This window comes from Ochotona princeps, chromosome 22, assembly GCF_030435755.1.
Source record: "Ochotona princeps isolate mOchPri1 chromosome 22, mOchPri1.hap1, whole genome shotgun sequence".
Classification (NCBI taxonomy): Eukaryota; Metazoa; Chordata; class Mammalia; order Lagomorpha; family Ochotonidae; genus Ochotona; species Ochotona princeps.
In genome coordinates, this window is record NC_080853.1 from 18,716,094 (window position 1) to 18,777,041 (window position 60,948).

Here is a 60,948-nt window from a genome sequence, read left to right on the forward strand (position 1 = left end):
GGCCCCCAGGCAGGAAAGAGGCTGGCCATGGAGACACCACCAGGCCAGACAGCAAAGGAGGCAGGAGTGCTCCCTGAAGCTGCAGTGGGGCTGTGGGCATGGTAGGAGCCAGGGTTACCCTGGAGTCCCAGCAGGGCCCTGAGCTACATGTCCACACGGGCACACACACACACACACACTGGGGCTGCAGTGGGAAACCTTCCCCAGCAACAGCTCATCAGAGATGGGGGCAGTCGTCCTCCACCCTGGGCAGGACTTGGCCTCTTTAATCCCTCCACCAGTGATAACCTGAAACTACACCCCTGCACACAACACTATTGCCCCAACAAATGGCCTTCCCAACACCAGCTTCCCAGGTGGGGCAGCTCCAAGGCGCTCAGCCTTGGGGGTGGAGGGAGCAGGAAGATCTGGCTGATGGGAGTAGAGCCTGGTAACAACTAAACATGTCCCGTGGACCACTGTTCACGGAGCACCTGCTATATGCTGGACTGTGGCTCAGGCAGTGAATGAGACAGCAGGAGTCTGTCCAGCAGTCAGCCAGCAAACACTCACTTCCCAGCGTCAGGTCGGGGCTACAAAGTAGGATAAAGCAACTGGGAGAAACAGCGGGGAGACAGAGCAGCTCTCACTGTTGTAGACAGTGTCTGAGATCTCTTTGGACAGATGACTTCTAAGCAGAGACCTGCAGGAAGTAATGGATCGAGCTCTGCAGGTGTCTGGGGCCTCTAGCAGTGAGGAGGGTGGGAGGGCAGCACGTGCAAAGACCCTAACTCAGCCCGGCAGCCAGGCGATGGTCTCGGCTCCGAGCACCACGGCAGGTGCTGCTGCTTTGTGTCTCAGCCCTGCAGGAGAGCAGGAGACGATTTGTGTTTTAGAAGGAGTCTTCTCTGTGAAGCAGCAGCAGCGGGAAATGTTGTGTTTCTGTCTGTCTCCCACGAGGTACCAGGGACCAGAGAGTCGTCTGTCTGGGTTCCCAGGAGAAAGCTGGAGGGCCGGCAGATGCCCAGGAAATGCTGCACACAGACAGCCAAGGCTGCTGGGCATGCCACCAGGAAAGTGACAGCAGCTGGCATGCAGGCAGCCTTCCCGGTGCCTGGTGCTGTGCCAAACATCTATGAGTGTCCCATTGCCATGTCCATGCAAGAAAGGAGGACTCCAGACCCAAGGTCACACAGCAGGGGCGAGAACACTAGGACTTGGGCCAGAACCATTACAGCAGGGGATGGGGAAACTCGGGGGACATCAGTGAGCCCAGGGGCTGGAGGCACAGGATCTAGCAGGGATCCCTGCACCCCACACACTCACCACATCAATGAGACAGATAGTGGTCTCCACATCGTTGGGCTGGGAGACCATGACCTCAGAGGTGGCAAACACCTGCACCAGTGCCTTGTCCTTCTGCAGAGTCACTGACGGCGGGTTGGGCACCTGGATCCTGATGGTGAGCGGCCGGGCCTCAGGGTACTGCTGGAATACCTGCCAGGGCAGCATAAGGGGCACAAGGCAGGTGGGCAGGGTGCCCAGAGGCCATCAATCACCCCCTGCATGAGGGCCTTCAGATCCAGCACATGGCCAAGTGACACCTAACACAGGCAAAACTGATACCCCTGGGTGGGCAGACAAAGTAGCCACACAGCACCTGCACTGGCCAAGCCTCCACCCATTCTGCTCCCAGCTCAGCCACCAGCTCGGTCATCAGCAAACCTAGCACCTAGTTCAGCCATGGGATCTCACACCCAAGTCAGCCTCCAGCCAAATGGCTCTTGGCACCTCAGTACCTTGGGCCCTGGCTGATCTGGGCAGACTCCCCAATTCCAGGCTCTCTCAGATCCCTGGAATCCACTGCCCACAAACCCTTCCCCCTCCATCAAGGCTGTCCCAGCCGCTCCAGCCCCTCCCAGGGTCTATCTGCAGCCATTTCAAGACCTGAAGCCCCACTGTCATGCCCAGCCCTGCCGCTGCCTCACTAGGTAAACGCTTCCAGCCTTTGCTTTCTCCCTTCTAGCCCCAGGGATGCGAGACGATTGGAACCAAATCCAAGTGTTGACTCTAAACAGAAATCACAAGCTGGAAAATGCCGTGCATGTGCGTGGTGCTTTGCCCAACTGCAGGTGCCCAGGGCAAGGTGGAGCGACCTGGGTGCCAGAGCACCGCGCCATTGCCATGACGCTTTCAGCCACAAGAGGGCGATAGCGACCGGCCGCTGAGCTTGCTCGCCGCCCCCTGATGTCGGTTAAGGTTTGCACCCTGGAATTGCACCCAAGGCTGCACAGAGTTCTGCTGCTCCAGAGAGCCAGTTCTTTCCCTCTGAGCTGCCAGCACCCCTTGTTCCTGGCCCTGTGTGTCAGCATCGCCCAGAATGTTGCAGCCTGCATCCTATTTTGACAGCTCAGAGACCTTAACCTCTTGCCCAAGTCGCACAGCCAGGGCCAACCCTGCACAGGCTGGCCCACTGCCTGTAGCTCAGCGCTCTCTGTCCCATTTCAGGAGACAAGCCTCATCTCTGCACTCCTGATGTGGGAAGCCAAGCACCCCCCACAGTGGTAGGTGCATTCCCTTCCTCTCCCTTCCCCACCCTCCCCTCCTAACATACCTTGGGAATCAGGGCTCCGAGTGTGGATGTGGTGAGGGGAGGAAGCTCCTCGAACTGCAGAACAAGCAGAAGGCTGCCGTAAGCCGCAGCAGGCACAGGGACTGCCAGGAGCGGCTAGCACAGTGGTCAACTCCCACAGCCAGGGGTGCCTTTCCCCAACCCCAGGTGAAATGGGCTGGGCCTGTGGTTCCAAGTCCTGGGGCTACAGGATAGGGATGAGTCCCAGAATCTCCCTCCTCCAATAACCCAATAGCTTGTTCCAACCAGGGGACATTGCCATGTCTGTGACCCCCCCAACACACACATACACACTAGGGCCCCCAAATCCTGGCCCTGCTTATCCCTGGACCCCACAACGTGCTGCCATTAGGTAGAGCGATACAGCGCCCATGGCAGCCAGCCCACCCACTGCATGGAGAGCCTGCCAACAGCTCTGCTGTTAGTTAGCAAGCAAGGCTGGCGAAGCACTCCCAGGGGACAGTGTCTTCTCACTGGCCACCAAGATCATTGGGCTCCTACGGTGGAATTCTGGAATACAGGCTGGCCTTAGGAGTAAGCAGTGATGTCTGTGGAGCAAATGTCCTGGGGTTGCCAAAAAAGGCGGATGATAGCCGGTACGATGGAAAGATGGACAGGAATATAGAAAGATAACGGATGGGTAGAAGCCTAGACAGAAGGGTGGGCGAATGGGTGGGTAGGTAAGTTGGTGGATGGATGGATGAATAAATGGATGGGTGGGGGAGGCAGATGGAGACCCCCATGGCCGGCACCTGCCCACAGCCTGGCTGGCAGCATGGTGCTCACCATGCCATCGGTGATGTCAATGTCCAGTGCCCTCTCCTTCTGCAGAAGCGTCAGCACCGAGCCGAGGAAGTTGGCAGAGATGGCCAGCTGGGAGTTGGTGTTGTCGCCCATAGGGGGCAGCTCTGGCATCCTAGGCCTGGGGGATACGGCAGGTCTCCCCAGTGGGTAATCGATGAGCTCACCTCCGGCCTCCCCAACCAGAGTCTGTGGGAGCAGAGAACAGCAGCTCAGCGGGGACAAGGACCCAGGGGGAGGCGTGAAGGAGAAGGGCTGACGGTGCTGCCGCCTCCAGACAGCCTGCTCGGATGGAGCTCCTGGATCTGGGCTCCTCTTGGTCAGGGTCCCAACTCTCCTTACATCTGTGTGCAGCCAGGAGCGTTTACAGTCCTTTATGTCATCACAGACACGGACGCAGAGGCCCTCCTCCTGAGCCCTCCTGCCACCCTGCATGTGGCTCTTCCCTCCCTCATACTTCCCTTGCTCTAGCCAACGCCCCTGGTGGGTCTCAGTGTCACCTCTTCCAAGCAGCCCTCCTGGACTCCCCTGAGGCTCTATCACAGCTCTAGACTGATAACTGCCTCTTTGTGGGAGGGAGTCTTTCGGGCCTGCCCCCTCCCATGGATTCTTGGTTCTGTCAGGGCGAGGAGGCAGTCTGGCTCATTCCCTGCTGTTCACCCAGCAAGCGGCCCAGAGCCTGCTCTTTATGCAGCAGGGAACCCCAGATGTCACTGGCCCACACAAATGCACTAAGTGTAAGCAAGTGTGCACCTACAATGGCTGCGGGGGGCACGCAGCAGGTGGGGATGCCTCCTTGCCAGATCAGCCATGTACTGAAGGGGCTGGGGCTCGAGCCCCGGCTCTGTGCCCCTCTACCCTCAAGATTGGCCCAGGGGTCAGTGCTGACAGTGTGGAAGCTCAGTGATGCTGTGCGGCAGGACTTCAAACACTCACAGCCGGGGGGTGTGCTCCCTGTGTCCCGAAGGTCATCCTTCCAACAGTGGGCAGCAAGACCACCCCAGTCAAACCCCAGACACAACCTGGTCACACCCCAGGTCCTAGCTCTGTGACCTTGGGCAAGTGCTCTGCCTTCTCTGGGCCTTGGGCCCTCGGCATATGTGCCTGGGTGTGTAGCTGTGAGCGGAGCCTAGTCCCACCTGCACCAAGCACCCAGTACACCGCAGGCAAGGGTCGGCTCTGGGGATGCCTCCTAACATGGTCCCCAGAAGGTCTCTGGGGAGAGCACTTGGAAGGAGAGCAGGAAAAAAAAAAGAAAGAAATTAAAAGGACAAATACACCATAAAAAAAAAAAATCTTGATTGAATTTGAACTGTAATACTGCACCAAGGTGGAGGAATCCACCAGGGGGGAGGGGCGTGGGGAGGGGTGGGGGGATTCCCAGAGCCTATGAAACTGTCACATAATGCATAATAATTAATAAAAGAAAGTTAAAAAAAAAAAAGAAAGAAATTAAAAGGAAGGAAAGCAGGAGCCCCAGGTTCATTCCTGCCAATGGGGACCTTGGCCCACCCCTGCCCGTGGGGACACTGGCTCACCCCCTGCTGGCAGGGACACTGGCTCACCCCTGCCCTTAGGGACCCCAGCCATGCCCCTGCCAGTCCAGCCCAGCCCACCACTGCCCCTGCCAGCCCCAGCACTCACGTTGAGGTCCAGCTCCAGGAACTCGCCCGTCACCAGCGGGAGGCTGGAGAAGGTGTACTGCACACTTCCCAGGATCCCCAGGGGCACCAGTGCTGCAGGCAAAGGCGGGGGTCACGGGAGACTGCCCCATCCCGCCCAAGAGCCTGTGACTGCTCAGCCAGGCACACAACACGGGAAGAGCACAGAGCCAAGGTTCCAAGTATTACCCCTCCGCCCACCCTCGTCCTTTCTGTGGGGCCTCAGGCACATTGCCTTCCCGCTCTGGGGGGGCCTCAGTTTCCTCCTCCATAAAATAGGCCATCTGGGTGAAGAGGGGAAGATCCTGGAGGCAGGTGAGCTTTACAGACGGTGCAGTTACGGTTCCCCCAGGCAAACGGTTATGGTTTCAAAGGTAGTGAAGACAGCGGCCCCACCCTTTAGGACAGGGCTCTCCCTTCTTGGTTTGTCCTGTCTGGGGTAGCTGTCCTCCAGCTACCTGGAGTCCCAGAGCAATGGGGGCACAAAGACAGAAAGGGCCACCTGCAAGCTTTCCAGAGATGTGCACTGCACGACTCAAGGGGCTGCTGCCCCTCACGTCTGCATGGGAAGAGGTCCCTGGAGCGGTGCAGTGTGCACGCTCTACGACCATACAGGCACACTTGCCTTCAGGAATGTTTGCTCCCGACCCTGGTTCTGAAGGTCCACCAGGCTCGTGCTGGCCCTTCTGGTAGCTGCAGGCAGCCCCTCACTCAGAGAGGAGGAAGCCAGAGAGGATCTTTGCAGGTCACACACAGCCCTGCTGTTGTGGGGTACCAAGGTCCTGGGATGGGGGAAAGCCCATCCCTCTTGGTGCGATATGGCAACAGAGGGAAGGCTGGGTTGACAGGGCCACCATCCCCCCCTCCATGCTGAGCCCCAGCAGGTACAGACAGTGGCAGAGGACTCACAGTCCACAAGACCCAGCTGGTCGTTGACAAGCCCCAGTACCACATCCACGATGGGGCAGAGCTGTGGAGAGAAACAGCAGGAGGCCGGGGTGACACACGCACATGGGTTGACCACTGGCTTTGCCCCAGTCACAGTCCTCCCCACGGCCCCTCCGGCAAGGCTCTGTCCCCATTCCCATTTCACAGATGGGTCAGCTGAGGCTCACAGCTGCCTCAGCTTGTTACGCATCAGGTGGCCCGTGTCCTTCTCAACCACTCCCCTTCTTTGCCCCTTAGTGGTCTGCTCCTCCAGGTTCCAGGACTCTTTCCCTGCCTCCAAGAACTCACCCCAGATCACGGTCTCCCTCCCCACTGACACACACACACCTGCATACCACTAGAGACGGTGGGAGGGGGGTAGTGGATGGGCCAGGGGAAGCCGCACTCCCTGTGCTGGTTCTTACCAGGTCAGGGAGGACGTTGGCCAGGACTCGATTCACCAAGTTGTCCACGAGGTTGGGGAGAAGGCTGCAGGGAGGAGAGCAGGCTCTGGGCAAGGGGCTCGCCTAGATTGTGGCTCCTAGGCCGCTGGTTCAGGCTGTGAGCGCCCGGTGTCCATAAGGACCAGCAGGACGGAGTCTGCTCCCCTGCACCAGTGGTCAGGACACCCAGAGCAGCCTGTTCTCCAGCAGGCCGAGCATGGCTGCAGGCCTGCTCTCTCTGCTCTGCCTGAGATTGTCTGTTCCTTTCCCCCATCCTGGAAACAGGTGCCTTATTCTAGAACATTCTAGGTGCTCAGTAAATCTTGGTGGCAGTCACTATAATGTGTTCAGAGCAGCTGGCTTCACTCTCCAGCTCTGGCTTTCAGCTAACCCAGAACCAGGGAGGCCAAGGCACTGGTCCAAGTGCCCAGGCCCCTGCCACACCCACGCGGGAGACCCAGATGGAGCTCCCAGCTCCCAGCTTCAGCTGAGCCCAGCCCAGCCATGGCAGGCATCTGGAGTGTGAGGCTTTCTTTCTGTCTGTCTCTTCCTCTGTCTGCCTCTCAATATATATAAAGGAAAGTAATATTAAAAAAAAAAACTGGGAGGTGTGATCCATTTTACAGACCAGGAAGTCAAGGCTCAAGAAAGTAGTACAGACAGAGTAAGAGGTAAACTCATGGCCTGCCTCCTGCCTCTCCCTCCAACCAGCTAGTCCGGAGGGAGACAGATGACACCTGCAGAGCCACCTGCAACCCAGGAGAACCCAGGGTAGAGGGATGTCAGCGTGGCCAACCCCCTGCCAAAGGCCCCTTAGGCACCTCTGCCCCCACCACTCCCACCTCCCCCAGGTTGGAGCTGGCCGTAGAGCTGTGCAGTTTGACAAAGCAAAGCAGTGTGGCAACACAGTGGTGCCTAGAATCCTGCCTGAAGCTCCAGGCACGGTTGGTCCCTGTCTTAGGGGGCCCACCCAAGGGGCTCCTGGCGCAGGCACCCACCCTCGCAGCAGCTTCACTTTGATGCCTCCCAGGAGGGTATCACAGCGCTCGATGACCAGCCGAGGGTACCCTGTGCGGTCCATGGTCAGCCGGACCTTGGCGGTGATATTCACTTCCACCGCGATGTCCAGGAAGCCGATGAGGCTGCAGGCGACCAAGGCACGAGGGAGACAGGGGGTCACGCTACAACCTCTGCCCTTCCTGGCTCACCCTTCCTGGCCTGAGCTCCAGTGGCTGCCACTGCTGCTGCCACGCCCCTTGCTTGTCTCAGGGCTTGTGCAGCTGCCACCAGACCTCCCGCCCTGCCACCCCTCTCCCCACCACCACCCTGTCCCACGTGCAGGCAAGGACAGCTTCAAAGTCCAGGAGAACAGGGGTCAGCGTGCCCACTGGGCTCCAAGGCAACGGCCCCACTTCTCCAGCTCTCAGACCCCTCCAGGGCACTCACCTTTTGCCGTTGATGGCCACACGGGTGTACAAGCTCAGGTAAACGCCGACACCAGGCAGGAGCCGCACAGACACCCGTGGGAGGGTCAGCTCCACAATGCGCAGCCTGCGTGGGCCAGGGTGAGTATGGGCTACGGGCAGCAGCCCCACTTCCCGCTGTGGCCTGGGAGCACCGTCCCCTCCCTCCTGCCCTCCTCTAATCCCCATCAGGGCTTGAAAGAGGCCCAAGGTTCAAGGACAACAGTTGGAAAACACAGGTGGAAAACTTGCCACGAATCACCACCTTACAGCCCGGAAACCCACAGCCTTCTGGTCACTTCCTGCCAGTCGTGTTTCTACATCCACGAGCCATTTCCCTGCCTGACCCCACGCCTCTGCCTGAATCCCTCCTGTGCATCCTTCAGATTTTAGTTCTAGGCCCTCCTCCTCCGGGAAGCCTCCCCTGACCTCACCGGGTGGATAAACTCCCCCATGAACTACATCCTTGCTTCTCTGTTAACTTCCTCCCCCGGCTGTCGCTGTGTGACCTTCCACGCCCACAAACCCCCACCAGCCTGTAGGAGCTCCAGATGTTTGTTACATTAAATACCGATTACAAGGAAGCTGTGTATCCTTGAATTAAAAATTACAGGAGCTGGCATTGTGAAGTAGCATGTCAAGGTGCAATGTGCAGCAACTCAGAACATCAGTGTGTAATCCAGCTGCTCTAAGCTTCCCATCCAGCTTCCTGCTAATGGCCTGGGAAGGCAACGGAGGATGGCTCAAGTCCTTGGGCCCTGTCACCCACACGGGAGACCGGAGGAAACTCTTGGCTGCGGTCTGACCCAGCCCAGCCGCAGCCACTGCAGCCATCTGCAGGAAGTGAACCAGCAGATGGGAGACTCTTTCATTCATTTCCTCTCTCTCTCTCATCCTGCCTTTCAAAAACAACGAAACTAGAGTATCATAGCACATGCTTCTACTTCTTTGAACTTTTTCCCACTTCAGCTCTGTTACCGTGCACACTACAAGCGGGGAAACAGACTCTACTTGCAGGCTCAGGAGAGATCTAGGGCCCCTTACCCTGTGATGCCTTGCACGGTGCTCAAGATGCCGCCCTCACCAAGCACGCCCAGGACGCCCCCTCCTCCGAGAAGTCCTCCGTCACCCAGGAGACCACCTCCGCCAAGCAGGCCACCTTGACCAGACAGGATGCCATCTGCTGCCAGCATGCCTCCAGTGCCCAGCAGGCCACCAGGGCCCAGCGCCCCAGTGGCCACACCAGGTGGGAGCTCTCCAGGCCTCAGGTCTCTCCGCAGGTCTCGCCGATAAAGCCGGTGCCCAGAGGTGGGGACCTCTGCCGACCTGTACCGCCCGGATCCCCCGTAGCGGCCACGCCCAGGCTCTGCAGCACTGTAGTCCTCGCTTCGGAGGTCCCGGACGCTGCCGTCCGACTCCAGGATCTCCCCGTAGCGGTACTTGCCGCCCAGCTGGGCCGTGTTGTCGTTGGTCTCCACGTGGCCGTACCTGTAGTTCCCGCCCAGCTGTTTGCCGTTGGTGTATTTGGGAGGGGGCTCTCGGACATGGAAGTCATTGTAGGGGACGCCACCAACACCTCGGGGGAATTCAACGCGTCTGTAGTCATCGTAGCGATGGCGCCCTCCGCCCAGAAGACCACCAGCGCCACCGAGCAGCCCTCCGCCACTGCCCCCCAGGAGACCACCGCCACTGCCCCCTAAGAGCCCCCCACCACCGCTGCCTCCTCCTAGAAGCCCCCCACCACCACTGCTGCCTCCACCCAGCAGCCCTCCACCGCTGCCCCCTAGAAGCCCCCCACCACCGCTGCTGCCACTGCCACCCAGTAAGCCACCCCCCAGCAGGTCACCACCGCCTCCTCCACTGCCACCACCCAGCAGGCCTCCCAGCAGACCACCTCCCCCACCACCTCCGCTTCCGCCTCCACTTCCACCGAGCAAGCCCCCCAGAAAAGGTCCACCAGCAGCCGCGCCAGCTTTACCCATGGGCACCTCACGCAGGGCTGATTGCAAGGCATCACTGCGCTCCAGGGCACCCGAGATGGCTGTGGGAAGGCAAAGGCGCGCCATCAGCCATCGGCAACCTACCCACCTCCTCCACCTCCCACGCACGCACCGCTGGGCTCCCGGCTCTCACAGCGAAACATTAATTCTCCTTCCCTGGAGATGGGGGGGCCAAAATGACACCCATTTTCCAGATTAGGAAGTGGAGGCTCAGAGAGCTCAAGTCACAGGTGACTCTAGGGCCCACCTCACAACTATGTCCCGACAATCAGCATCAAGACCCTATGGGGTCCGGGCTCGGCAGAGTGGCCTAGTGGCTAAGGTCCTCGCCTTGATCCCATATGGCTGCTAGTTCTAATCCCGGCAGCTCCACTTCCTCTCTATCTCTCCTCCTCTCAGTATATCTGACTTTGTAATAAAAATAAAAAAATAAAAAAATAAAAAAAGACCCTATGGGGTTAACGGGCATACAGTAGGTCTCAGAAAATGACAGCCAAAAACAAAAGGGAAAATGGAGGCCCAAGTGGAATGGCCAGCTAGCCACTTGGTGTGTAATCTGTCAGTGTGTGTTGTCTGTCTTTGGGCGGGGTTGTCCTTGGGTTGACTGGCCCTGCCCCCACCAAGCTTCACCACCCCCCGCCCCCTCTAGGGTTAGACTCACCGTTACTCAGCACGTCCTTGGTAACCCTGAGGACCGTGTTTGTCTCTTGGCAGACACCACACACTGCAGCTGAGGCCAGAGCGGCCACACACCAGGCTACCCACATGTCGGCTGCTTCCTGCCAAGGAGACAGTCACTGCAGGCTGGGCCCCCTGGCACCACCCTGGCCAGCCAGGAGTCGCATTGAGAGCCTGAGACCTGGACCAAGATCACACAGCAAGACAGGGTCCAAAATTCCTGGTCCCACCCACTGCACTTTTCAAATCTGGTGACCCAGAGCCAACTTATGGCCGGTGTGACCCAGAGTGTAGATGTCAGATTCTTCCCCAAAACGAGAGCCACAAGCAGAGCGGCAGGGAGAGAGACCTTGGGAATCGCAACAGAAACAAGCCTGCTGTCTCACTCACCCGCACACCCATCTACTCATCTGCTCATTCTCCCCGTTATAGCCATCCATCTATGGCCACCCAGCCTCCCATCCATCCACCCATCTCTCCACCAAGCATCTCCCATCCATCCTCCATCCATCCATCCATCCATCATTATCCAGCCCCAGCCCGCTCAGGTCGTGAGCGTGAGCAGGCTTCTGTCTCCATCCCTGTCCAGGCCCAGGGTACAGCCAGACCCGAGCATGCTAGGGAACCTGGCCTCCTGGGCCATGCACGGTGAACTCCTATCCCTGTCTAGGCTCAGCCTTCCACACTGGCCCAGCCACAGCTCAGGGAAAAGGCTCCTGCTTACCCTAGGAGGCGCCCGCAGCTCAGCCCTGGGAGGCCCCTCCCCGTGTCCCTCCTGTGTTTGGCTATCTGGCCACTCAGGAGTCTTATGTAGCAGCGTGAGTCTGAGCCTGGACCCATGAGATGTGTGTTATGACAAGAGACCGGAAGTCAGATTTGCTCTGAAAACCGGGCATGGAGCCCCCAAAACCACAAGAGTTTGTGGTTTGTAGCTAATTGCAAGAGCTGCCCAATCCCGGATGCCGTCACACGAGCTGGGACTTATCAGCCCCTGGTCTGGGCACATCCTGGAAACCCCAGCAAACGCCCCCGATATGGGCAGGGAAGAGGCGCCCAGCACTGTACTTGGCACCTGTTGATCCAAGTTCAGGACTCCCCACGTGCCCTTGGGCAGTCACCTTCCTTTTCTGAGCCTGTTTTTTCTGCACCTGCTCAGCAGAGGTGATCCCTGCCTCCATACCCAAGGGGATGCACATGAAACTCCCCAGACTTGAGGCCGGGCCTAAAGAGGCCTCGTTCAACCTGTACCAAGTTTGTAGCAAGCTATTTTATGGCATCCCCCTAAGGCGAAAGAGCTAGCACCCCTCCTCATGCCCCATGTCCCACCAGCCTTCACCCACACTGGTTCACCTGCTCCGCCATCCTTCCTGTCGCTGGTAATGCAGTCAGCTAGTTGCACCTCCACTGACTGCTTCAGCTCCCAGGCTGTCCCGACCATCTTCTTGGGGGATCAGATCTCTACGCAGTGAATGCATAACTCAACTCTGGTGGGCTGTGACCCCTGCATGCAGCCATGAAGCCTACAAACTACCCTGGTAGAGCACATGCCATTACCCCCAGTGAGTCAGCTCCTGGCCCTTCCCGGGTGCCCCCTTCAGCCCAGACCCCTTGTCTTGGCTCTCGGGGCTTTTCACATTCAAGTCCCACTCCTCTGCTCACGCAGAGAGCATCTCTCTGCCCCCCATCGCCTCTCGTCACCCTCTGGCCTCCCTGCCTCTGGGTCTTTGCATATGCATATCCCTTCCACCTCCATGCTCCACTGACAACAATGTCAGCTGCTTCTGGAAGATTCCCACAGCCCCTGCCCTTGCTCCAGACCGTCCACATGTCCCAGGAGCCCATTCTCAGGTATTACTTTAAAAAATTGTTTTTATTGGAAAGGCAGATTTACAGACAAAAGTAAAAACAAAGATCGCCCATGTACTGGTTCACTCTCCAAATAGCCGCAATGGCAAGAGCTGAACCAGTCCAAAACCAGGAGCCTGGAGCTCCTCCCAGGTCTCCCACATGGGTGCAGAATCCCAAGGCTTTGTGCCATCCTCAACTGCTTTCCCAGGACACAAGCAGGGAGCTGGATGGGAAGTGGAGCATGCAGGACACGAATTGGCTCCCATATATGATTCCAGCACTTGCAAGGTGAGGATTTAGCCATTAGGCTATCATGCTGGGCCTGTCACTTCTTTTTTTCTTTATTTGGAAGTCAGTTCACTCCAGTGGCTCAGTCTCCACCTCTCAGGTGCCTTAAGGGAACAGCTGAGAGCACAGACTCCTGAACGGGCTGCTGGGTCTGACCTCTACTGCTGTTCTCGCCGCTTCCTTGGCTGTGAGCTGGCGAAGAGAACTTCCTCGGCCAGCAAAGCTCTGCCAGCAGCACCCCCCACACACAGTAGGGCTCACTAGGTGTCTGTTTGCTTCCTTGATTTTGTTTGTTTGTTTAATCCAAGACAGGCTGCAGGAGAAAGCTCCACCTGCAAGTTCATTTGCAGATACCAGCGAGAGCCAGGGCTGGGTCTAAGGCAAGAGTCAGGAACCAGAGATTCAGTCCAGATCTCCCATGTGTGAGACAGGAGCCCAGCACCCTAAGCCACCACTGCTGCTTCCTGGGATCTTCACTGCCAGGAAGCCAGAGCTAGGAAGCCAACTCGGGCACTCCAACCTGGGCCCCGGGACCCTCCACCACTGGACACATCCAGTCCCCAGTAGGTGATATTTTTATCCTTGCTGACCTGGATAGATTTTTTTTTTCATATGTCTCACAACCAACTTCAAGTCATTCATCTTTATCACACTCAGCTCAGCGCTGCCCATGTAGGAGGCACTCAACTTGGTGCAAGAGAAATCCATCCAAATCAATGTTCTTCCAGTAGCATCTGACCCCCCTCCAAAAACAGACAGCTACTCTGAAAGGCCATGAGGGGCAGGAGGAAGCAGTTTTGGCCCTAGTGTGGGCTGTCTGTCCACTTTCTGTGGGGGCTAAAGGAGCTCTGGGTACCGGGACCCTGAGTGTCACACAGAATTCTGCGTTCCCAAATCCTACCTGTGCTTTGTGCTCCTCACAGCCTCAGCCTGGCTATCTGGGAAGTGGGCACAGCTGCCCTTGCCCTTCCGGGATTTCCAGGATGACACAGGAAGCATCTGGAACATTCCTGAAGCATCTGTCAGGCAGACTCAGGGCAGTGCATCCCTCCTCTGACTCCTGCACGCCAGGAGGCTGACCCCAATTCCTTTGGGTGATGTGGATGATGGTGCTGTTTGCCAGCTGGCTCTGGGTTCTCCCTGCTTTGAAATCTCTGGAGAGAAGGAGGTGAGTGCTGTGAGGAAACTCCCACCTGGGACAATGTGTCCTACATTTCGGTGCCCAATTTTGAGTTCTGGCTCTGCTTCTGGTCCAGCTTGCCACTAATGCACCTGGGAGATGGTGAAAGGCGAAGGCCCTTGGAACTCAGACGGGAGACTCAGCATCCCAGGCTCTTGGTTTCAGCTTGGCCCAGCCCTGGTTGTTGTAGGAATTTGGGGAGTAAACCAATGGAGCCAGTGACATCATCACTATTCATGGGTGCGCCTTTCTGTTCTGCCAGGGATCTGGGACCGCCTCACACTGCCAGCTGGACAGTGCCATGCTCATACCATGATGCTGTCAGCCACTCAAGGTCCTCCATCCCAAGCCCAGCCAGGCCCCAGGGCCCATGGGGCTGCCCCATCCCCTTCCCCTGCCCTGGCCACCTTGAGAGGATTAGCATGGTCCTGGCGCCAGAGAGATCACCTGGGCTTAGCATCCCAAAGGCTCCTTTGTCTGGAGCTGGAGGTACCAGACATGGCCTGCCTGCAAGGACACCCAGGTTCCTGGGAGGTGACTCACCCAAAGGCAGTGAGGTCCACAGGGGCCTCAAGTGCTGCTAAGGTTTAGAACAGATCAGGACCACCCCCCTCCAAAGCCCCTCCACTCAGTCCTGCCCCCACACATCTTCCAGCCTATTCAGAGGCCAAGGTTTGGAACCCAGGCTCAACTGAGGCAGGTGCTGGCTTCAAGCCCAGACCTCGGCCTCACCCAGCTACATGGTCTTAGGCACGTCCCTCAGCCTCACCATGCCTCAGTTTCTCATATGTGCAATAGGACACCTGGTCACCATGGACGCTACACCTCGTGGAATAGGCAGCATCCCGCTGTGTCTGGGTCCCAGGACCTGGTACATGGGCTGCTCTCACTGCTGCCCTGGTGCAGCCACAGGGGCTCACCACAGCAGGGCAAGCACTGCCCCTGGCCTTGAGGAACTCTCGGTCAAGGGCAAGAACGAGGCCAAGGCAGCAGCCATCCTCGGGGCAGCTCACAGAATTCAAGCATTCTATTCCAACTGCACAGACTGACTCAGACAGAGCCTGGGGCAGAGACAGTCCCCCATCCCCCGCACATACACCAGCCTGTGTCTCTGCAGGGAGCCTTGAACCCCAGACCTGGGGACTTGGGGGAGTTTCTGTGGGAACTCCCACTGGGAAAGTTAGCATGGAAGGGCTGGTAGTGGCAGGATGGGCAGGTGATCCAAAACAGGCTAGAAGGGAGGAGGGCAGGAGGCCAGGGAGCATGTTCTGGGCCACAGTGGAGGGGCACAAGGGATGAAGGCCTGGCAAGGACGTGGCCTACTCAGCCCCAACAAGAGCTCTGGGAACTGGGTGCTGCAGAAGGACGAGTCCCCAGCCCGAATCCTGGATTGGCCCTCCGGCTCTGCTGCACTTCATGCTCAGATAGCTGATGGAGAGACCAGGCCTGGGTGAAAGGGTGATGTGGGGCTTTGCCAGAGACCACAGGGCTAGCCTGAAACCGTGCAAAGTCCAGCTGTTGGTTATTGCTCCACAGGCCACACCCACCACGCCCTATGGTGCAAGCCAGTCCCTGAGCTAGTGACGATCAGGAGATGCAGGGAGAAAGGAATAAACTTGACCTTCCAGCAGAGCCCCCAGCACTGGACCTGGCAAGTAGCTACCGCGGCCAGCATGACCAGGGTTGGAAAGCGGGTGACATGCACTTGAAAAAATAAGAAATGAGAGACACAGACCACAAAAGTAAGAGGCGAGAGGGAAGCCCCCTTCTCTGAGGAAGGAGACCAACCTAGAAGGCTCACTGCCTTAATCTTTTATTGAACTGCTTGGAGAGTCAAATTATAGGAGTTGATGTGACACAAATGCTGATCGCTGTGGCCCGTACTGATGTTAACCAGCCAGTGCCAGGAAGCACAGTGTGACCTGAGTACAGAAATTAGTACATGACTGTCCCAAGATATCGTAAAGCACACAGTCCTGCGACCTTGGACTGTTGTCCAGCTGTGGACCTTCACCCACAGGTCTCGACCTTCGTTTGGATTTTTGCCCACACCCAGACCGTTGCCTGAAGAGTTTGACCTTGGTCTCCAGCACCTGCAGTGGGTGAACTCAAGACAGAAACTCTCCTGCTCTTCTATAAAAAGTCACATTGTTATATTCTACAAACTGCCTGAGGCAGTAGCAAGCACCAATAATACACGGTGTGTATATGGGACAAAGAGAGGCAGGCAGCAAGGGAGGGAAGGAGGATAGATGGACAGGCAGATGGATAAATGGACGGATGGATGAGTGGGGAGATGGATGGATGGGAGGAGATGGTCACCAGGCAATTCCTACTGGAGTACAAACCTTCAGATGACATGCAGCTCTCCTCTGCCTGGTCCCTGGCCCCCAATCCTCTGATCAGTTACCAGAGTGCTGGTATCTCTTCACCCAGGCCCACCCATGGGTCTCACCAAGGAGACCCATCTCAAGCAGCAGGGCAGAATCCAGGACCAAGACACAGGACCTCCCACTTTGCACTGTGGGCCTTGGCCATCAGGGCTCTGCCCGGCCACATTTTCCCCATGTGCACCAGGAGCATCCGGTATGGCGTTGTTCTGGGTGTATCCACCTGTGCTGTGTGGCCAGCGGGTACCTCCCTGGGGCAGAGCAAGTCTCATTCATCCTGGTCTCCAGGAGCACTGGTTCCTTTCCCACCTGGCAAACTCCTATTCACCCTTCAAAGTCCAGCTCAGATGTCCCTTCTGAGAAGTGTCCAAGACATAGAGAGAGAGTGATCAAAAGAAATGGAGGAGGTACAGGGAACTGGGGCAGGACACAGAAGCTGCTCAGTTCAGCCGGTTATGTGTGGGCTCACAGCCACAGTGGCTCGGGGCTGTTTGTGGGGTGATCCTGGAGGAGGAGGCCCATCTGGGACTTTAAGGAACAAACCAGTCAGGAGGTTCAGAGATCTGGGAGGTGTTTATTGAAGGCTGGGATGCGGCTCTGGGGCCCAGCTCTCAGCAGCCAGATGCCCCGCCCGGTCCAGGACACAGCTACAGGGCCCAAGGGCACCGGAAGATCGGGATGAAGAGGGAATGCGTGTACACGGACTGGAGATTGTGAGGGGAGCCCAGGCAGGGTGGGCAGGACCCAGACGTGGTCAAAAGGGAGTGGGGACAGCCAGCCTTAGGACGCCACAGTGAGTACCACAGCATTCTACAAGGACAACAGCTCCCAGTCAGAGTGCAAGGGGTTGGGCCCACGGCCCCACCACACCACCAGCCCTGTGCCCATTCCCATTCTCTCCCTCACTGCCACCTGGACCACAGCGCCACTCCCGACCACAGCGGGTACTCAGGAATTAAGGAACCGATGGGTGGACAAGGAAGAAATGGCAGCCACTATGGGACGCATGAGTCCTGCTTTATCCTTGCTGCTCCCCTGAGACGTGGGGGCAGGACTCACAATGCCATCCCACCTCCACCCCGGCCCTGAGCTGGTCCAGGACTCAGAGCTGTGCCATTGGAACGGGGCAGCAAGGCCAGCTGGCACTCAGCAAGAAAAAAGGCCACAATGTGGCAGGTGCACCTGCAGAGGGCTGGGCTGGGGCAAGACCGGGAGTGTTCCTGGTGGACCAGGGCCCCTGTGACCAAGGTGGGGGTGAGGATCTGAGGCCTGTCCCATGAGTCAGACAGATCTGAGAGCAGCAAGGATGTGACGGGCAACACCCGCCTTAGCCAAGCAGGGACAGAGTGGTAGCCCACGCCCACAGGTGATGTACCACGTATAGTGAAGTCACCATGACTGTCTGAGCAATACAGGCAAAGGGAGCCGGGCCAGATAAGGAGACAGGGCATAACGCCTACCTGCCCCCTAGAGCCATGCGAAGGCTCCTGGGAGCCCAGCCCTGGGGTCAGCTCACCTCAATGATCTCCAGAGCCGAAGTGGCAAAGTTGACATTGAGGATCTTAGGCAGGGGAATGCCCACATCCAGGTCCACTGCAAAGAGGACGTTGGGAGGAAGCAAAGATATGGGGGGGCTGTTATCTGGGACCCTGGGAATCCCTGCCTTCCTAGGGACTCCTAGGGCGGTCTGTGAGACCATTCCGCACCCCCACTTCCGCCCCCGCCCCCGCACTGCAGGAGCTAAGGCAGGATGAGGGCAGACCAGCTCTCGGGCTGACACAGGTGCGGGCAGTGTGGGTGCCCCCTCTGGCCTCAGGGTCCTCCCAGAACAATGACAAGAGGTAACTGCTCTATCTGAGTCCAGACCCACCCCGCACCCAGCAAGACAGCAGGGTCACCATACCGTTGAGCTTTGGCACGTATGCCACACGAACCAGAGTGCTGAGCCATTCCTGCAGACGCGACGCCTGGGACGGAACACGGGGGGTGTGATCACAGGGGGACGGCTCCCAGGGTGGGGGGATCCAGAGGCCCAGCTGCCCCGCCTCCCCTGTGTCTGAAGATCTGTGGGATGCACTGTCCGGGGATGGGAACCAGCCCCACCGCAGCCCCATGAGCTTGGAAGAGGTACCCCTCCCTTCCTAGAAAGGCCTATGGGGCCTAGAGGGGAGGGCAGGCCCCACTCCAGTAGAACGTTGGGAGGACTGTCAGATTAGTGACCCTTAGAATGTCCTAGAACCTGAGACTGCCAAGAGACCCCAAAACCTCAGGATACAGATGCACACATGTGCTCACACATGCATGTACACACAGAAGGACACACACAGATACACACAGAGATAGATACATACAGATGCATATACACATACCTATATACACACACATACACATCACCCTGCTTATTGGGGCCGCATCCAGAAGGAGGTCATCTTAGCCCCATGCCCAGGCCTGGAGACCCCTCACTGGGCAGCTGCTCACCCTCAGGCACTTACATCAAACATGTGGGCAGGCGAAGCCAGTTTGGCGCTTAGCCTGCAGAGGGAAGAGGAATGCTGAGGGGTCCAGCTCCCCTACAGCACTCAAGTATGGCTGCTTTGGTTCCCACACCCCTCCCTGCACCCGGCCTGCTCAGCCGCAGCTCACCAGGACCAGGAAGTGGGTCCAAGGGCTGAACCCTGCCTCTACCAGCCACGGCTGACAGACTCGGTTTTCCCACCTGCAAAGTGGATCTGGAGGGATCTCTCCTTCCTCCAGGACCCCCGAGAGTACCACCTCTGATGTCACAGTCATGAGGCCTCAATCTGAGTGCCAGCTTGCAGCCCTGGGTAAGTGCCAGGGCCTCTCCAAACAACAGCCTTCCTCTGGCCTGAGCATAGAACACAGGATGCCTGGCATACAGCAGCCACTCACTAAAGATGGCATCCCATCAACCGATCGCACTTGATCCAAATGAAGGTACAAGGCGAGAGACCAAGGGCTGAGGCATGAACGACTCCCAGGCAGCCCACAGGAGTCAGGTGGCAGGAGAGACCAGGGACAGAAGTAAGCAGGGACCAGCAGGGGGAAGGAGGGGGCGGCACTGGAGGGAAGTCAGGTGAGCACTGGATGCCTCCTATGATCCAGGCAGGCAGGTCCCAGAGACCCCCATGAGAGCCCCTGCCAGCCGCAGAAGGGCAGAGGGGCCCAGGCTCCACCCAGGAGCAAGCACAGGGCCTGGGATATCGAGGCCTGGGCTCAGGACAGCCCACAGTGTGGGCCTGGGCCCAGGGTGTTGTTGTGCAAACTCTACTGAAAAGGACATTCAGTGGTGGGATGCTTAGTCCCTGCAGGATGGGCCATCCAGGAAGTCACAGTGCAAACGCACACGGGCAGTGCAGTGGCTGACTCCATGCAAGGACTCCTATCTCCAGGGCTGACCTCCTGGGCTGGTGACTGCACCCTGGTCAATGGCTGACCCCTGCTGCCCCCACCCCTGAGGCAGGCTGTGAGCAGGAAAGGAGGGCAGAGGGAGAAGCCCCCTCTGAAGGCTGCCTCTTGGAGCCTCAGCTGCTTCCTTTGTAAAATGGGCTAACACCAAGCCCTCCACAACCGTGCTTTAGAGAAACGCTGCAGAGACAGCGGCTACTCGGCTGACACTCAGGGAAGCGAGGGTGGCGCGTGTGCATCCCTGGCCCCTAAAGGCAGCAGCAAGGTCCTGTTCCCTGCCCTACATTACCGCTCCAGGGACAGAGAGATGTGCAGCTTGCTGGCTGCTGGAGTCAGCTGGGCGTTCATGGTCATGACCTGCGAGGAAAAGCAAGCAGAGGTCACCCTAGAAACAGAAGGTACCCATTGCCAGTTGATGGAGGGATCCCTGCCACCTCCTCCCTGGGACTGGACCTTGCACAGATGCCTTGGAGGGTCTGGTTTCTGGGAACCAGAGAACGAAGATTGCGGCTGTCTGGGGCTATCGAGCTGAGAGAAGCCTTACCCTGCCAGCAGGGGGCGACAGACCACATCCCCCAAGGAGGTGATACCCCAGCTGAATTCTACAAGATGACAGAAGGATGGAAGGTGGACAACGCCCGCATGGACAAAGCCAACGAGCAGGGACCTGGGATGTTGAAGGGTCTGTGACGTAGGCAGCAGGGAGGAGGAAAGTCAAAAGACAAAACAGGAGGGCACTGAATGCCAGGCTCAGGTGCTTAGCCCAGATTGCGGGGGGCAACTTGTGCAGCTAGGGTAGAGCACAATAGGCTGGTGGGGTATGAAGGGAGCTGGGGGGCAGAGAGGCCAGGCAGACTGGGGCGGGTCCTGAGGTCCTAGTGAGACCAAGTGCATGGCCATGGACTGGGCATGCACGCTCCCGGGGACAGGCAGCAGTCTGGTCAGGTGACCCAGGAATGGGCAGGCAGGGTCAGCTTCCTGTGCTGGGATGCTCAGGATTGGTAGGGGGAGGAGCTTCCTGCCCCCATATCAGGAGGAGACACCCCAGAAGCTCTGCCCACCCTCGACACTTACCGTGTTCAGTTCGAAGAGGGCTTCCGGGGTCCCTGGAGGGGCAGAGGCCAGCACACGAATGTTGGCTGGAATAGTGATGGTGGCTTTCTTTTTCTGGAGTGTGACTGTGGGTAGCTCCTTCACCCGCAGTGACAGCAGAAGGTGTTGATCTGGGGGCCACTTCCCCAGGGCCTGGAGAGAGATAGGACAGGGTGGGGGACAGGAGGGCAGCTTAGCTGCTCCGTTGTCAGAACTGATCAGTGATGTGGTCAACAAATGCTCCTTGAGCACCAAGCAGCGTGCTAGTTGAAATGACCTCATAAGAATCATTTCAACTTTAGTATGAATTCAGGTTCTTGTGGCTTGAAAGCAGCAGGTGCAGCCCCAGTGGGATGGCCAGGGAGGCTGAGGCTGGGCCTGAGGCTCAGCAGTCATATCCCCTAAATCTTGCCCCCTTTTCTTTTCTGTTCAAAGCCAGTGCCCTCAATGTTGCCGCTGGAGCCATAGGTTGAGACCGTTGGAGGGAGGGAACCCGGTGACCTGGAAAGAACGCCCTGACCTTCACCTGCCAAGGAGGCAGCAGCCATGGGACTAATGCCCAGTTGGATTCTGGGGCAGTCAGCCCCCAGACCTCTCCTTTCTGAGCAAAATCTGTCACAGGAAAAGGATCAAGTATCAACCATGCACACTTGAGTGTTAATCTGGACTCAACTTTTCATTGCAGTTTCCCCAAAGAGCGTCAGTGAGAGATCCTGTTGTCAATTCAGGCACATCGGGAAAGATCAAATCCGTGATAGGGGCCACTCACCTCAGGGACCAAAGCCACCAGGTCTAAGGTTGTCATTGGGACATGGCTTGGCACCTGGACCCAAGGCCAAATGAGAGAGAAGAGTTAGTTGAACAGTCAGCACACACAGCAGCTCGGTCTACCTGCGCTCTCACTCTGCCACTCACACACATACACGCTGCGTGATGCCCACCAACGTTGGCTCTGCTAGCCTGCTGCTATAGAGCCCTTATGGCAGACCAGGTGTGTCTAAAGACCTGGCACCACTTTGCCCATTTGACAGATGAGCCTTGCACAGCTGCTGCCCAGAGCCGTGTGGTTGGTCAGTGGTGGCACCGGGACTGGAACCCAAGGCTCATTTCAGAACCTCTCCACCACTGTGGCCAGGATCACCAACTGAAGACCGGAAGAGCTAACCCAGAGTGTTTCCTGGCAATGGTGTGGAATTTGCACATGGGGAAGTCGCATGCGTAGTGGGTGGTGGGAGCACCTCATCATACTGGGCTGTGCTCTCTGCCTTTGGGGGTCTGGGAGGGCAAGCTGCTTGAGAAGGGACAGAGGCTGCCTTCAAGGCCACCAGACTATGCATTGCTGCTGGCCCAGCCTCCCAGCACCCTGGAGCCCGAGATGCCCTGTGCATGCACTGTTCAGACAGCGTCAACACTAGGGAGACCTGATGCTCGGCTAGCACACACCCAGAGGCAGGCAGCTTCAAGCCACAGCCACCAAGGGCCCCTCCTCGCCACAACATTCCCATGCACACCCCACAGCCCCCCCAGGCTAAAACTGCCTCTCACTCCATCTGGGAGACACCTGCCTCGGCCCTCAAGGCCCCCCACTTAATGAGTTCTCAGAGGCCTCCAGACTCCACCCGCAGCAAATGAGCCTGAAGCAGCAGGAGCAGGAGCCTGGGTAGCTCAGAGCTCCCTGACCTTGCAACAGCTTCTGAGCCAGGATGGATGCGGGGAGGCCCCCAGAGACTTCAGAACAAACGTGCAAGCGACCTTTGGTCCAACCCTAGCTGCCCACTCTCCAACCCAAACCTGCTGTACAGGCAGCAGTAGAAATGTTAGCTGTCCACACTTTAGTAGAAGATTGGGCTTAAACCCAGAAGGCTTCATGAGCCAGTTCTGGGAAGGACTCCAGGGTCCCGTTCAAGTTTAACCACGTGGAGAGCCATCCAGCACCCAGCACAGGTGTCCACAACGCCAAACCAGTCACCCCCGGCAAGGCTAACCAGCAGGAACTGCCATGGTCAGTGTCAGCACTGCCTTGGGGAGGCAGGGACCCCCAATCCTCCTCCCCCTGCCCTCCAACACTCCACTCACCAGCTCTGTAGTGATGTCTATGTCCAGGACACCGTGGCTCTGCAGGAGCCCAAACACGGTGCTGAAGAGGTACAGGGGCACGGTCACCTGGGAGGTGTGGTCATCCTTGGGGGGTACCTTGATCGGGAGGCGGGGCTTGGGGAAGTCGATGATGTCACCAGCCACGCTCTTCACAATGGGCTGCAGGGGCAGGAGAGGGTGTGTGAGATGGGGTCTCAGGTGCTCCCCGGCCTGGCCTCCCCCCAACCCCCACCCGTGGACTCCTCCACTCACGTTGATGTCCAGCTCAATGTATTGGTTAGAGATGAGGGGCAACGTAGCCAGCGTGAATTCCACTGACCCCAGTGCCCCAAGAGGCACCAGGCCTATGTGCAAGAGAGAGGGACAGGGAGGCCCGGTGATCCCATTTCCAGGGACCCCTCCTCCACTGCTAAGCACCTGCTGATGCATATTCTGGCATCCTGGTGAGGAGTCACTCGGATGCCGCTGTTGTTCCCATTTTACAGGGAGGGGAGACTGAGGCCCAGACACGGGCTTCACAGCCAGAGTGGGGGGACCAGACTCCTGCCTTCCAGGACTGCCACCCTGAGACCACACAGGAAGAATTCTTGCCTGGAACTAGCTGACTCTCCAGCACTCTCCCTCACTCCCTCTCCTAGTTAGGCCTTTACACAGTTCCCTGTTGCAGACACAAAGGCCCCCACACTCCCATGGGTGCAGACACTGGAATCTGTGTGACTATGGGGTCCTGGTCTGCCTGTTCAGATCTCTGAGCCTTGGGCTTGTGGAAAAAAAGGGAAATGCCTCCATGCCCCACTTCTGTTTGTGACAGCACCATGGACAGCACAGGTGCTCCGAGAATGTGTACCTGTGGCCACAGGCCACAGAGAATCAAACATCCATCTTTGAATTCCCAGACCTTGGTCATCCTGGCTTCCCCCACCTACTGCTGGCTCAGTGTGGGCAGGAGGCAGAAGGCCCCAGAATCCTACCCTTTCCTGCTGCCCTTCATCCCCTAGGCCGCCACACCTCACACCCGGGACCCTGGTGGCATGGTAGAAGGGCAAGAAGAAGAGGTGGGACCCCCCCCACTTACTCAGTACAGAGCCCAGGAGCTCATTCACTACAGCCAGCACACTGTCCACCACGGGGCACAGCTGCCGAGAGAGGAGATGGGGTCAAGGGACAGCAAGGGCCAACTCCCCTCCCCAGCCCAGGGGAATGGTGGTGGTGGACAGGGCTGGATGGTGGTGTAATCTGTGGCTTTAAATGTGCCTCTAGGGACAGGTGGGGTATAAACAAAATGAGGGGCAGTGGGAAGCCTGGAGACCCTCCCCTTCTCAAGAGAGCCCCACTAGAAAACCATAAAACAGGGTGAGGGACCAAGGAGTCGCACTTCAGAGGCCAGAGGGATCATGGGGACAAGGCCTTCCCAAGGGGCAAAGGTGACACAGGCTGTCTCAGAGGGGTCCCAAGGGCCATCAAGACCCTCATCCCCTCCACCCAGCATCAGGCCTGAACTTGGGGTGCTCACTTTGCACCCCTCCATGTGCTTACTGAGGTCCTGTGCTGTGACAGTAGGCACACAGCAAGGGGTCCCCCTTTACAGATCCTAGGTCTGGGATGACAGAATCTGGGTCTCCTGGCCCAGTCCAGCCTTCCAACCATCAGTGGGGCCCAGAGAAAAAAGGACCAAGTCCAAGGTTGTGGCAATTTACAGGGAGCCAGGGAAGGCTGCTGCACTTATGCTAGGGACCCCAGACCCCAGAACTTTCGGGATTTGACAAGTCACAAAGATGGGAAGAGGACACCAGGGGGGCTGTGGGGGAGCAGGGGGACCCCCACTTGTCCACAGCTCTGGGCATTTGCAGGAAGGAGGCACCAAGGCTCCTGGGAAATCCAGAACCTTTTGCAAAGTCTCCACTCTCTGGCTGTTGGCAATGAACTCTTCTTTCAAAACCTCTTGGTATCACACATGTGCCCTAGAGACCCCTGAGGCCAGGATTTGGATGTACAAACACCACACATGTGCACATACACACTCAAACAGCCATGGGGAGGTGGGGACATCCCTCTTCTGCTAAACTTGTATGCTGGCGTCTTTAAGCCCAGGGCACCTTTGCCAACCCCAGGCCCCTGCCAACTGTCTGGGGGACAGGCAGCCAGTTCTTGGGGTCCACAGGTCTGGGTGCCATCTACAGGACTTTGACAAAGTGGGGCTGGGGCCAGCATGGCTTGCTCCTCTGATGGTAGCCAGACCAGCTTGGGTGGGCAGAGTCATGTGTCTGGGATGGGCTGAAGTGTGGGCACTGTGATACAAGAGTGTCTACATGGTTCCAGCTGTAACCACCCAGTACAGGGCTCAGCTGGCAGTTCCTGAGTGAGGGCTGGGGAGGAGGGCACCGGCCTGTCCCTAGACTCACAGGCAGCCAGGATGGGATTACCTGAGGGCAGGAAGGGAATGGCAGCCTAATCCTACCTGGCACCGGGGCAAGGCCCAGCCAGAGGGGAGGGACACAGCCTAGTCCAGGGCCCCACTCCACTCACCACTCCTGGCAGCACTTTGAACAGCGTCTGCTCCACGACCCCAAGGAGTGGTGCGGGCAGCAGCCTGGGCAGAGGAAAGCGCGTAGGGTGTGGTTGTCCTGTTGCCCAGCGGGCGCCTGGGTGACAGGGCTGCTGAGAGGCACTGGGGGTCCTGGAGATCTGGGTTTCAATCCCTCTCTGCTTCCTCACGGGGGAAAGGGGCCAGCTCTAGCCTCCATGTCTGTGCAGGCCAGGCCTGGGGGGGCAGGGAGATGTGCATACCAGGCAAGCAAGCTGTGCTGTCTCCCCTTACTCTGGTAGACAAGGGACATTCGGGAATAGAACAGCATGTGGCTCAGAATAAGGAGTCAGCAAGCATTCGTTGAAGGAATGGATGGACAGATGGATGAACGGATGAATGGAGGGATGGGAGAGGGGAGGGCCAAGGATGAAGAGTGTGTGTCCATGTTTGCTGTGGATATAGGAGAGCAATGGCACCCACGGAGCTCTCGCCACAGGACACCAGCACATCCTGCCTCGGCCCCCTGCCAGGCCCCATGCAGCCCAGAGGAGCAGGAGAGAGTCTGCATCCCCTATTAACGTCATCCTAGGGGCAGGTGCATCTTGGCTCACGCTTGTGTGCTGGGAGCTAACTGATGACTGTCACTGCCCAGAGCCAGCTTCAGAGCTGGGGCCAGGGCTACGACATTGGAGATGGACAGGGTAGTCCCAGGTACAAGGCACAGAGGCAGGTGCGAGGGCTAAGAGAAGCCTCGGACCTGATCAGAGATGGCCGCACCCAGGCTGCCTCAGTCAGCTGTGTGGCCTCAGGCAGGACCCTCTGTATGGGCTGATGCCCCTGCACAAGTGTAAAAAGGCCACTGTGCCCTGCCCTCTGCCTCATCCATCAGCCCCTGGGCAGGATCCTGGGACCACCCAGCAGGTCAGGAGCAGATGCAGGTCCCGGAGGTGCTGCCAGCAGGACAGCGGTAGGGTTGAGTACCCACCCTGAGAGCAAGCTGATGTGGCCCAGGAGCGTGCTGCACCGCTTCAGCACCAGTGTGGGCGTCCCACGTGGACTCATGCCCAGTGCCACCCGCGAGGACACGTTCACCTCCGCGGCCAGCTGAAGGAGGCCACCCAGGACGCTGCAAGACCACAGATGCTGGGGGCGTGGCTAAGCAACCAGGCCCCACCCACCATGTTCTACTGGCCACTCCCTCCCCAAGTCCCTACTGGCCCTCTGGAAGCACCCACCAGATGGTGGTGTGAGTGGCCTGGTCCCCATGTCCTCTTCTCACACTCTGCCTCCCTGCCCCTGTGACATGTCCCTGCACCCTCTCCCTTCTCCTCTCACTCCATCCCCTCTGGGGTAACCCAGCCAATGAGGTAAAAGTCCCAGGAAGAGGGAAGCCCCTGGTGTCCCCGGGAGGGGTTGTGGGGTGGGACCCATAGGGAAACAAGTGGGATGCGGAGTCCCCTGTGGAAGAGGGGAAGGAGAAGAAGCAGGAGAGCAGGAGGTGGGGAGCAGGTGGCCGGCTGCTTCCCTGGAGCACTCACCCGGAGCCGTGCAGGCCCACCTTGGTGTGCAGGGTCAGCTGCACCCCAAACCCTGGCAGCAGCTTCAGTGACACCTTGGGCAGCGTGAGCTCCTCAATCTTCAGCCTGGGTCGCAAGTGTGGAGAAGAGCAGTCACCCCACACGTCCCTTAGTGCCTGGGCCATTCCTGGGCTGTCCTGGGTATAGACCCCAGCCCACTGCAACCCTGGAACCAGACACAAGCCTTCGGGCCAGCTACTTCAGCCCCTGGACCTCAGAGCCCTCGCCTTAGCCCACGTGTCCTACAGATGTTGCCAAGAGTGAGACAGTGAGACAAGTGGACAAACCCTGTGTTTTCTCCCCATATTCCCCACCCCCCCACAGTCTCAGCCCCGGGTTCTGACCTTGGCATTGTCCCCTCTGCCCCCCAGGGTTGCTCAGACACAGCTCCTTGCCATTCACAACTTCTTTGTGCCCTGGGCTTTTGTCCAGGAGGTTCTGTCTGTTGGGGAACAACCCCTTGGGGAGCTATTAATCGTCCCTGTGCCACCGGTCAGAGCCACAGCTCTGCCCACAGAGTACCTGGGCAGGTGGTACTGCCACTCTGTGCCCCACTATCCATGCATGTGGAGTAGCAGTTCTGGTGACATGGGTGAGCTCGGAGGCACAGTGGCCTTAATGGGCCCTCTCCAGATGCCAGGTGTTCTTTGGGGAGGGGGCCCCTCTTGCCCCTTCTGCTCTCAGCACCCATATCCTGCCCAACAGCCTTTCCCCAGCCCCTAGCTCCTGGGCTTCCGCCTTCTCTGGGGTCTCTAATAGGCTTTTCTGGACTCCCCACAGGAATGGACAGGTTTTTACCAGCTGGGACTGGGAGGTGTGGCCTGTGATAAAACTTACAGATATCGTGCTCACCACCCCAGAGCCTCAGTCTCATCACTTAAATGGGCTAATTCCAGCCCTTCCTTTGGGTTCAGTGAAGTCGTTCAGTTACAAGACTTAGCATAATGCCAAAAACAGAACACCCTGGGTGGATGACTGCTGGTTATAAAGATCAGCTCTGATGCAAGAGATCTCATTCGTGCTGAGTGTCCCCTTGGGGCAGACAGGGAACACACAGCCCTCCCGGCTAAGCTGGGGGACAGGGCAGGGGACTGGAGGGCTAGGCAGGAGGAGGGGACAGTGCAGATCCCTGGGTCAGCCCAGAAAGCCTGAACAATTTGGTCTCAGGTCCCCTGGGAGTGAGCGGGATGGACCCAGGGCCACAGCCCTCAGCCACAGCAGTATGCAGACCAGACCAGGACACACACACACACTCTCACACTCACACTCATACTCACAGCCTGGTGGTTACCGGACAGGCAGCCAGCATGTCCAGCTTTACAGAGACTCACCCAGAAAGTTCCTCCACAACTCCAAAAACCCCTCCGTAGCTCAGGAGCCCGCCTCCTCCAAGCAGCCCTCCAGAGCCCAGCAGGCCCTGATTCACGGACGTGACGGTGCCCAGCACATTCTGCAGAATGGGCCCCCCAACCAGCGAGTTCTGGATGGCTACACGGGGGCAAAGATAGGAAGTGGAGGAGGGTACTACAAACCTCCACTCCCACCCCCATCCACCCAGGACCCGGCAAGCTGCTCCTTTCCCATGATAGAATGGACCCCATGGCCACATTCCTGCAGTGCTCTGTCCCCTGCTCCTGTGGCAAGTCCAGTGGCTATGCTGGCTCACTGCCTAGCATGGGGTGGGGGGCAGGGAATCCTGTCACCCCCCACCTGGAATCTGTGCTGGAGCTACTTGCCACCCCCAGATCAGCCAGCCCCCAGACCACCCCTGCCATGCCAGTACCCAAGAGAGACCCGGGATGGTCACAGCTCTTCTCTGTCCCTCAGAGCAGATCCGCCCAGCCAACTGGTAGGGTCCATGATTCGGCCCCCATCCACCACCCACACCCTGACACACCGCCTGCTGCGGGCTCACCTTTTCCAAGTTCATCTTTATCCAGCCGTGCGAGTGTACCCACTGTCTCGAGCAGTCCCCAGCACGGAGTTGCCAAGCCCCAGAGCAGGAGCAGGGCCCCCACACCCACCATTGCTGGCTGCACACCTAGAAGGGCAGAAACAGGGACTCTGAGACCCCCTGCACTCCCAAGCCTCTCCCCTCCTTGTTGTCCATCACCTACTGGGCACAATGCAAGTCCAGGTTACTCCGTCTGGGGACAAGCGGTGGCTACACATGCACTGTGCGGCTCCACTTCTGGGGCACTCTCCAAGCCCCTCCTGTGTCAAACCCCACTTCACAGATAGAAAAACTGAGGCCTGAAAAGTGGAGGGGACTTGACCAAGGCCACAGAGCCCATCCATGCAGCCTCTGTGGGCCTGGCCCAGTGTCTAGGGTGACAGCAGCAGGGACAGCCACCTTCAGGGACAGCAGGATGTGTGTGCCTTTGCCAGCCACCCGACCCACCTCGGTAGACTCCCACAGGGCAGGGTCCATGTACTGGAAGGCCAGCAGCACTTCTCTCGGCCACCCTTGCCCCAGTAAAAGTACTATCTGCCCAGGGTAGGCACCAGCCATCCGTCCTTGCACAAGGAGCCAGCAGTGGCCCCAAGTGCATTGGCACTCATTTCCCAGGCCTCCCCGCAGTGCAGCACCCTGCAACTTCCACGCAGGGGTGAGAGACGAGTCCCAGTGCATGGCTAAGGGAAAGTAATCACCCTGGAGCTCGCTCCCCCCAACCCCGCTGCTGCCATGACCTTGCACCCGCCCTCCAGCCTTTGCATTCCACCAGGCCCAGCTCTGGAAGATGGTTTGTTCTCACTCCCAGTGGGAGTTCTTTTTGTTCCCGTTGTTCAAATGGGCCGAGGGAAGGTGGACGGGTCAGCAGCAGGGGCTCAGGGTAAGACGGGACTGCCTCCAGCTGCCTTACCTGCTTGCTCCTGCTGTTGCACCAAGGGCAGGTGGGGGTTCCTGGACTCCCCGTCACCTCCTCCACCCACCCTAACTCCGGGAGTGGCCCTTATATGCCCAGAACAGTTGTGGGGACACAAAGAGGGGCCCAGCAGCCAGAAAACCGTCAAGATGTCATGTCAGAGGCAAGTTGTGGTTTTCCCAGAGGGCCTAGGCTAAGCCTTCCTTCTGGAGGGAGAGTGAGGGGGCTGGGGTCAGTGCCAGGGGCAGGCATGAGATGGCCCCTTCCTCCAGAGTTGGGGACAGGTGAAGAGCTCTGCCCTCCTCCCTCCAGCTCCTCAGTGGTACCTCTCTCCCCACTCCCACCATGGTCCTGGTTGCCAAAGAAGAGGCTGAAGGTTGTCCGGTCTTCCCACCACCTGCCAACCCCCTCCCCAGGCCTGGCAGGGAAAGAGCTCAGGGCCTGTGGGGGAGGGGCCGACTCCACCCCCACCTCCCAAGTCCAGCGGCAGTGTGGGGGATGGGTAGTTTATTCATTTTTCTCATTCTACAGCAGGCATTAGTGGGGCGCCTGCTGTCTACCAAATGCTGGGGATAAGCCACAAAGAGAGGAGTGTAACCATGCCTTGCCCCAGAAGGCATGATTGACAAAAGGTGGCGAGAAACAGGTGGGATTGATCTTAACCGTGTCACCGATGGAGTCTAGCAGAATCAGACTGCTCTTACCTGCCTTGTAATCTGCCTGAAGCGCTTGCCACACTTTCCTTTTCTGTTAGAACATTTGCGAAAGTCACTGGCCACACCTCAAGCAGTCACCCCACCAGGCTGCTGGCTGTGGCAGCGAATGGCACAGCTCTGAAGGGCACAAACCCAGACAGCAGCACATCAGAAGCTGGCAACGAAAGCAAAGCCAGCAAGGGACTTTGGAGCATGAAGAGGGACGCATGGTTGGGGCCAGGGGCCGGGAGGCCTGGATGGGGTAGCAGAGGGAGGGGTCTAGCTGGGGAAACCCCTGGGGGTCCTGGGCCCAGGACAGATTTAGGACTTGAACTTTTTTTTCTTTTTTTTTTAATTTTTTTTTTAAGATTTATTTGTTTTTATTACAAAGTCAGATATACAGAGAGACGAAGAGAGACAGAGAGGAAGATCTTCTTCCGATGATTCACTCCCCAAGTGAGCCGCAACGGCCGGTGCGCGCCGATCCGAAGCCGGGAACCAGGAACCTCTTCCGGGTCTCCCATTTTGGGTGCAGGGTCCCAAAGCTTTGGGCCATCCTCGACTGCTTTCCCAGGCCACAAGCAGGGAGCTGGATGGGAAGTGGAGCTGCCAGGATTAGAACCGGCGCCCATATGGGATCCCGGGTGGTTCAAGGCGAGGACTTTAGTTGCTAGGCCACGCCGCCGGGCCCATTGAACTTTTTTTTCTTTAAGATTTGTTTATTTTTATTTAAAAGGCAGATTTTATAGACAGAGAGGTAGAGACAGAAAGACCTTCCATCCACTGGTTCACCCCCAGGTGGCTACAATGACTAGAGCTGAGTTGATTCAAAGCTGGGAGCCAGGAGCTTCTTCCAGGTCTCTCACATAGGTGCAGGAGCCCAAGGACTTGGACCATTCTCTGCTGCTTTCCCAGGCCATAAGCAGGGAGCTGGATCAGAAGTGGAGCAGCCGGGATTTGAACAGATGCACTATGGGTTGCCGGTGCTGCAGGCAGAAAATGAGCGTATTACACCACCCTACTGGTCTCCAGGACTTGGGCTTTTGCTCACAGGTCTTCTGTGAGCATCAGAGAAGCAGCCCCTCCAAGAAGCATCCCTGCTGGGCCTCAGCTGCACTCCCCCTTCCCCTGCAGGATTTCTGCCCTGTGAACCTGTCACTGTATCTGTGGCCGAGTTCCCTTCCCACTCCCAGAGTCTTGGCCTGGGAGCTGCAGGCATGAGGTGACATCTACCTCGTGTAGAACTTGAGGTGTCCCCGCCAAGCCACAGTTCACAAGGGTCACAGTTCACAAGCCACTGTCCTGACCCCAGAACACAAGGGTCCTGCAGGAGCTTCCCAGACGCTTAGCATCTGTAACATCCGTTCACCTAGCGGTTGAGGCTGTCATGGTCCTTTGCTGTGTGACGATCCCTAGAGTAGCTCCCACGGTGTCGGCCCTGGGCAAGAATCCCACCGTCTGATTGTACAACTCTGCTCTTGCTCTCCCCCTCTGCACATTGGGTCTACAGAAGGCCCTAGGAGGCTGGGAGTGTACAATGTGAACCTCCAGGGCCAGGCAAGGCAGTAGAGGGGCGTCCCTGGCACACCCCGGTCCTACCACTGGCGCCCCTGGATTACCTGGGCGTCTGCTCCTACCAGGCCAGACTCAAGGCTGCCATTGTCCCCGGGGCAGAGAGGCGACAGCTGATGGGATTAGGGCTGGCTGTGAGAGACTAGGGCATGCCCTGTCACCCGGACTTATGCCAAACTAGGCCAGGTCACACCTCCCAGGGGCTCTGCAGGCTCAGGGAGCACTGGCCTTCCACCCTGAGGGATCTGGTCACCCCTTGGACACATGTGTGACCCAGAGACTGCCACGACCCCCGCAGACCACTGTGCCATCCACCCCACCACCACAGAGACCTGCTGACAGGTGAACATCCTGACACACAGATCTCAGGCTCACAGCCAGCACCCCAACAGTGCCTGAGCCCCCCTCACTGCCTGGGAGGCCCTGGGGTGCTTTTTTTTTCTCAGCCTCATGGATCTGTTTTTCACATGCCCACAGGTGACACTGACTTCTGGGTTTAGTTAGAAAGTGTATTTTTCACTGAATTACATGGACATTCAAAGAGCCAAATTTAAGAACAGCGCCAATGTGAACTCCAGGAGCGGTGATGGGTCAGAGATGGCAGGTGCCAGGAGCTGGTCCTCGCGGGAATGTGCGGCAGGAACACGGACCTCATGAGTGAGCACGCAGCACAGGCCCACGCTGACACCAGTGGACACAGCTGACTCCTGCCCCTGCTGTCCATCACGGTCAGTCACGTTCTGACCAGTCATGCTGTTGTACACACAGTCACCCCTACACACTCTCGAGCACATGGCACTCAGGAACCCACTGTTACCAGCATTCACTGGGCACTGACAGCACCCCAGGTACTGCCCTGGCTTGTGCAGTCCTCACCATTACCCTGCAGCAGGCAATACTGTTATCATTTCCATTTGGCACATGGGGAAACTAAAGCTGAGACCTATAATGTGGTTGTCTAGGACACACAGGAGGAGAGAGGCAGAACTGGGATTTGAACCCAGGCAGGCTGACTCCAGCCCTGCCTCCTGATGTGCCAAGTGCTCCAAGCTAGACCACTCCACGTCTGTAAGTTCTCCAGTCTCCCCGTCTGTGAAATGGGCATAGTCCTTACTGAAGAGGTGACATAGGGGCACAAGTCTCCTGTGCATATCACCACCCTCAAGATCTGGCAGCACACAGCTGAGGGAGGAAGAGCCTGCCCCGGGCTAAGCTGTGACTTCGGACAAGCAGTTAACTCCTTGAGCCTCTATTTTCTTGCCTATAAAGTGGGGATGGAACTCCTGTCCTCCCCACCTTGACCCTGCAGTTCTAGTGTCAAGTCAAGCAAGTAACAAGTAAGCGGTCAGCAGGTTCTCACTGTGTACTCAAGCCCACACCCAAGACTTCCCTGCAGACCCAGACTTCCCCGGGAGCCCAGATCCCCAGGAGAGAAGACAAACCACACATAAACTTGCTAACCAACACAGAGAGACAAAGGCACATCAGGCGTCCAGCCCGGCCTTTCTCCCGTTTATTGTCGAGGAGCCTGCCCGCACTGCCCGCTGCCCCCCCATCAGGACCGCAGAGGCTGGCAAGAGGGGCTCGGCCCACCCAGCTCTGCTGGCAGTTCCTCCAGGGGATGCAGGCTGCTGGTGGTGTGTGGGCAGCTGGCAGGGGGCATCCTGTCATGGTCAGCCCAGCTTCAAGTCCAGCACCAAGGCGTTCTGGTGGGAGGCAAAGGACAAGGGTGAGGGTCAGGAAGCAGTGACGGGGTCTCCCCAGGAATGAGCTGGAACTGGGTGTGCCACCAGGGAGCTGGCAAATGAGGACGCTTTGGGAAGTGAAGCGGGTCTCGAAAGGCAGTTCCAGGAATTCTTGAGAGACCCTGTGCCTGGATTGAGTGCTTGCTGTTGCTCAGGCTGAATCAGCTCAGGGAACTTGGCCACAGCTCTAGCAAGTCAATACCTGTCGTTTGCATTCCCATTTTCAGCCCAGAAAAACGGAGGCCTAGAAAGGGATGCAGTCATTTGCCCAAGGGATCAGAGCAAGAGGGTGGCAGGGGTCAACATTCCCCCTCCTGGGAGTCCCTGGCCACAGATGTACTGGGCTCTGAGGGCACGGTTTGCTCATGGGATTGGTGGATTGTACTGATGGCCATGCGCCCTTCTCAGCACCCCCTCACCTGAGAGAGGCAGGTTCTTGATCACCCCCCACTGGCCAGTAATCAATGGTTGACGTGACTTCCCCAGCCCCTCCCCTCACCTCCACTATGTCCAGCTCAGCTAGATCGTAGTTCACAGCCGGAACATCCGGGAGTGGGAACCCAACTAGGAGAACATCTGAAAAATACAGTGAAAAATCATCTCGGCTTAATTGCTCTGCAATTAATTAAGAGTGCATTCTTGTGGTGCAGTGATGAATTGTTGATATCTGCCAGTTGATTTGCATGTTTTCCCACCCCAGGTCAAGGTCCGAGTCCGAACTATCCACCACCCAGTGAGATTCAAGCCTTAGCCACAAAACTTCAGCAAAGACCAACCACTCCCACTTGGGCTCCCCAAGAATGGGGCTTTGAGACCACCCAGGTGAAGTTCCCCCTGTTGCTGTTAGTGCTTCGTGGCACCTGTTGGCACTCTCACCGTTGACAACTGGGACGTAGGCTTCTTGCAGATAATCAGCGACGAAGCCAGTTAATTTCTCCTCCTGGGGAGAGACGGAGAGAGCATCCCTGCTCCATCATTCAACCCATCCCATCTTTTCTGCTCTCCCTATGCTAGGCACATAGACCACAGGGACATCACCACATTTATCCAGTCTTCATCAAGACCCCGCCTCACCCTGGCCTGTCCACTTAGGCCCCATGGCCTGTGAAGCTTCTGTCTGAGTGGTAAGTGGAGCCTTGGGTGGCAGTGCCGGAATAGAGGGGGTCAGGAGACAGCAGGTGGCCTCTGGACCTCCCTCCTATTTTTGCAGAAAACTTGGCAGCTTTGATCCATCACTCATTCGCCACCTCCCTGTGCCTCAGGTCCCCCCCAGGGTGAACGGCAACACCTGCTCACAGGAGGGTCAGGTAGCTTGGGTGGCACACACCACACACAATCAGCACCACTGTGTTCAGTGCCCGCTGGGCTCAGGTTCTGCACAGAGACTTAATGACGGCTTGGCCCAAGCTGACAAGGACCCAGGGCCCCTTCCCTGAAGTCCTCAACCTGGCCTGGCAGAAGCCCCTGGGACACTCACATTGAAGTTGCCAACAGAGGATGCCCCCTGGGTCAGGCTCAGCACTCTGCAAAGCAGGGGGAAAACAGCAGGTGTGGGGCGAGCAGTGGCCCTGACTCTGGAGACAGGAAACCCCATGCACCCCAAGCAGGAGTCCCTGATACAGCCTCTGCTTGCCGGCCACCTGCACTAGGTCACTGCCCTTCCCCCGGATGGGAAAGTGTCCACCCTGGTTCCTGCAGCTCAGACATGGAGCTGGCCTGTGCCTCCCCTGCATGAGCCCTGCTCCTCCCTCTGGGCCCCCAAGCCTGTCAGTCACCCCTGCCCCAGGACGACTATGCAGAGGTTTATGGCCTCACAGTCTCCTGGCACAGTCCTCCGCAGGCACTAAGACATGTTAGCACCCTGACAGGCAATGTTGCCCTGGTGGCAGGACTGTCATGCCAGGGTGCCAGGATCCCAGCATGGCCCAGCAGGCTCCTACCTGTTCAAGGAAGTGGTCATCTGTAGCTGGTTGTCATGCACGGAATACTGGATCCTCAAGTTGAAGTGCTGGTTTTAGGGGGAGGAAGCAGGGAGACACCAGGGCAGAGGGAAAGGGAGAGGTTGGTGCTCAGGGCAGGCCAAGCCAGGGACTTCCCAACCACCACTGCCAAGACACCACAGGGGAGCCCCACTCTACCCATCCCACCCCTAGAAACTGAACCCAGCACTCTCCCCATCCCCAAATCCAGGCTTCTTGTCCCTCCTTGTCCTGGGCCAGGACCAAATTCACCCCCACTCCTATCCAAAACACCTGGCCCAACTGTCAGTCCCTGTACACACTGGGACTGCTCCAAGCCTTTGTATCTGGCAACCTCTGCCTGGGGTGTCCTTCGCTACCCCAGCCTCCCCAGCATCAACTCCTGTCCTGGCAAGCTCCTGTCCAGCCTTGAAATACAACCCAGCTATCATCACCTCTTCTGGGAAAGTCCTTTGTGATTTTTTTCAAACTAGACCTGGATCCCTCTGGGCTACCCCAGAGTCCTTTCACTGAAAGGGACAACTGCCCCAGTGGATGAGAATGGATGTTGGGGGGCAAGATGGAGGAGAGAGGAAAGAGGGCGAATTCACCCATTCTCCCATGAGCCTTTCAGAAGAATGTCACACTTACAACTTCCAGAAGGAAGAGGGAGGTGGGTGGCTGGCCCCGCTGCCGCTGGGCAGCGAACAGCTCCAGGGTGCCATGGAGGTGCAGGAGGCTGCTGCCTGCTTTGATGGTGACCTTGGGGGGTTTGTTTATTCTGACCTGGGTCACTAAGGGCCTTGGCTTGGGATAGGCCTCAGCCACCTACAAAAAGCAGGACAATTCCTCAGAGCCAGTCGGTCCTTGGACGGGTGACTTCCACCAAAAGCAGGAGTCCCCATGAAACAGGCGACTTCTATCCTGAACGCAGAAAGTACCACACGTAATGCTGGGCTGTGTGTATCAGAAGATGAACAAAACACAATGTCTTCCCACACTGGACTAGGGCTACGTGGCATGGGGTAGCTACCTCCCCATCTCTCTTTGGGGGAGATCAGGGGAGGGCCAGGTGGGGGGGGTCATAGACAGTTGGGGTACTCACTTTGGGGATGAAATTAGCCAGTGTCTCCGTGGTCTGTAGAAACAACTCACCCACCTGCAGGGTAAGAGTCAAGATTGAGATTATGGAAGTCTCCCACCCTCCATGTAACCTGACAGATACATGCTCTGACTCTGTGAAACATGCTCTTCCAGACTCCTTCCGTCACAAGACTTACCACTCTATGCTTATTAGACTGATAAGCGCAGGCAGCCCACATTCCAACACTTATAGCTTTCTGTGCACAAGGTCAAATGTTGAGAAAATGATGGGTGGGAAAGTAAGATGATAGACATGAGTGGATGGATGCAATGAATACGAGTGGGATGGATGAGGAAAGTGGATAAATAGTGGGTGAGTGGGTGGGAGAATGAGTGGATGGGTGGGTGGATGGTGGTGTATGGGTGAGTGGACAGATGGGTGGGTAGATGAAGGGTAAGTGGATGGGTGGGTGGGTGGGTGATGGGTGGATGGATGGGTAGGTGGATGGATGATAGATGGCTGAATGAGCATGAGGCAGCTCACACAAAGGTGGATGGGTGAAGGGATCTTTGGGGTAGGTAACATACACTGACTCACCCACTCAACCATGTCAGGCTCTGTTCTATGTGTTGTGTGGGTGATGTGAAAGGGTTGATGGATGCTGGCTGGAATGGAAAAACCTGGACATGAGGGCACAATAGCTAGATACGTGAGTACATGGATGATACTGGATAGGGAAGGTGGCAGATGGCCAAGGCATGCAGGACAGAGGCTGAACAGACATTTGGGTGTTTGGACGAGAAGCTGGTGATCATGGTGGGTGATGGGGTCCTGCCACCTCACAGTCTGAGCGATGCCCACACCCTCAGGACAATTCTCAGGGCAGACAGGCAAGGCAGGGTCTGCCATGCCAGGGGGTCAGAGCACATGGGGCTCACCATTGGCTCCCGGATGTTCGTGGCCAAGGACTCCTGCAGGAGGGCCAGCTCTGCGGTGAGGAAGGCAGCAGACAGCAGCAGCTGGGACGAACCTTCAGCATAGCCCTCAGGGAACTCCAGGGCCTCCCCATCCACAGCCATGACCTTGATGGTTTTGCCTGCAGGCTGCTGCACTACGGGCTGTGGGACAGCCGCCAGGAGGCGCTGAGCCTTGGCCAGCAGGGACAGAGCAGCTATGGATGGGCCTTGGGCTTCCAAGGGAGTGGGGCTCAAACAGGCCTAGGCCATGAAATGCTAGAGGTCTAGAGGTCTAGAGGTCATACTTCTCCCAGTGCACTGCAGGTGGACAAACTGAGGCCCAGGAGGCTGGGGAGGTACCACAGCTCATGTCGCCCCCTCCCAGAGCTGCTGTTGGGACACCTGTCACCTCATTACCTCAGCCTTAGAGGTCCGGATGACAGCACAGCTCTGCTCCCACACACTGATGCCCCCTGGCCAAACCCTCCCCACTTGGGGCTCTGTACACCACAGGGCAGGGTGGTAGTGAGCCCGTGGGAAGAAGCCAGTAGATGGGCAATGGTGTGAGCATACAGCTGGCAGCCCTGGGAGCCTGGGGGGCCCGAGAGGGGCAGGGAGAGGAGCAGAGAGAGGTGCCCAGCACCAAGGGAGCTCCTGGGGACCTCCAACCTCCACAGCCCTGTCCAGTGACATTGCTGCTACCACCATGCCAGTGAGCCCAAGACTCCAGCCCCCAGGGACACCGGCACTCACACTGAAGTCCACCTGGATGAAGCTGACCGTGGTGATTGGGGAGGCTGCCAGGACATATCTGACGGTACCCAACTGGCCCACAGACATGGGATCTGTGCCAAGAGGGTGGGCCCACTCAGAGAGGTGCCAATTCCAGATGTCCCTGGGAGCTGGACCCTCTCCCTAAGTGGCCCAAGGCTCCATGTCTCTGGGCCTCAGGAACACCAGCAGGAGAATGAGCTGAGAGACACGGCAGCCAGCCCAGAGGCCCCGGGCTTTTACAGCAGATGGGGCTACGGCTGTGGCTCACAGTTGAGCAGAAGGAGGCTGGGGAGTATTTTCCAGCCACACTGCCGGGGAGGCCAACTGGTTTCCTTCACTTCCCACTATGGGCATTTTCTCTATCCTACATTGGCAGGGTGGGAGAGGGTAGCTGTGGACCCCCCCACTGATGGCCGTAGCAGATGCACCAGCGAAACAGAGTCAGTGTGACCAGACCAAAGGCAGGGGCTGGCAGGTGAGTGCAGTCTGGCCAATGTCCTTGCAGTCTTGAAGGACACTGCATTGAGAACACTAAGACCCCAGCCCTCCTCTAGTCCCAAGGCAGGGCCAGAAAGAAGTAAAGCAACTCCCCTTCAATGTTCCCCTGTAGGGGCCAGGTGTCTCCAAGGCGTCACCCACCATTCAGGTGCTCCCAGTTCCTATTCACATACACTAGCACTGCATCGATGGCTGGGCACAACTGCAACAGAAAAAGGACTGGGGTAGATGCGTCTCCTCTGGAAGGGCTCAGTGGGCTTCCCGGGGAGTCCCAAGAACCCAGGGATCAATGGAGACAGGGATGCCCCAAGTCACATAGTCTATGGTAAAGCCTGATCTAGAAGCCAGATCTCCCGACTGCAATCCACCAAGCCCACAAGGAAGCAAGGTGGGCAAGCTCCAGTCGGCGCTTCCCCTGTCTGCACTCCCAGCAGACATAGCTAGATGATCGCAGCATCTCTCCCACCAAGCCAGCCACAATCTTGGAACCCTTCCCAGCTACTCTCCACCCATCGGGGTCAGCTGCTGTTCCAAGAGAGCCCCAGCCACTCACCAGGTTCGGAAGGACCTTGTGCAGGGTGCTGTCCAGGAACTTTTTGACCATCTTGGGCAGCATGCTGGACACAAGTGCCACAGGTGGTGCCAACGGCGGATACAAAGCAACAGGTTAAGGAAATCAAGAGGCTCAGGAAGTAGGGAGATGGGGGTACGCATACGCATGGCATGGGGGCCCTGGCTTCTGCCCCAGCCCCCAGAGCCCCTCACTTGCTCGGCAGGTTGGTCTTCACGCTGACCAGGGTGATCTCACAGCCCTCGCTGCTGAACACAGGGAGCCCCGTCTCCTCTCCCCACGCAAGCCGGTTGGTGGCGGTGATGTTCAGGACGATGATGATCTCCATGTTGCCTCCCATAAAGCTGGAGGGCAGGATGGGCATACACCATACACATCCATACCCTTCATACCCCCCACCAAGGCCACCATCCCACCAGGTGCCTCTTCATTGTCCATAGTCCCAGCAGTATCCAGGGAAGGGCGAGGACCACTCCCAAGGTCACAGCACCAACCTCCTGCCTCTCTTGCTTGCATGAGCTCCTACACAGCCTGAAGAGCCCCCTCAGCGGCCACCCCCTCCCCAGAGCCTTCTCTGATGCCCCAGACTGCCCAGTGCTTCCTCTATCCTAGCCCGGTTGTTTGGTCTGTGACTGTACTTGCCTAGGTCTGGTTTCCCCATCCTGGGAGGAGCTGAGCAACATTACTTCAGATCCCAGCTGGCACATGGTGGTCCCCAGCCAAGGGGCACATCATAGTGACCAGAAAGGCCACTCCCCCCACTCCCTGGGTCCCCTCACCTCTTGCCGGTGATGGTCATGCCCGTGGACACGCACTGGGAGATGCCCACTCCGGGGACAAACTTCAGTGTGATGACAGGCAACTGGACGTCCTTCACTTTCATACTGGGAGGGCACAGGCACCCGCAGCCATGAGAAGTGAGCATGCAGGACCCAGGTTCTCCTCTGTACCCATTGGGGTGGCCCTGGAAAAAGCCCCTCTCTGCGCAGAGAGGACCTGGAGGCAACATCGCCCTCACTTGGCGATACCCCTAAAAGTCATCAGTTAAGAGAAGTGGCACACAGACCTTCACCTGTCAGGCATTGCTAGTGAATCACAGTTTGATTTCCTGCTCAGTCCAGACAGTGCTTCTAAGCCCTCCACTCCAGTCAATCCTCCCACCATCAGGTGATGGAGGTCCCTCCCTAGTGCCCCTACCTGAGAAGCTTCATGTCCTGCATATTCAAGAAGCTCACATCACATGCCAGGACTTGGGGTTCAACTTTTCACCCTCCTGTTCTCCTCAAAACAGGAAGTGTCCCCAGTGGTCGATGGAAGAGGCCCCTCCCCTGCACCAGCCCACCTGCCCGCCTCTCACTTGGAGATGCCTTTGATGGGTTTCATCCCCGGCTGGGGTTTGCCTGCCTCCGCAGCCAGCTTCTCCAAGATGTGGCTCTCATCCATGGCGCTCTGCACCTCTGGGAAGGGGGAGGAGGGGAAGAAGACGCTTAGTAGGGCTGCCCCTTGCCCTCTGCCTGGGACAGTCATTATGCCTGGGCAATACCAATAACCCAGCAATGAATCCTGGCAACCTTACCCTCCCCTAGCACTGACAGGTGGCAAGAGCCAGGGTAAGGTGGTCATAGGATGGGAGCTATGTAAGGGGTATAGTCAAGGAAGGGAAGCATTACAGAGGGCTCCCAGGAGGAGGCACCATCTCCCTCCATCCTTGAGGGAGAAGCAGCAACTCTCTCTAGCAAGCACAGAGATGAAGGCTGCCATCTTGGGCCAAGGGCACAATGAGGGCACTGAGTGGGGGAGGGGAGGGAAGTGTGACGACCCCCACAGGCCTGAGGGTGAGGGGAACCAGGGCAGAGGGGCAGGGATCCTTTGCAGGAGGGCAGTCCCGCAGGTTCCAGCTGGAGTTGGCTTTAGTCCATGGGTCAGCTGCCCCCAGACCTGAGTGATCAGGGGCAGGGTTGGGGGCTTGTCAAAATGTAGATTCTGGACCTGAAGCAGAACTTTGGGAGACCCCCACCCCTAGCAGCCCTGCAGGGACCCCCTCCTCGGCCACCAGCTGGGAGGACTCTCACCACTTCTGACCCTCAGGCCACAGACATTACTCATCTGTTTATCTGAGGGAGGACAGAGCTCCTGTCTGCTGGCTCACTTCCCAAAACACCTACGACAGCCAGTGCTAGGTCGGGGGAGAAACTTGAGCCAGGAAATTCATCAGAATTTCCCACATGGGTGGCAGAGACCCAGGCACCCCGAGGCCCTTGCTGCCTGCCTCCCAGAGGCCCTGGAGGACGCTGGCCTGTGGGCAGAGCAGGCACGCCAGCACAGGATGCACGGGTCCCAGGAGATGGTTCTCCCGCCGGGCCAGATGTCAGGGGATTGTAACCTCACATTCCACTTCATGCTGGTTGGCCCCTAAGGCCGTCCCTTTCATTGAACTTTGTCAGGTGAGCACATGGCCACCCAGAGGCCAAGGGACTTGGCCGAGGGCACACAGCAAGTTATTGGCAGAGCTGAACTGTGACCCATGTCTGTCACCCCAGAGACCCCCTGTGGTCACCAACCCCTGTTGCTGGGACCAAGGAGAGACTCCCAGAGAATAATGATTTCCAGCTCTGCTCTCTCACTTATGGGAGGAGCTCAGGCAAACGGTCTCATTTTCTTGGAGTCTCAGTTTGCCCCCTCTGCGAAATGGGTGAATACTACATTGCTGACAAGTTTATTTTGATCTCATGGCCTGTTCAAGACCCTGAAGCCACGAACAATCTCCCCTACCACCACCCCACACCCCACCCTCTAGCCCCACCCCAGGATCCACAGACTCACCTCGGTTCATGACGTGCATGCCCAACCGCAGCAGCACCCCAGGCTCAGCTTGCACGCCAGCCAGCAGGCTGCAGAGCGCCACACACAGGACCTGCAGCATGACTTCCCCTGCACCAAGAGGCCTGGGTTGAGTACGACCCGCCAGGTCCTGGATCCTCGAAAGATCTCCCATGTATAGTGGGTAGCCTCTGGAGGGGGCCAAGGGGCCAGGAGCCCCTGGATGACCACCTTCCCCCCAGGGCCTGAGGATTACCGGATTAGCAAACTCACTACCCTCCCTAAGCCTCCAGCCTCCCGTAAGCACGGGACGCTCAGAGCTGTCACAGCTGCAAGTGGCTCAGGCCATGCTGGGGTCCTACGCAGAGTCCTATGCAGAGGGGAACGGGGTACTCCGACATCCAGCCAGTGGTATCCCTCTTACCCAGTTAGGCCTCACCTCCACATGGAGCCCCGAAATCTTAACTCAGAGTCCCTGGAAGTCTCTTGAGAAAGTGCTTTGCCAGTGGGTAAATTGAGGCACCCTCAGGGTCTCACAGCCAGTGAACAGCGAACTAAATAAGGCCTTCCCACCTGAGACCCTTACAGTTTCCCAGGAAAGCCCTCCCTGACCCCTGACCCTCATCCCAATCGCTTCCTCCCACTTACTGAGCTCTGACGTTTGCTTAAGCAGAGTCAAGCGTATGTCAGGGCCACCCTTCCTTTGAAAAGACTCAAGGAGCAGTGCTCCAGGGCCAAGCCTGCGCTGGCCCAGAGACAGCTCGCTTCCTTCTGGACCCTTGCAGGCAGCAGGCTTGGGTCGTGAGCACCCCCATCCACAAACACCTGCCCAGCTGCAGTCTGAGCCCACACCTGCGTTCTCTCATTTGTTGGTCTCCTTAACCTCGGGGTCTCAGAAGCCTGCTCTCGGTGCTGCTGCAGAAACAGCCCCGGCCCTGGCAGTGCCCCCATCCTCCACTCCAGCGCTCCTTCCAACATCACTGTGAACTTGGGCAGACCCATCAAAATGTTCCCTCAGCCACATGTGTGCAGGTAAGTGCCCAGTCCTGGAGCCAAAGCTTAGGGATAATCGTCCTAGGGGCTTCATGGGGTTCTGTGTAGGGTGGCCGAGCTGGAAGGTACCCGGCAGAGGTCTCCAGGATGGTAAGGCCAACCAGTTCCCCATCTCATGTTTCCAGACCCCCAGGTCCAAACCCAAGTCCCCATGCAGGCTCCTCCTCCCTCGTGGGACAAGAGGCAGCTTTGGAGTGACAAGGTTGTACAGGAGGAGTTCTGTCCCAAGTTTATAGCACCCCTGCCCTCTGGTGTACATTACCTGTGTGGCCCATGCATCTCAGCCCCAACTTCACCTGCCTCAGAGCTCACAGATTGAACCTGACCATGACTGCAATCCATGTCATTCATGGGGGCAGGAGGGACTTCTGTTCCCCCCACACCTCCCACTCCCCCTCCAGCTCATTTTTTGTCTTCTCTAAGAATCACTGCCCTGGGATCCCACCCATAGAAGCCTAGTCTGGCTTCAGCCTTAGTTGGAGTCCAGGTGACCTGTGGGACCTGCTGACCCCTCCCTTGCTCCTTCTGGGACCCCAGGCACCTACAGTGTGGTGCCTGTGTGGTGGGGCACCCTGGGCAGGGGTCAGGAGGTAGATCCAAGCGCTGGTTCTACTGCCCAGTTGCTATATGAAGTCAGGCAAGTCTCTTTCCCTCTTTGGGTCTTAGTTGCTTTGCAAAACGATGGGCCTGGGACTCTGCTGGGGTAAGCTGCATGGGTAGGGGCCGCCCTTACCGTGCTAGGCTCGGTAGTCCCACAGACAGCAGACCCCTGAGCTGGGGAAGCCTTTATATCCCAGAACCTGATTAGCTTGCTTGGGTGGTTAAGGGTTTAGTAAGGCCCAGATAATCATCTAGAAGCCTATAGAGCAGGTGCCTGGGGCTCATGTGACCCGTCAGTCTGTTCCAATGTAAATAACATAGAGGGCGAGCCCAGTGACCTCCAAGGACAGGTGATGTGGACAGAACATGGCTGCCCAAGCAGGTGCCAGGGACCACGCTGTGACCTCTTTAAGACCCAGCACCAGCCACAAGGCTGGACACACAGTACGTATTCATGCAGTCTTCAACAAGCATTTGTTGAGTACTACTACATGCCGGGCCTATGAAGTACACAGAGAAGTGACCTCAGTGAACCAAGCAGAGGATCCTGCCCTGAGAGGGCTCTCAGAACACTCCCCAAGTCTCCAGTCACAAAATCCATTTCTTCTGGAGGGCGGTGAAAGCGAGGGGAGATGGGACAGAGAGAAGGAGTAGAGTGACCCTCAGGGCCAGCCATCCAGGGAGGCTGGTATTGGGGTTGAAGCCAGCAACTACTGCAGCCAGCTCTGTGGGGTGAGGCTGGCAGGGGGTGTGTGGGGTGCGGGTTATGATGAGTCAGGTGGGACTGAGAGTGCAAAGGTGGGGAACACACAGGCTGGACTCAGCAGTACCTGAGCTCTGGAGCCTACCTCCCCACGGAGCTGATAGCTGGGAGGGGTGTCCCCAGAGGAGCTTCCTGGATGAGATGCTGGGGACTTGGCCAGTGCCAGTCCCTAGGCCTCAAGGTCCATGCCCTAGGGACAGTGCAGGCAGGAGAATCTCGGGGTCACAGAGTGGACCAGCCCCAGTGCTCTGAAGTTTCAACTGAGCCCTGGGGTGCCCACCCTCTGTGCAGAAGAGGCTAGGCTTAGGGTCCTCTTGAAGGTTTTTATGCCTACTGAACCACCCTGGGGTGCAGATGGGTAAGAGGATTCCCTCCCCACTGCTACAAGCATGGCTAGAGGCAGCCATTGTGCCATGGCGCGTGGGGCCCTTTGGAGGAGCCCCTGATGGGGGTTCAGGAAGAATAGCATCTAGGGTGGAGATTGGAAAAGCCCCTGAGTTGTGGTTCAAGAATCTGAGCCCCATCCCTGCCACTGGCCTTGCAAATTATGAGGCTGCCATTTCACCCTCTTTATGCTGGGGGAGCGGGGAGCACTGTGATGCTGATTACAGCAGAAGTGGGACACAGGTACCGTGTTCTTGACCCAGGCCCAGCAGGGCGTGCCATGCTAAATAGGTGCTAGGCTGTTTAGTCCACATGGCTAGCCTGGGAGCCGGGGGTACTTCAGCAACTTTCTTCATTTGGGGTTCAGAGTGCTCAAGCCATTTAACTGTGGGCACACAGCAGGTGAGCAGCACAACTGGGGTTCCCAAGCTGGGCCCACCGAGGAACCTGCCAGGAGTCCACAGTGGAGCTTCTGCCACTTCCCCCTCCTGCCTAGTTCCCTTCAGCACCCTCTCTGCCCCTTCAGGACCAGCTGGGCTGTCTCTAGAGGGGCCCTCCCCAACCCCACCTGTGGGACGGAAGGTTATGCCAGTCCTGCTCAATGCCATCCTTTGCTTGCCCTCAGACCCTTCTGGGGACCCCACAAATTTGGAGCTGAGCCCAGCAGTCTCGGGTACCCCTGGGCATCAGGCTCCTCAGTGGCCTGCCAGGGATAGGAACAGCAGCAGCCCCGCCTGGCATGAGTTCCAGCATAGACACACATGCAAGCCGCTCATCCCTGCACATTTATCATACACTTGCTGTGTGTCAGGCCTTGGCAAGGGTCAGAGAGAAGAATCAGAGGCGGGTCTACCCACAGGGGCGGAGGGGCAGCTGGCGGGCATCAGAGTAGCTGGAAGGAGGGAGAAGGACGAGGTTGTACTACCAATGTGGCCAGGGGAGGGCGCACTTGAGCTGCTGTCTGGACAGGCTTGAACAAAAGCATCCTTCCTGGATGCATCCAAGGGCATTATCATTGAAGAGGAAATGAGCAGAGTGCATGCTCACAGTTGAGGGTGCCCACACAGGGCAGGGCATTTGGCACAGAGCTGAAGACACTGCTTGGGACACCCCATTCCACATCGCGTGCCTCAGGTCCTGGTTCTACTTCTGATTCCAGTTTCCTGTTACTGTGCATCCTGGGAGGCAGCAGGAGGACAGCTCAAGTGCATAGACAGCCCGACCACTGACGTGGCAGGCCTGGCTGCAGTTCCAGGTTCCTGGCTTTGGCTCAGCCCTAGCTGTTATGGACATCTGGAAAGTGAGCCAGTAGACAGACAAACTCTCTCTTTCAAATAAAAATAAGGATGAACACTAGATAAAACAGAAGGTGGGTGTAATGCCATCCTCTTGCAGGAGAAGGCGCTGGAGGGGAAGTGCCATGGAAGGGGCTTCCTGAAAGTTCCGGAGGTAGACAGGTGAGCAGTAAGGAAGCAAGTTGGTGAAAGGCAGTTCTTCCCAGCAAAGGGCCCAGAATCCCAGCTTTGTGACCACTCACATCCCCAACCTGGGGCCATCCACAGAGAGCCCCAAGATACTTGGCAGCTGTCCTCACTGGGTAACTACCCTGAAAGCCGCTTGCCCATGCTAGCACCTGGCCTCCACTCTGAGTCCCCTGGGAGTCCACGTTGCAGCCACCTAGGGCCCACAGAACCACCCACGCCAGCATTTGCTCCATCTGCAGGTCTCAACCCCAACCCTGCCCCTCCCATCACGGTGCCCACATGGCCCCCAAGGTCTAGTTGCCCATGTTCACCCAGCAACCAATGGCCAACTCTGACTTGGTCACCAGAGAGCTTCCATGCTGTTCAGGGTCCTGAACAATGCCTTCTCCCAAGAGCTCTGGGACCCCTCTTGCACCCTCCTTGCACCCAGAGCACCCAGCCCTGCCTAATATCCTATGGATGCTCTTGTACCTTGGTGAACAGCTCTTCACATTGAACTTGCCCTCTCTAAGTTCCTGTGGGGTTTTGGTCTTCTAGTTGGACTCAGACTGCTGCACTCACCTGTCCCTCTCAGCAGGCACCTCCATAAGTGAAGGTGGCCCCTGGAGATCAGGCCAGCTGTCACTGGGCAGACCATGGCAGCCTTCAGGCTAGGGATTTGACTCTGGCATTTTTATCACCCTCCTCTTTGAAGAATATATACTAGTACCATAGAACTAGGCTCATCATGGGTCTGAATCAAGTCTGGCAGTTTGGAGTGGATAGATGGATGACAGGATAGATGTGGGTGGACGAATGGATGAGTAGGTAGAAGGACTGATGGATGTATAGATGGGTGGAGGGATGAGTGGAAGGAAGGTAGGATGGGTGGATGAATAAGTGGATGAATGGACAGAGGGTGCTGCAGTTTGGCTATAGTTCATCTCCATCAACACACGATGAGGTTTTATCCCTCAGTGGACAGTGCTGGGAGGTGTGTGTGAGTCATGGGGTGGATTGAGTGGGTCCTTACTCTTGAAGAATTAGGTTAGAAGCTACTGCAAGTTGCATTACAGTGGATCCACTTCCTTGTCCCAGCCTCTCTTCATGCAAGCTTCCCCTGCTCTGCCATGCACAGGGTGGCCTGGGGCCCTCATGAAACGCCAGGCAACAGCCTAGAACCATGAACTGAGTAAGTCTCTCTTATTTACCAACGGCACAGTCTCAGGTCAACAGAAACAGGCCTAAGGTAGATGGACAAACAAAATGTGTGGGTGGGCGTGTGAACTGATAGGTGAATGGATGGGGAGTGGATGAGTGGATGGATGGACAGGTAAGTGTGTGTGGAGGTATACAGACTGAGGGACGGATGGATGGCTCAATGGATTGACTAATGGATAGATCCCACATACTGTGCTTATAATTCATAATCCCTCATGAATTATTAACTTCCTATCGAGGATCGAAGGTTTCATCTCTTCTATATTCCAGACCACCAAACCTAGGACTAAGCCTATATTAAGCCCAAATAAAAGTGGGATTGAAGGATTAATTAATGAAGCAATCAAAGGAAATAAAAGCCACCCTGTCCTGCGCAAACTCATGAGGTGGATTCAGTAGTGTGTCCTCTTCCCATGCTCTCCGCACCACCGTTGCCTGCCCCAGGCTTGGTCCAGTGCCTCTGCCTGGCCCATCTGAGGCTGCAAGGTTAAACCCATAACCTTCCAGGAAGAGCAGCAGGTGTCGCGCTGTGCTGAAGGGACACTTTGCAGAAGGAGCATACGTGGACCCTGAGGATCTGAACAGGAGGAAACCTGTCCCTCAGGGCTCAGGGGGAGCCTGGTGAGGGTGGCAAGGAGACCTGTGGCTCTGGCTTGCCCATGTGCCCATCCCTGGGCCCCCAGGGCTGTGGTCACCTGAGTGCCACTGGCTTATAAAGTTTTCAGAGCCAGTAGGTAGAGGTGCTTGGCAAGACCAGGCACCCAAAAACACAGACTCATGACCAGCCCAAACCAGAGGTGGACCTGCTGCCTGGGGCCACAGTGACGTGCCTTTCCCCCAGGACAGAGTCAGGGTGCTGGTGCTGGGCACCCTGGGGTGGATTCCAGGAAGGCTGCCAGCCTAGCACTGCAGGACTCTGGCCCTCCCTCTCCACATCTATGAAATGAAACTCCAAATACTGCTTATCCAGCTCTCAGGGACAGGGCCTGACACTGGCCGGGGGAGGCATGGGCCAGGCCAAGGGCAGCATGCACACTGCAGCACCATCACCAGCTCCTCCCAAACACAAGGTCCCAGGCCAGGAAGTAACAGTCCCCCGATTTATGGCCCACAGACCCACAGCCATGTCTTCTTCCTCTTCCAGGCAGCTTGGGTGACTTGAGGACAGACACAACCCAGCAGGGGCTATCAGCAGGGAAGCAACCGCAAGTACGCAGTGTGGGGGCCTGGCCGAAAGTTACAGCTCCAGAGAAGGTGTTTAATGGCAGAAGGGGGCAGGAGGGGGCAGGAGGGGGAAGGTCTGTGCAGCCTGAAGTGGGGGCTTCTCCCCACAGGGCAGGGGAGGAGAGGGGAGGGCTGTAAGGGAAGGGCTGGGAAGTAGGGAGCACAGGGACTAAAAGCCCAACTAGGAACTCTGGCTCATGGTGATGAATCTGTTGTGGCTCTGCCTCGGTTTCCCCTGTGGACACTTGAGCAGTGACCTGGCCCTGCCCCACCTCTCCCAGGAGTCCGCCTCTCCCAGGAGTCCGCCTCAGCGCTGGTAGCGGAGTCCACTGGATATCACCACATAGCCCTGAAGAGCAAGAAAAGCACAGACCAGATGACAGGCCACGTGACAAGAGGCATCCCCTGCCCATTGCCACCCATCAGCCCAGCTCCACCCTTCTCGGCCTGACTGGGGCTCAGTGGCCTGCTGTGTCACTGCAGGTGGTAGCAGTGACCCCAGAGAGGCTGAGCCAGCAGGGCCATCACTGCCCAAGGCTCCCAGGTCCCTCTGAATGTTCTGCAGGCTGCTGTCTTTCCTTCCTTCACTTCTGTATTCATTCGTTTGTTCAGTCACCAAATCCTCATCACATCTCCACTACCCGCCAAGCCCTGGGGCAGGTGCTGGGATGCCAACAGAGAACCAGCTCAAGCCAGTCCCTGCCCATGGGCCATTACAGCAGCTGTCAGTCACTGGTGCTAATTAGATTTGAATCATCTAACATGTAAAAGTCACCGTGACCCAGCTCCCAAGTGCCTGCTAGCTTCTACGCCTGACCTTGACATCAGCCGTAGCTTTGGACAGTGCCGATCCCCATCCCCATGGAAAGTTCTATAGAACAGTACTGGCCTAAAGAGCTTTGGTTTCAGATCCTGCTGGCTGGATCTGGCAAGGTCAGAGTGGGGAAGCCACTGGCCTGGCCAAGTCCTGGAGAGATATCCCCTTGGCACCCTGGTGCCCACTGCTCTTCCTATGAGTCTGGGTGAGCAGTGCCTAGGGGCCACAGCTGTCGAAGAAGGATGACATCCGAGGGACACGCTCGGTTCAGCTGCCTGCCTTGTCTCTGTCACATGGAGCAGATTTCCCTGTCTAACCCTGGTGAACCAGAAGCAAGCTGTAGAATCTCTCCCTGGACAGAATTGTGATTGAATTTTGCCTTGGGCCCAAAGTTTTAGACACAGGAAAAGTTCCAGAAGCTCCCTTCCTGTGCCAAGCCTGCAGAGGCTTGTCTGCACAGCTGGAAGGCCCCTACATTGTTGGTGCCCAAGGGGTCACAGCCATCCCAGAGCCCAGAATTGGGGGCCAAGTAGGGGGCCTGAACCCCCTGAGTGTGCCTGCTGCAGCACCCAGTGGGCACTGGTGGTGCCCTTGCACCTGTGTCTCGTGATATCCAGAACTTTCCATCTCAGAGTGGTGAAGGGTTCACCGGTAGTCTTGCTGGGAGCAGAGACCCTTCCACCACCACCAGGCCTGACACATCCTAGGGAACCACCATGTGCCCTGGCAGGAAGGAGGACCAAGGCCCCTACCTCCTGAGCCAATCTCTACCAAGGGTTGGAAGAGACCCCTGCTTACAGAGAAAAGCTCTCACCTCATGCACAAAGACTTCAGGGTCGCTGTAGCAGAGGTTGACCACACCAGGGAGGGCAATGCCCAGGCCCAGGAGAGCTGCAGGGGGAGAGGAGAGGCCAAGTTTAACCAGAAGTCCTCAAGCACATCGAGGCCCTAAGCCCTCACACATCCAGGAAGTGGCTGCCATTGCCAGCTTGCCAATACTCCCATCTTACAGATGGGAAAGCTAAGGCTCAGAGAGAGAGAGCAGCCCAGGTAAGATCAGGCAGCTGCACACTAGTGTATGCCTCAATGTCCATGGGGGAAGATGAGCTCCAGCGGCCACCCCCCTCGAGGGTGGACCATGGGTGGAAGGGGCCAGCAGGACAGAGGGTGGGGCTCACCGTTGAGGTGGTCCAGCAGGGGCCTCTGGAACACCGTGCCCATGAGCATGTGCACTTGAGCCGGCTGCAGCCGTGGGGCCAGACAGAGGGGGCGGGAAAAAACAGTTAGGCACACAGGCAGACAGACAGACGGACAGACGGACAGACGGATGGGGATGGGTGGGTGGCAGAGGCAAATGGGAGGAGAGGGGCAGGTCAAGCAGGTCCTGGGTTCAAGTGGAGCCCAGCTACCCTGAGCCCCAGGGGGTGGGTGGGTGGGAGGCAAGCACTGGTTTGCTGACTTCCCTGCGCTGAGTGACTGATAGCTGGCAGACCGCCTGCACTCAGAAGGCTCATGGACAGATTGACTGACGGCAGGGCAGAGGGAGGGCCGAACGGCACACAGACGCACAGAGGCCACAGGCCCAGCCACTTCCTGTCACAATGTCTGACCTCTATGGCCACTGCTTCACCACGGTCTCTGGGGTGGGGGCCAGGTTACAACAAGTCCTCACTCACTGAGCAATGTGCCAGGCAGGCAGGCCCCCCAGGCCCCTGCCAGACAGACTGTGGCAGTCAGCAACACAACTCCCCCCCTCCACCACCCCAGTCCTGCTAAAGGCTGGTCACCCACACTCACATCAATGAGGCCCACGTTGGAGGAGGCCACAGCAAGCTGGATGTCCCTGGAAGAGGAAAAGGAAGCTTCTGAGCAGGACCAAGAGCCTCCGCGGCCCAGCGGCCTCCCTAACCCCCTGGCCTGTGCAACCATTGCAAAGAGGAGCCCACGCAGGCCTCGCTTACCCCAGCACGGACGTGGTTCCCTGGAGCTTTGTCTTGGACACGGACAGTTGAAGGTTCAGGTTCACCACCTGCAAGCATGGGGGGAGCAGGGTCAGCGGGCATAGGACCATGTGGGTGCCTCCCACCCATCCTCCATTCTCTGCAGGCACCAGGTGCTGGTACAGCACCTGCCATGGGTCAGGGCACTGCACTGCGCACACGTACTGTAAGGAGCATATGACACATCACAGGTCCTTAGCCCTGAATTCCAGCATAGGCCAGCCAGAAAGGACCCCTTCCAAGAGTAGAGGTGCCAAGAAGAGGACTGAAGGGGACCTTGTTACTGAGACTAGAAAGATGGGGAGGAGCCCGGCACAGCCAAGGCAGGGGAGGAGGAGTCCAGGTGAGGGGCTAGGACATGCAAACAGTATGTGGCTGACCTGTACAGGACTATCAGGCAAGTAGAGCAAATTGAGGGAGGGACATGTGGGCAGGGGTGGTAGCTCCTTGGGAGTGCTCCCTCTCACCTCCCAGCGACCCAATCCCCTCCCAGCCAGCCTGCTGGCTCACCACATCCAGGGAGAAGAGAGACTGGAAAGCTGAGTTGGAGGCCATGGCCAGGACTTCCACCAAGGGCTGCAGCTGCAGCGTGGCATTGTTGGTGTGGAGTGTAGCCACTGGTGTGGCACCCAGCCGTACCTTGAGCACCACGGGCATGGGCTCTGGGAACTGCCGGGCTATCTGGGAAGCATAGAGGGTGTGGGGGAGGCAGGGTCTGCTGGGGCAGAGACTGGGGGCTCCCCTGCAGTTGCTCTCTGAATACAGACGCAGCCCACCATCCGAGGCCACACATGGCCCACAGAAGAGGGTCTACCCCAGGCCCCTGGATCAGACGGGGATTTGTCTTCCCTTGAACAGGGGTTCCAGGGTCTCAAAGATGGATTGAGGAAAGAAAGGGCAAGGAGGTAGAGATGGAGGGAAAGCATGATGTCTGTCTAGGTGGGGCATCAGGGCAAGACCTGAACCCCACTAGGGACAGGCATGAACCCAGGGAAGCCCCCACCTTGGTCCCTCGAACGACTGGGGATGTCACCAACCTCAGGGAACAGCTGGCCCAGCTCAGAAGTGTTCAGCGGGTTGTCAGCCGAGTTCTGAAAGCAGCCCCGCACCATGACAGTTGTCAGAGCCACCAGCCCTGGCCGCACCACCCCTGGCCTTCGTGTGCAAGAATCCCTCCCCAGGTCTTCGCATAGGCCTTCCCACAGCCACCCTGCAGCCCCCCTGCCTGCAATCCACCCTCAGTCACAGGCCTCCCCACCCCAGCCGTGGGGTGCTACCACCCCACATCCAACCCACCCCAAGCAGGTCCAGCCCTCACCAGCTGCCCAGTGACGTCCAGATTGAGAGCACCAGCCTTCTGCAGCAGCAAGAGGGCAGAGTCAAACAGGTGCTGGGAGAGGCCCACGGTGGCCATGGCATCCTTGGCACCCACATGCCGTGGCAATACAAAAGGGATGGCATTCGCAGGCAGGACAATGGGCTTGCCCAGCAGAAAGAGGGTAGCCTGGGTGGTGGAGAGTAGGATGGGGAGAAATGAGGTCAGGGGGCACCAGCTTCCCAGACACCAACCCTGACCCCATCCCCAGATACCACATGCCATGCCCAGGAGTTCACACCCTCACCTGTGAACCAGGCCCCCCAGCCCCTCCCCCCATCACACCTGGGGGCCCATATGCCTCTCTGGGACTCTCCCAGGAGTCTAAGTGCTCTGGGATTCAGGAGGACCCAGCTGTGGGCTACCAAATAGGCACTTACATCGATGTCCAGGGAGATGCCGTCGCTGGAGATGGTTGGCGTGCTGACCGTGCTGTAGCGGATCTGGGACTCGGGGCCCACAGGGGTGAGGCCTTAACAAAGCCACAGGGGAGATGAGAAGGCGGCATCCTTGGCACCCTACACCAATGCCTGCAATGCCTGGCCTGCCCGGCCAGCCTCTCATCTGTCACAGAGTGAGCGTGTCTGTGTATAAAATATCTGCCTTTGTAAGTTCATGGAATCTATGTGGGGGGATGTGCATCCCAATCTCTGGGCCATAGATGTTTGTGGGTGTCAGTCTTCCCAGAATCATGGCCCTTCCACAGAGATAACTTTTCTTTTCTTGTTATGAATCCTACATTGTGTGATATTGACATATACATCCAGCTCTCAAAGAAAATCAGTATATACATGAGTCTATATAACATTTCCGCATGAAGCAAATATAGTGAAATGTTACCCACAGTTAGGTCCGTGGGTGCTCGCCGAATTTTTCTGTATTGTTCAAAATATTTTAAAATGAAGAGATGAACCATGCAGTTATGCAGGTGCATCCTTGGACCGCAGAGCTTCTTACATAACAGCCTAGGTGTAAGCTGCAAGCCTGAGTGACATGGTCGCTGCATCTGCCTCTCAGGGGGCGGGGTGCTCTATGCACCATGGTCCCCCCAGTCCTGAGCACCCAACAGACTCTGGCATCCACACTCCCTTACCCCCACAAACAGGATTCCACCTGGAGGGCATGATCCAGTTGATGCTAAGAACCTCATAATTGGAAAGCTTTACTTGATTCGACTTTTTGGAATTAGACCCCGGAATTCAAGACCGGGTCTAGCCTCTGGAGATGCACAGATCTGGAAGGAGCTGACCTTGGGGAATCTCTAATTCAGTCACCCCAAAAAACACCTCCCAGGGCTCAACCCTGATCCAGAGGCAGAGTGGGAGGGTCCCAGGGGCCTCCCATATCCTGAGAACCCATAGGCTGCTCCCTCAGTCCCAAGTCTGACCGATCAAAGTGCCCAGGTGGACGTTGAACTCCTGCACCAGGCCGGAGACACTCAAACACAGCTGTAGGAAGCAGAGAGAGAGAGAGAGGGAGGGAGGGAGGCTGGGGCGAGGGCAGGGGCCGCTGGCAGGGCCTGGGACTCCAGCCTGGAACCTCCCCCAATGCCACTGCCTTCATATCATGCTGGAATTCCCGCCTTGCTCCGCCTGCCACAGGCTGCTGGGCATATGGAGCAAGAGCCAGCCCGTTTCCCTTCCTGCAGGCTATTCCCACCCCAAAGCAGGTGGCCATGTGGGGATAGAGAGAGCGGCAGGATTGGAAAGTGACACATCTTCTGCCCAATCCTCATGGGAAAATCAGAATGGCCCCCTGCAGAGTCCGCTCAGCATAAAACCACACCCGTGCACCACGCCCCTCCTGAAATGCATCCACTGCCCCACCCTATTGGATGTAGACTTCTGAGTGAAGCTGCCCGCCCTCCTGGGAGCCCAGCTGCAGCACCAACCTTACTGCCCATCATTGTACGGATGTGTGTTTGCACACGGGCTAGCAGCGTGGGGTGGAGGCTGTAGAAGACACAGGCAGAGGGGGCCTAAGCTTGGGGCCTGATCACAGCAGGTGCCACATCTCAGCAAAGACCAGGCCTGGGGAGAAAGGCCAGAGAGGCCCTTCTACCTGCTACTCCCTGTGCTGGGACCACCAGCAGCTCTGTGCCTCTCTGGGCCTGGGTGTTCTTCAACCACAAAGCAGGCATCACAATGAGGGTCTCTCAGGTCTGCTGGGGCTGTGGGATGAAGAATCTGCAGCCCCAGCCTATCTGGGACCCCCCATTCCCAGCCCTCATCAGACACCCACCTGTCTTTGCCATCAGGCACTGCGGCGGTGCCGAAGAGTGAGGAACAGGCAGAGATGCTGACGACGGGGGTCCCAATGGAGTCCTGGGTCATGTGGGCATCGGCCTGCAGGACCACGGGCAGCGTCAGCTCCAGTGGCTCTGTGACCCTGCGGGGGGCGGGGCAGGCCCTTGCCTCAGCAGCGTCAAGGGACCCCACAAGTCCCCTGGGCAGGGCTTGCCCTCTGCCACTGACACCAATCCAACACCTGCTCGGCAGGAGACAACCCAGGCTGAGCATGCCCAGAGTCCCCATGCTCTGCACAGGAGTGTGGGCTCAGCTCTCACTACCAGCCCCAGCCAGGCAGTCACCATGCTGTGCCTCAGTTTTCCCTTCTGTGAAATGAGCACAAGATGAGTTGTGTCTATTCAGAGGGCTGTGCTGGGAGACAATGCCACCTGGCTCAAAGCCTGCCCCACAGTGAACAGTCATATACCCACAGCATCGGGGAAAGGAGTTGAAGTGGGAGCCTTCCGAGGACCCAGCTCCGAGCCTGAGAATTAAGTGCAGTCAACGGTGGCCCTGGTGCACAGCAGTCATCCTGAAGGTTACATGTATGAGCACCTACTGTGTGCACTGCAACAACTACAGCAATGCAGGCCTTGCTGCTACCTTCCCAGCCACTCTGAAAAGTGTCACGTCATTTTAAAGAGGAAGAGACAAGGCTGTAGGGTGGAGGGACTCTGCCAAGGTCACACAGCTACCAAGCAGGATCTCCATTCTCTGAGATTCTCTTTGTTCCTCTCCACTCCACCCACTCCCAGGAGACTCACTCACCGGAAGACCTTGAAAGTAAAGTTGGCTGCTGCTGACAGGTGCACCCCAAACTCAGGAATGAACTGCAGGTGGAGGCTGGGCACATGGACACTCAGCATCTGGATCCTGTAGGGTGGCCCCGATGGAGACATGGAGTCAGACCCCAGGGCAGGTGCTTCAAACCACCCCCACACTTGAGAGTCATGAAGGAGGACTTTCTGAGGCCCAGAACCATGAGTGAAGGGGAGGGGGTGAACTCTCCCCCAAGGTGATCATACAAGCCCAGGTTGGAACCGCTGCGCAGGGGACGCCCCCACCCACCCCCACAACCTGTGGTGGGTGATCCTCAGGATTCTGGAAAGCTGGGAAGGCGGGAGAAGAGCGAGCTTGGGATCCGCCCAAGGAAGACACCCCCCTACCCTAAAGTGATGAAGCCCCGTCCCATAATGGGGAGGCCACTTCCCTCAAAGCTCTCGTCCCACATCCATGCACATGGCACGTGCCCTGTGCCCAGACCACGCGTCCTGGGTGGCAGCATGCTGGTATGTTCTCAGCTCCCGTTAGCCACACCCAGCCCAGCCTCAGGGGCTTTGGCCCAGTGGCCCCAGGCGGAGGGGTCTGGTGACCCACATGGAGATGAAGGCTGCTCAAGTGTTTCCTTTTGTCACATCACTCCTCCAGCACAGGAGCACCTGGTGCGGGGGGCACTCACCGGGTGACCTGGGGCACCTCGCCGTCGTCATCCAGGTCGAAAAGCGAAGGGACCATGATCTGAAGGGCCTGCTGTAGAGGAGCTTTCCCAATGTCTGACACTGCAGGGCCAGGGCACAGCAAGGTCAGGCTTTCCTGGCGTTACACAGCACCTTCCAGAACCTTCCAGGAAGGGGACTCAGGAGCCATGTGAGCTGCGCCAGGCCCTCTGCAGGTCATGCCTTTCTCCTCTCCTGCCTCTCAAAACGAGCCTGGGGCTGGTACTGGGGTACAGCGGGGGTAAGCCACTGCCTGCCACAATAATATCTGGTATCAGAGAGCTGACTGGGGTCCTGGCTGCTCTACTTCTGATCCAAGTACCTGTTCATGGGAGGTAGCAGAAAATGACAAAGTATTTGGGCCCCTGTCACCCACATGGGCAACCCAGATGGAGTTCCATTCTCCTTGCTTCAGCCCAGCCCAGCCCAGCCCTTTTGGGAGTGAGCCAGCAGGTAGTGTCTCTCTCTCTCTCTCTCTCTCTCTCTCCCTTTCATAAAGTTGGTGCTCTATTAAGCTCCAACACCTCTCTCCAGCCTAGCCATCTGCAGCTGAGCTGAGGCTAGTCCTAGGCCTTGGACTCCATCTCCAGTTCTCCCCAGTGCAGGGCTAGAACTCTGGGTCCTGAAGGGCAGGGTGGGGCGGACATGTGAGAAGCTGTCCTGGCCAAGTCTTGGAGACAAACCTGCCCAAACCTGGAAGGACCTCTGTCTAGAACAAATACAGCAGGCTCCCAGCACCAGGGAAGGCGCTGGCCTCCCACCCCTGCCTGTGGGCATCACGCTCGGGCTCCCGGTGCTGGTCATGCTCCGGCACGGATCACTGGCCCCTTTCACAGTCTGTCTGCCTCCTTGCCAGGGAAAGTCCTGCATGCCCCCAGGGCACCCCTCTGCTCTCTTGAGTCACCGTCTGTCTGCTTCCAGTTCTGGGCCACCAAAAGTCCCTCCGCTCACAAGGACAGGGAGCCCACTGTCCCCTCTGCCAGCCAGACCCAACTATAAGGCAACCTCAAGCTCCCCAGATGCAGCCAGAAGTGCATGTAGATAGCTGTGCTAGGGCTCTGCCCACATGGTAGCTTTGTCCCTCCTTGGCCTGTTTCCTCGAAGTCCTTTCCTTGGGGGAGGAAGCAGTACTGGAAGGCCATAGCAGCAAAAATCTGACGCAGGGTCATCACCCCAGGGAGCCCAGGGAGGGGCTGGCTCTCTGCAGGTGTACCCCATCACACACCCAGACACACATATTCATGTTTGCACTCCAGGCAAGCAGCCTCCCTGACCATAAATGTGGCCACGGAATTTCAAACCCATGGACACACACTGGGGCCAGTAGCACCTCAGACCCACCCATGCCCACTGCACACTTGCCTGTCCCTCCCGCCTGCCCCCACGTTCACGTTTCTGGCATAAATACTCAGGGAGCAGCTCTGGCTCCAGGGCTGAGTGTCCGGGACTCCACAGCAGAGAAAAAAGGGGGTGTTGGAGTGAACATTGGACACAGGGGTGAAGAAACTGCAGGGCCAGCTACCTCCCATAACGGGGGCCCAACTTCAACCCCAGCTCCACGCCCCACCCCCCCACCCCCAGCTGCCCTGGCCAGCAGCATCCACAGCCCAGGCATCTGTGTTACTGCCACCTAGCGGGGAGACGCGGATTGAACTCCAGTCTCCTGGGCGTTGGTGGAACACTGTGTCTCTCTTTCAACTAAATAAGCTCTGCTTGAAACTGGGGTCCTCACGGGGCTTCTGAGTTCTATGTTACACGCACGCGGCTGCAGGAGGCACACACATGCACTCACTGGTGTCTCACCATAGCGCAGCGCCGCCTGGTTGATCCTGACTACCGTGTCCGGCCTGGCATTGCTGATGGTGGGAAACAGCAGCAGCAGCAGCAGCAGGCTCAGCCCACGTGCCCCAGCCATGGCTGCCCGGGGCACTGCTCCCCAGAATCTGTGGGCTGGGATGGGGACAAGCATCAGGCCAGTCCACTCCCCTCACCCCTGCCGCTCCCATCCCAGGGTCCCTCCAACCCACAGCAGCCTGGAAGGTGCAACTGCACAACCCCTCATCCCCGTCCCCATCCCCGTCCTGTCCCCACCAGCGGTAATCCCAGGCCTGCAGTGCCCTGCCCTTATTTGAGGCCCAGTGGCTGCCTTGAGGCTGGGTGCAGGACCCAGACCATGTCAGAAGAACGGCAAGGCTCCCAGGGATCCCAAGCAGAGAATCCAGGCCCACTAGCTGGGGGCCCAGGACTGTGTCACTTGTGCTAAGGATATGCCCAGTGCAACAGCCCAGGCTGGTGTCCATCTGTCCACACTCAGCCCAGGAGAATCCACAGTGGCTCCTGTCCTTGTCTCATCCTGACCAGGGGAGGAGCAGCCTGAAGGTCACTCAAATCCCCAGCACCTCAAGGCCTGGCATAGCCTCCATGTCTGACTTCAGGAGAGATAATCATTGCTCAGATGGGCAAATTGAGGCCTGGCAAGACAGCATTTGCCAAGGCAGAGGAGTCAAGGCCCCTCCTGGGAGGAGTGTCACCCATTCCTACCTTTACAGTCGTGGAGTGGGGACCCCAAGCCGGTGGCCAACAATGCTCTGCTGCTGGCGCAAAGGAACAGGCTGCCTTATGAGACTCCCCAGAGCACGGGGCCACAGACAAGGGACCAGGAGTGGCAGGTTTGCTTGTGGTCGCATCTGTTGTCCCTGCAAACATGGTCTGTGCCAAGCTGGGTCATCATATGTGCCACGTCGCCAGGCCTGGCTGCCAACTGCTACAAGGCCCATGGCCGGGCACCCTGGGCCATGGGGACCAGGAGATCTGTGGGATGAGAACTGCTCTCATGAAGTGCCTATCACCCCTGCCGGGCCTTGCCAGGGCCAAGGAGGACAGGGAGGCCAGGAGCAGAAGGCTGGTAGGAGGGATCTCATAAGCCCGGGGTATCCCCCCAGAAACATGATCCTCTTAAGAGCATAGCAAGTTAACTGCCATCCAGTCCCTGTAACACACTGAGCCCTGACCCTGCCACACTGAGTCCTGACCCTGGTCACACACCAAGCCCTGACCCTGGTAACACGCAGAGCCATGACCCTGGTTACACACCAAGCCCTGACCCTGGTCACACCTGATCCTGACCCTGGCCACACACTGAGCCCTGACCCTGGTCACATCTGATCCTGACCCTGGTCACACTCTGAGCCCTGAGCCTGGTCACACCCTGAGCCCTGACCTTCGCACTCAAATCAGGAAAGATGATGTCCCTGTTGTGTAACATCCCAGCCTTACTCCACGGCGTATTTCACTTAACACTGGACTCACCTCTTTCCTCATCACAAGCTCCAAGTGCTTCTTTGACTATAAGCTACCCAGAGCACTGTGTGTGTGTGTGTAATTCTTGTATGCACACATGTGAGGGTCAGTGGGCGTTAGGTCATGGTTACTGGGACTGCAAGACAGTTGCTTGAGTGGGAGTGTACACATGCGTGCGTGGGCGGGCTTGGTCGAGTGAGTATAAGGTGTTAGGTGCATGTGTGTCTAGTGGATTGTCTCTGGTATTGGGATGTTTCCCATGTGCATACACACGTATATACATGTGCATGTGTGTGTTTGCCTCCACCTGGACTCAGATCGCCGCCTGGCTGCAGCGAAGTCCCCTCCACTTCTCTGCATGACTCCTGGGGTCTGCCCCCCCTCACCTGCTACTGCTGTGACTTCCACTGTCTTC

At 57.7% G+C, this 60,948-nt stretch overlaps 4 protein-coding genes across 4 annotated transcripts in view; all 4 read right to left on the reverse strand.

Moving 5' to 3' along the window:
• The window catches only part of BPIFB4 (BPI fold containing family B member 4), a 15,651-nt gene extending 4,978 nt beyond the window's left edge, over positions 1-10,673 (reverse strand). The window contains exons 1-10 of the mRNA XM_058679888.1: positions 10,568-10,673; positions 8,951-9,947; positions 7,890-7,994; positions 7,442-7,585; positions 6,426-6,489; positions 5,983-6,043; positions 5,057-5,148; positions 3,398-3,601; positions 2,594-2,647; positions 1,306-1,476 (exon numbers count right to left, since the gene is read on the reverse strand). Of these exons, the coding sequence (XP_058535871.1) occupies positions 1,306-1,476; positions 2,594-2,647; positions 3,398-3,601; positions 5,057-5,148; positions 5,983-6,043; positions 6,426-6,489; positions 7,442-7,585; positions 7,890-7,994; positions 8,951-9,947; positions 10,568-10,673 (1,998 nt within the window). The remainder of the gene's footprint in view (positions 1-1,305; positions 1,477-2,593; positions 2,648-3,397; positions 3,602-5,056; positions 5,149-5,982; positions 6,044-6,425; positions 6,490-7,441; positions 7,586-7,889; positions 7,995-8,950; positions 9,948-10,567) is intronic.
• Positions 10,674-16,878: 6,205 nt separating this feature from the next.
• On the reverse strand, positions 16,879-29,043 carry BPIFB3 (BPI fold containing family B member 3). The gene is made up of 15 exons (XM_012927242.3): positions 28,925-29,043; positions 28,341-28,497; positions 26,971-27,075; positions 26,418-26,558; positions 25,432-25,495; positions 23,981-24,041; positions 23,158-23,249; positions 22,885-23,064; positions 21,578-21,631; positions 20,791-20,961; positions 20,006-20,073; positions 18,783-18,822; positions 18,194-18,257; positions 17,807-17,883; positions 16,879-17,100 (listed from the first exon to the last, which is right to left on the reverse strand). The coding sequence occupies exons 1-15, from the start codon at positions 29,034-29,036 to the stop codon at positions 17,071-17,073; spliced, it is 1,416 nt and encodes a 471-aa protein (XP_012782696.3). The 5' UTR covers positions 29,037-29,043; the 3' UTR covers positions 16,879-17,070.
• Positions 29,044-33,677: 4,634 nt separating this feature from the next.
• Positions 33,678-42,652, reverse strand: BPIFB6 (BPI fold containing family B member 6). Its single transcript, XM_004585726.2, has 15 exons — positions 42,553-42,652; positions 41,087-41,186; positions 40,509-40,613; positions 39,924-40,073; positions 39,712-39,775; positions 39,300-39,360; positions 38,640-38,731; positions 37,869-38,048; positions 36,952-37,005; positions 36,498-36,674; positions 35,829-35,896; positions 35,366-35,411; positions 34,765-34,828; positions 34,388-34,464; positions 33,678-33,849 (listed from the first exon to the last, which is right to left on the reverse strand). The coding sequence occupies exons 1-15, from the start codon at positions 42,650-42,652 to the stop codon at positions 33,817-33,819; spliced, it is 1,371 nt and encodes a 456-aa protein (XP_004585783.2). The 3' UTR covers positions 33,678-33,816.
• A 6,902-nt stretch (positions 42,653-49,554) lies between these two features.
• Positions 49,555-59,148, reverse strand: BPIFB2 (BPI fold containing family B member 2). Its single transcript, XM_058679682.1, has 15 exons — positions 59,037-59,148; positions 57,197-57,296; positions 56,506-56,610; positions 55,691-55,837; positions 55,341-55,401; positions 54,837-54,897; positions 53,830-53,921; positions 53,393-53,578; positions 53,112-53,165; positions 52,585-52,755; positions 52,036-52,103; positions 51,872-51,917; positions 51,253-51,316; positions 50,889-50,965; positions 49,555-49,606 (listed from the first exon to the last, which is right to left on the reverse strand). Exons 1-15 carry the CDS (start codon positions 59,146-59,148, stop codon positions 49,565-49,567), a joined length of 1,386 nt encoding a protein of 461 aa, XP_058535665.1. The 3' UTR covers positions 49,555-49,564.
• Positions 59,149-60,948: the final 1,800 nt, after the last annotated feature.

What these genes read in the sequence shown, in the direction of transcription:
- BPIFB3 (XM_012927242.3), bottom strand. Translation starts at nt 29,036, where the DNA reads ATGGTGGGTGTGGGGGCCCTGCTCCTGCTCTGGGGCTTGGCAACTCCG. An exon ending in GTGGGCCTGCACGGCTCCGG is followed by an intron (nt 26,559 to 26,970) that starts GTGAGTGCTCCA and finishes GTGGTCTTGCAG; the next exon opens with CGTCCTGGGTGGCCTCCTTC. An exon ending in ATACGTGCCAAAGCTCAACG is followed by an intron (nt 17,884 to 18,193) that starts GTATGGTGACCC and finishes TCCTCTTTGCAG; the next exon opens with TGGACCTGGATGTGGGCATT.
- BPIFB6 (XM_004585726.2), bottom strand. Translation starts at nt 42,652, where the DNA reads ATGCTGCAGGTCCTGTGTGTGGCGCTCTGCAGCCTGCTGGCTGGCGTG. An exon ending in CCCTCTTCCTTCTGGAAGTT is followed by an intron (nt 35,897 to 36,497) that starts GTAAGTGTGACA and finishes CCCTAAAACCAG; the next exon opens with CACTTCAACTTGAGGATCCA. An exon ending in CTACGTCCCAGTTGTCAACG is followed by an intron (nt 34,465 to 34,764) that starts GTGAGAGTGCCA and finishes TGTATTTTTCAG; the next exon opens with ATGTTCTCCTAGTTGGGTTC.
- BPIFB2 (XM_058679682.1), bottom strand. Translation starts at nt 59,148, where the DNA reads ATGGCTGGGGCACGTGGGCTGAGCCTGCTGCTGCTGCTGCTGCTGTTT. An exon ending in CCACCTGGGCACTTTGATCG is followed by an intron (nt 53,922 to 54,836) that starts GTCAGACTTGGG and finishes GGCTTTGTTAAG; the next exon opens with GCCTCACCCCTGTGGGCCCC. An exon ending in GCATCTCCCTGGACATCGAT is followed by an intron (nt 53,579 to 53,829) that starts GTAAGTGCCTAT and finishes TCCACCACCCAG; the next exon opens with GCTACCCTCTTTCTGCTGGG.